Consider the following 72,089-nt stretch of genomic DNA (forward strand, 5'->3'; position numbering starts at 1 on the left):
GCACATGTGCCGGGTAGAACCTCTCGCGCATTCTGTCCTTGAGCGCGGTCCAATCAAACTCAGGCTCTTCAAGGAGAGTCGGACCTTCATGGACCCACCACAGATCCGCTTCTTGACAGAAGTAGAATGTTGCCAGTTCTAGTCTTCTCTCCTCGGGGCAACCCACAACGGTGAAGATCTTATCAAACACCCGTAGCCACTCTTCCAAGACTACCGGGTCTTCTTCGCCAGCGAAGGTTGGCGGCCGATGACCCGACACCAAACGACCTACATCGCGGTGCCCAGCAGGGGGAGGAGGCGGCACAGCTTGATTGTTGTTCAGCAAGGCTTCACTGAGCGTCTGCATCGTCTGCGTCAGCTGATGGAGATTCTGAGCGAGCTGCTCGTTGGTCGGGGTCTCCGGGGTGCGAGCTCGGGGACGAGGAGGCATCGCAACTTCTACAACAACAACGAGGTTACCAAAAGAGAGAAAACAAGCAAGAACAGAAAGCAACACACAGCTCACCGCGCAACCTAGAGTCCTAAGCCTAACACTTAGCTTCTTAAGGTCGCATAGAGGTCTCAAAACACACTTAACCACTTAGAAAATCTAGAATTAACCCTTCCTAGGCTCAAAACCTAGGCTCTGATACTAACTGTAACACCCCCCAAACACGACCTATATAAAAGGCCTTAACACCTGCATATCATACAACAAAACGAGCACAGCGGAAGAAGATAAAACAAAAACTGGATAAAAGAAATCCAAACGGGGTGTTATGCCACGTCTACCAAACACGGTAAAAGCTACGGCGATCAATCTGCAAGTGTATAAATCTATCCCAAAGACATCAGTCTAAAACTACATTGGCGCACAGGCCACAAAACAAGGATAAAGGTACTAAGCTACCAGGCACTAGACATCGCGCTCGTCTAAACATCACCTGAAAGATACAAAGATAAACATTGGGACGACGCCCGGTCAGCGATAATGCTGGTAACCCACCAATACATGTGAAATATCATACATAGATAGATATAAGTTGTAAAGCCATTTTCGAAACGGAATACATAAGTATATAAGTCAATTAAACCAAGATCAACAGTCAACACAAGACTCATCACTCTCAAAGATAACACGGGAACACATCCCAAACCACAAAGGTTAACCACAACGCAAAGGATAAAGACAAGACCGATGACAACACATGCCCTTGTGACTACACACGTCACAAGAAAGAGAACTCACAACAAAGGCTACACAAGCCCTCGTGACATCACCCATCACGAGTTGATATGCCTTCCTTATGCCCTGTTCCAACCTTATGGCTACCCCCAACCTTATGTCTTCTTCCAACCATTACCTCCAGGACCCCTGTACAGCCAAGTCCAACCTTATTCCCCCGGGAACGTCGTCCCCCACCAACGACCACCAACGAGACCACCAATTCATAGTACACAAGGTACCGTACACGGCAACACATGCCCAGATAACACATGTTATCCCCCATAAACGTGAACCTTACACAAAGGCCACAACTCCATAATCACGTCACGGCCACCACGAGGACCGCTACAATACCTTGGTGACTAGTGTCCCATACCACTAATCGTGCAATCCAGGTAAAGCCACACACGCATCACACCACAACAGGAATCAATCAACGGATCACAACGAAGATATGAAACCACACTCAATCAAGGAATGGGTCACAGCCCAACCACAACAACGATGAATAACACAAGTTATCATAAACCAAACGGAAGGTACAAACAACACACATGCTAGCATTTAAACAACAAACTAACATGTTTATCAAACGGGTAAACCAAACGTAGTTCCGAAGAAAACACAAGACTCATCACGGTTCAACGAAACACAATGTTGAACACTTAGCACGATTCAAGACACCAAAGTCCTACATGGATACCTACCATATAGTTCTAGACATACGAAACATCAAGAAGACGCTCAAATAGTTCCACAAAAGAACATTGGAAAGTCAAAAGACCAAATAGCGAGTCAAACGGATCACGTGGAACAAATCCCGGACAAACACCACCATGTACCTGCGGGTGGACCCACGGGTAGCACCCCACCCGTGGTTCCGCCCGCGGGAACATATTCCCATAAGGCCATGTACCCGCGGGTAGGCCGGCGGGTGGTGCCCCGCCCGCGGGTACACACTTGTACCACAACAAATCCCTTCGGGTATTTTCTTCTCCAAACACAAATTCAAGTCCAAAACATGACAAATCTCACCAAATACAACAAAATGACTTGAACCATGGAAAATGCCAAGCAATGGCACAAAGGAACCCTAAACACAAGCTCTAGATATGCAATATCACAAGACAAATGCATAAACCCTCACATTTCATAGCAAAACACAAGTAGAATCCAAGAAATCACATATAGGTAAGCAAAATAGGTTTTGTAGAGCATGGGTTACCTCTTGTAGACCAAAAGACTTCACTTTACACCACAACAAGCTCCCCACAAGGCTTACTTTCCAAACCCACTTCAAGATTAAACCAAAAGATCATAAAGATCCTACCTTTAAGAAAAAGACAACTAAGATGAAACCAAAAACACAAGATGGACTTAGATCTTACCCTCTTAGATGCCCAAATAGGTGAAAGGTTGAATCTTGGATGCAAATCTTGGAATCTTGACAAGGGTCTCAACTTAGCTTGGAGAATAAACTACACTTCTTTTCTAGAGAGAAGGTAGAGCTAATTTCTAGGAAATGTAAGGAATGAAATGAAGAAGTCTTCTAGGTTAGGTTACAATACTAACTCTTGGTGAAAAGTCAAGGATACCCTTACTATCCTTTAGAAAGTGTAAGGAACAAGGGAACTCCCCTCAAAGCTCAAGGTACAACATAGCTTTGAAGTTGACTAGTCAAATACTAGTCCTCGAGTATTAAAAATCAGGATTTTAGGAATTAATTCTTCAAATAAAATAGGATTAATTACTCAATTAATTCATTGATTGAATGTGGATTTTTGGGGTGTCACAATGGAGCTCCACTGGCTCCGCCACCTAGCTCCGTTGGTTAGTCTAGAAGGGCAGGGCCCTTGTGGCTCAGCCCACTTTTGTTGTTTCAGACCGGGAATCGTGGGCCCTTGTGGCTCGGAGACTGAGGCTCGTAACAACACGTTAGTATGAAATGTGCCTATGTGATTTGTGAATAAAATCCACTTTTCCAAAGGAGCATGATTAATGATTTTCCTAAGTGTTTATTGAGTACCTACCTTTGAGCATGATAGTTGAGTACCATGTTTGGGTTTGAGTTATGAGATGAGTTGATTAAATGACTAGTTGCGTTATCTAGTTCATGAGTATTGAGATTGGCACGATCTTATGGTTTCTTTCTCATATTGTGACCATGTCTAATGACTATGTGTATCTATGCCTATGAATTGTTGTGAAGTACCCGGTTGTGAATTCCCGGAAGGCTACTTGAGTTGTGTTATGAGAGATCCGGTTGAGAATTCCCAGAAGTGTGTACTAAAGTGTTATGATAAATCCGGTTGAGAATTCCCGGAGAGTTTCTTGAGATATGTGATGAGATCCGGTTGAGAATTCCCGGAAGTATGTCAATGTTTTGTGATGAGATCCGGTTGAGAATTCACGAAAGTGTGTATTAAAGTATTGTTATGATATCTATATATACGCATGTGAATCTAGTTGTCTTACATCTATGATCTTGATTGGCCTAATGTGTTATAAGTGTGAAGCACACCATTTTCCAAATCTATATCTATACTTATGTTACAGGGTTGAGTGGTTTATACTTAGCATTGTATGCTAACGGGTTTATTTTCCTATGTGCTTTTATAACCATTTTCAGGTGATCTTGATGCATGACGAGAGCTCACATAGATAGTTGTAGTATGTAGCTCTAGGGCTTAGATGTTTATTAGCTCTAGTTATCCCTCTCATTTTGGTTGTAGCTTGACTATGTTTTGTTGGTGCTTGGACATCGGGGATTGCATATCCCCCTATTTTGATGTGTAGAGCTTGGCTCTTGTTAGTTATGTAGTCCTTTAGCCTGTGCAGTTACTCGTGGATGGCTAGTTGTGGCGGTGACACTTCCTCTTTCTATTGTTAGTTTTGACTTTGGATTTATTTATCCTACTTAGTCTTTATTTCCACTGTTTTCGCCTTTTTAGACCGCTTATTCTATTCTATGTTTTAAAGTTTAAGAAAAAAAGGGGTGTTACAGATACAGTGTGTATCTACGTCTGGGGGACGATCACCGATGCGTCTAATACACTAACTCAGAATCTAATGTACAAAGGTAGAGAAACGATCTCACCCAATAGTGTTCCACACTAGGTCAGTACCCAATTTACAGAGGTTTAGTGGATTGTTGAAGACGGAGAGCCATGCATTCAGAAGTCCATGAAATCCCTTCAATGGAGAGCTAATTCTGATGCAGTCCACTTCAATGACGTATTCCCACGCTGTTCCCACAATTGAGTGATCTTCGATTCCACTGTTTAAGCATGGTTGTTTCTTCTCAAGTTCATCTTCGTAATCACCATGAACTTTAGGTCTTGAGAAGAGATAGAACCAGAGAATAATCTTTTAGAACGTTAGGAGAACTTGTTAGAGATTCAAGACTTGTAGAATGTATTGTGTATATCTCTCACTTCTTTCTTGAATCAGCTCCCATAATATATATCTCTAGTTGAGATGGGTAAGACACGTAATCAGAAATTCAAACAGCGTCTTAATGAGATTACGTCCATACACTTTGAGGTGTCCAACTGATTGAGGACTTTCTTGTAATTTCACCTATTGAAATAACAGCGTCAGCCAGCACATACGCGTTTTCATTAAATGAACTCCAACGACTTTAATCCTGAGACGCTTCTGACGAATTACCTGATCAATCAGGCCTTTAGTCTTCAAAACACTAACTGACTCTAAAATAGAAACCTATCTAATTTGCCATAATAATTATGCCAATTACATGTTGAGGTTTTAGATTCAAACACTAACAATAGCAAACTACTGTTAAAAAATCAGAAGGGTTAGAATTTGACTTGGATGAAGTGGATGGTTGTTGATCAGCAACCAGCGCCACATTTCTAGGCTCGGGTTCCTCTTCCCATCTCGGTTCTCTTTCGAACTCGTAAGCCTTCAAGTTGTTGAAGATTTGTGACGTCTGAATCGACTTCAGGTCTTTGTGATCTCTCATGGTGATGACTTTCATCTCCCATGACTTGGGTAGACCTCGGAGAATGTTCATATTAATATCCTCCTGGCTTAGCTCATTCCCTAAATTAGCAATCTCGCTTAGGAGCTTTATAAACCGAGTCTCCATCTCGGCTATGCTTTCGCCAGTCCCCATCTTGAAGTCCTCGAACTTCTTCATTGTGATGGTTAACTTATTCTCCTTCTCTTTCTCGTCCCCTTCGCATATCTACATCAAGATGTTCCAAATCTCTTTGGCAGACGTGCACTTACGGATCCTGGGTAATAGAGTATTGCCAACCATTTTGAACAGTATATCCTTCGCTATATTGTCAAGATTATTTCTCGTGCGGTCCTCTGGTGACCATGCATACCTCGGCTTGGCCACATACTCGGGCGCGTCTGGTCCTTGTGCTACTCAGTTAGCGTTCAGCATCATAATCTGCACTGGACCGTGAGTAATGACTTCCAACATCTTGCCATGGAGAGTCAAGAGGTGCGCCTGCATTCGCACCTTCCAATCATCAAATTTTCTAAGATTAAACATAAGATTTTTAGAGGTATGATGATCCATATTATTGGGAAATTAATACATGCAAAGGGAAAATGGATTTTTCTTTTGAAAAAGAGATCACTAGGCAATATACTCAGAGTTTACCATTCAAGGCAACTACTCTAATACCACTTGTTGGTCCCAGTGAGGGTTAAGTACAAGTCTAGGGGGGGGGGGTGAATAGACTTGTAGGATTCTGAAAACAATCGCGAATGGTTAAGGCTACCCGAGAGGTAACTTTAACTACTCGGTCAGAGTTTGTATACGTAGCGGAAAATTATTTGTAACCCTTTTTATTAAACCCTTTGCACATTTGGTTTGCTTATCAAATTTTAGGTTTGGTTGTTTATGCAGTGATAAAGCTGTAAGTAATAAAGAGAGTGAGATAGAGATTTTTATAGTAGTCCGGCTATAACCAGCCTACTCCGCTCTTCTTCACAACACGTGGAAGGTTGCACTATCTCCAGCCTACTCCACTCTTCTTCAATAAGGTTCACCCCTTGACCACAAAGTTGGCAGTGAACTCCACACCAGATTTTTCAACTCACAACTGAGTTTACTCCACATCTTTCTACTACAACCAAGTAGAGAATACATGTTTGAAGAAAAATAATTTATTCTTCTCCAACTAAGAGATCTTGGCTTCTTGGATCTAAATCTTGACGTCTGAAGCAGCTCAAGTCTCTTGGAATCTGGATGTAAACTTTAACGCTTTGTCTCTCTTTCTCTTTAATCACTAGCCGCAAAAACTATATCGCTTGAAAGTTTTTTGCACTTGAGAATATGAAATTAACTAGCACCTTCCTTAGCTAAGGAAGATGGTATTTATAGGCACTTTGAAAAATAGTTCTGTTGGAGGGAAAACTATTTTCAAATACCTTAGTGACTAGTGGGTAGAGACCGGTGGGTAATCAGGATGGTAGTTGAGCGTGTCAGGTTTCCAGTCGTTGAAACCTTAATTTGCATTGAATATTGCTTTTTGTTGTGCACAAAATGTCAGGGCATTTAATGGAAAATCGACCTTGGGGTATTTTCCTAGGACTCACATTGCCTTGGACATATTCACTCAACCTTTTAAGGTTTCAGACTGTACATCTTAGAAAATGTCTCGAGCAATCCTATCGAGTGGTTAACTAGGTTAATGCCTCGAGCCTTAGGTTGACCTTACCACTCGTCCCTTAACTCTTCGAAAGGTAGGTCCTTCCTATCTTTGACCTTTGCGACTCTTCGGTTATGAATGGTTGACCTTAGCATTCTGTCTTGCAACACTTCAAAAGGTAGACCCTTCCACCTCTCGATCTTTGCAACCTTTCGGTCTTGATAAACTTCCACTCTCTTTAGTCTTCAGTCTCGGACTAGAGATAACCACTTGGGTTACTCTTTTTCTCGAGCTATTCAAAACATAACCACTCGGGTTGATCTTCGACTCGTTGTCTTTTACCCATTCGAGAGTTAACCACTCGGGTTACTCTTTGAATCGTTATTGTGACTGTCCTCTCGAGTCTCCTTTTGGATGTATACATTTTTACTACTCGAGGTACCATTCAGTTTGATTCGAATGTTGAGCAGAAATATCTAAGTCTAGAATATAAAACAATTTGGGGGTTTAAACTCCTATTATTTAGCATCATCAAAATCTAATACAAAATGTTCCTAACAGTTATCATACTTGGTACAATTTAAAACATATATAATGGTACCTGATACAAAAATTCTTTTACCCACATGAATTCTAGAAGAGTGGTAAAATAATTTGTTAAGAAGATTCACTCCATTGATAATATAGCAAATTTATTCACTAAGTCCATACCTTCGAAAATATATCCATAAAAATTGATATGCAGGTTTGGGAGATTGTTGTCTTCAGGGGGATCAACAAAATCTAAGTACAAAAGTACAATTGATTTATTGGTCCATAAGAAATGTTATAAATCTTACTATTGTAAATCTCGAAGATTGAACCCTGAAGGTTCACAATTGTACTCTTTTTCCTTAACTAATTTTTTTTCCACATGGTTTTCTTAGAAAGGGTTTTAATGAGGCAACCAGTGCAACATATGATTTCACAAATGTCATGTACTCTTTTCCTCAACTAAGTGTTTTTTCCCACGTGGCTTTCTTAGTGAGGTTTTTAACGAGGCATGAATATATTTAAATAATTACCTATATATCTTGTACTCTATTCTTATCTAGGTTTTTCCCACATGGTTTTCCTAGCAAGTTTTAAACGAGGCATGATTATGGTCAAATAATGTCCAAGAGGGAGCATTATAAATACTATATTTATTGTGGACAATATAATTTAGTTTTGTAATGTTTGTCACATCTATATAATTAGAGTTAATACCATCTAGGGTCCTCCGAATATAATGGTTTTGCCACGTTTAGTCCTAAACTTTCAAATTACCACCCATGGTCCTTCGACTTTCAAATTCTTTCCATCCGCAGCCCAAGTTAACCACCCATGATCCTTCAACTTTCAAAATTTAACCAGCCGCGGTCCTCTTGGAAGGACCATGGGTAGTTAAAATTTTACAGTTGAAGGACCATGGGTGGTTAAAATTTTATAGTTGAAGGACCATGGGTGGTTAACTTGGACCACGAATGGTAACAATTTGAAAGTCGAAGGATAATAGGTGGTAATTTGAAAGTTTAGGACTAAACGTGGCAAAACCACTATACTCGGGGGACTCTAAATGGTATTAACTCTATATAATTATTTACCATTATTGCATTCCTTAAATACATTGTGTGTGTGTGTGTGTGTGTATTATTGTTTTGGAATGAAGAGATAGAGTGTAACACTCCTAGATTTTCTTGTTCTTTATCTTTCTTTTATCCTTTCTCTACAATTTCCTTTTACTTAATTCATCGTGTTCGAGCTAACGGGTGATCTAATTTTAACAGAAAGTTTTCAATTTTAGCAAATGCACTAAAGCTCACCTAGTATAAAACTATAAATAGAGCACTCTTAAAGCGCAGAAAGAGACTTTTAATAATTTACAATCTAAGAATACTAAAAGAAAAAAAAACAAACTTTCTAGCATAGATCCAACAATTCTATACTTCATTGAATTATCTAGATTCAAGTGCCCAACCTTAGTCTTCTTAAGATAAAAATTTCGGCTCTGTTTGGCAGAGCTTATTTAGGAGCTTATAGCTTATTTTAAGCTCCTAATAAGTTATAAGCTCTGTTTGGTAATGTTCCTAAAATAAGCTTCTAACTTAAAATAAGAGCTTATTTTGAAACGCTACCTAAAACGCTAGTAGCGTTTCAAAATAAGCTCCTAGCTTCCTAACTTTTTTACCATCTTTATCCTTATTATTTTAAAAAATGACATAATTTACTATTCCCAATTAAAACCCTTTTTCTCTTCTCCTTTATCCGCAACTTTCATCGCAATTATTATTATTATTATTATTATTATTATTATTATTATTATTATTATTATTATTATTATTATTATTATTATTATTATTATTATTATGAGATTTGCAACAATATTGCTACTCCATTATGAGATGCTAGATCATGATTATGCTAATAGTTTTATTTCAAAATGTTAAATTTTAATATGTAAACAAACTACTTTAAATTTTATGAAGATGTCCTTTTTAGTCTTTTTACATTTATTAGCTTATCAAAAAGCTATTTTTACCAAACACTTTCAATCATAACAGCTAGCTTAACAGCTCTTCAGTTTTCAGCTCCGAACTTATAGCTTTTCAACTTTCAGCTCCTTTTAAGCTTTCAGCTCCTTTTAAACTTTCAGTTCCTAGCTTATAGCTTTTCAGTTAGGTTTGCCAAACAGAGCCTTCATCTATTGAAAAGATATAAACTAGCTATCTCAAGGGACTTTGGTAGAGAGCGTAGATGCCAATATACTGAGACCAATGCAACTTTGTGGAAGACCTTTGTAGAAGGACTATCAAAAGAGACGAAGCAAGTAACGAAGTCGCATTGTGACCAACTTCTGAGAAAAGCTACTAACTTGTAATTTTGTATCAAATTACATAGTGAAATTCCTCTTTGGTGATAAGAAGAATATTGGATTAAGAATTTTAGATTAAGGAAAATACATCACCCGTTGAACCAATATAAATATATATGTCATTTACTTTAAACTCTTACAGAGCGTTTGGTTGGAGGGATTTTAAATTCCCTTCCCACTTAATTCCCACCTAATTTCAAAGGTCATTAAATTCTGTAGTTTGGTTGGAGGGAATTGCAATTCCCCCATTTTCATGGAATTAAAATTTCATGTCCCTCCTGGTATTTTAATTCCTGGGAAAAAAAGATAGTAATGAGTCAAAATTACTCCTTCCTTTTTTAACCTAAAATTAATGTCTAACAACAATAATGGACATTTTTGACTTTATACTACTTATTCCCTTTCAATTCTCATGTATACTAAACATTGGAATTGAAATTCCCAGTAATTCTATTCCTGTCAACCAAAATTCCCAGTAATTCTATTCCTGTCAACCAAACACTGGAATTTAAATTCCCACTTTATTCCCAGTAATTCAACTCCCATGGAATTACAATTCCTTTCCCACGTAATTCCCCCCTCCAACCAAACGCCCTGTTATATTCTTGATCTATACTTCACACACAAACACTAAATCATCCAAACATCTTACTAAAACTTCAGCTACAAATCTTCATAAAACGAAAAAAGTAAAGACTTTTGTTGCACACAAATATATAACTTTTTAATAAATTTAAAATTGTTTAAAGTTTATTCAACTTCTTTCTACGCTTCAACTTGTCTAGAATAACAAAAGCCGCTTTTTGTTTTTGTTTTTGTTTTTGTTTTTTGTTTGAAAACTACTGACTCTATTACATTGTAGTATCTGTTCATCTATACTTTCTCAACCTTTTGAAGCACAAATAGTTAACACCGCTTCCACTAAGGCCCACTAAGGCTCGATTTTATGATCTCCCATATGGGAGAATCACTACATTCCATCTGAGCACAAAGTGTTTGACAAAAGCGGTTTATTTATACTCTATATAATTTTTACTTATTTGTTTTTTTTTTTTTTTTTTTTTTTTTTTTTTATTATTGAAAAGGAAAAGGAAGAATGTAGCCGGTTCATTATTATTTGACATATATTCCTTCATTCATTCCATTCATATATGGTTCTAGATTATACTCCATTTAAGAACAGAACAGTCGAGAATGAAATGGCAAGACAATGATAGCTGCCATCCAAGACCAATGATGGATAAAGTTGCCACATCAAGCCATCAAGAACCTCTAACCAAACATAGTTAAATGGAGCTAACTACTTTATTAGTTGATGGTCATCTTTCTCCTTCACTATTCCCAACTACTCAAAAGAAAATTCTAAAAAATTTCTGTGTTTGTACACAATTTGACCTGTTGCTCCATATTACACGGCGCGGTAGAATCTGTCACCATTCCACATTCCATTAGGTTGATGCCTGTCATAGTAGTTCATTCATACACGATAAACTCATAAACCCGATATCACCTTCTAACATTTAATTTGCTGCTGAAGAAAACTGTTTTTTATTTGTGGGTATTCATTTTTCCACTTCCCCAATGCCCATTTCCTTTCCTGGCAATTGCTCTCGATATAATTAAGGCTTTTTGCCAATCTTCTTGGAATTAGCGAAAATGGCAACAGATGACCCAGAGCAGCTCACTTTCTCTTCAATCGGACAGGTTTTCTTCTCGTTTTTTTTTTTTTTTCAAATTACAATTTTTCGATATTTTTTGGAGGAAATTTAATTGTTTCCAACTGACAAACCTAGCCCGGGAAGTCGTCCGGCGAGATTGGAAGTGTTCAAGAGCCTCTCCTTCATGGCCAACAACCACATATCGAGAATTATTCTGTGGTGGCATGTATACTGCCGTGAGTTTCTCCCCCGCCTCCAAATTTCAGATTGAGTTGACTCACACTCTGCTCTTTTGCTTGTTTGTTTTACTTTCCAGATTATTATATTTCAGCATCGAAATGGTTTTTGGGGCTGCTAAATCCAAATTCTTTGAGCATAATGAAGTAATTTTAGGTGGATTGTTGTCAAATCAAGATATCCACATTTATAAAACTTAACAGGATGTTGACTGTTCTAAAAGGGTTTATGTTGGATTCCTTATAGAAGTTAGTAAATGTGTTAATTGTATGAGATTATGATGTGTCGTGAAAACTATAAGATTTATTGGAAAAAGTAATGAACTTGAAAATGCTAATCTAAGGTGGAGTGAGGTTACTAAAGAGAATACCTTGAGGAAATATAGTCTTGTTCTCAAAATGTTGAATCCCCAACCCGACAGCTGAACACAGAGTTCACTTCCCCTCACTTTGAGAGGTTGCTCCCACACTGCCGCTAGTGAGACTCGATCCCAGGTCATTGTTCCCAAACTTCACCCTTGTGACCAACTGAGCTGCCCATGCGGGCTTGAGGAAATATAGTCTTTGATGGCTACTGAAGGTTTTTTACTCTTGAAATGAGTTTCAATCTTTTGGAGTTTGGTAGCTTGGTGTTTACTAATGACGCTGGAACTTCTTATTTTCATTTTTCCAAGTAATTGTTATAATGAACTAAATGTTTCAGGTTTCTGTTCCCTGCTCTTGGAGGACTGCTCTATGGTTATGATATTGGCGCTACATCCTGTGCCACAATTTCCATAGAGGTGCTCTTTTTATTTTTTATTTTGTGTTTTCTGATTCAGCCCTTTAATGGATTAAGGTCTCTTCACTATCATGACAACTTTGTACTGCTTATATGTTGAAACTAGTAATTAAGTTAATTACAATGTTAACCTGTCAATCTTTACTATATTCTGCAGTCTGCCACATCAAGTGGGATTTCATGGTATGACTTGTCATCTGTGCAAATTGGTCTCATAGTAAGCCTTTCGTCCCTATTTATAATTTTCCAGTTACCTGTGCTTTTGTTTGCCCATATTTTCTTTAACTTGATCTTCTGCCTGGTATAATCCGATATTTGTTACTTTGTATTGCCCATTGATCATTACAGACTAGTGGTTCACTTTATGGTGCTTTAATTGGTTCTTTCCTGGCCTTCAACATTGCTGACTTCCTAGGTTAGTTTTAACTTCTCCAATGTGAGTTTCATGCCAACAATTGATCTCATATTTCACCATATGAATTCTATATTGTTATATTAAATTGTAGGACGAAGAAGGGAATTGATGCTGTCTTCTATACTATATCTTATTGGAGGCTTGATAACAGCATTCGCACCAGTCTATGTTATTATGGTGATTGGCCGTTTTGTTTATGGTGTAGGAATTGGGTTGGTAAGATATTTCCATCAAATTTATATTTTTATGAACTTTTTTTTTTTTTTTCACTGGTTATTTGCTTGTGAATATATAGAGACATTTATATGTATAGTTTACGCCCCAAATTCCATGTTAAAGTGCTGCGACACAAATGCTCATCACCCAAAGAGTAATCTGGATTTCTACAGCTTGAACTGGTAACCAGTACGGTAGACTGCCAAATAACTGATTTTTTTTTTTTTTTTTTAAATAAAATATGTGACAGGCAATGCATGCTGCTCCTATGTACATTGCTGAGACATCACCGAGCCAGATAAGAGGGCTGCTTATTTCTCTTAAAGAGTTCCTAATAGTCTTTGGAATGCTAGTAAGTAGAGTGAGCTAGTGGAATCTATTTTACTCCTGCTCAAAGCTTGGAAACCTAATTTGTTTATATTTCTGAATGGCGATATGCAGTTAGGCTATACAGTTGGCAGCCTTATGGTGGAAGTTGTTGCTGGTTGGCGGTATATGTATGGAGTTAGTGTCCCAATATCGATTGTTATGGGGATCGGAATGTGGTGGCTTCCTGCATCACCTAGATGGATTCTGCTATGTGCTATTCAAGGGAAGGGTGATATGCCGGGTTTACGAGAGACAGCCGTAAGTTGCTTGTGCCGGTTGAGGGGTGCAACAATTGGGGATTCGGCACATCATCAAGTAGATGAAATTCTGTCTGAGCTTTCTCATTTAAGTGAAGAAAAAGAGGCCACAATCGGAGAAATGTTTCAAGGGAAGTGCTTGAAAGCCCTAACAATTGGTGCTGGACTAATCTTGTTCCAACAGGTATGTTTCACTTTTCATAGGCTCTGATTTCAATTATATAACACAGTGAGTGTAATTGTGGCGTGTATCTTTACTCACTTCATGCAGATTACTGGGCAACCGAGTGTTCTGTATTATGCTGCAAAAATTTTTCAGGTACATCTGCTAGATAGGGCAAGAGTTGATGTAGTTTCATACCAAAATTTTCGATCTGGTTTCCCTCCCTCTCTTTCTTTCTTGAACTGTACTGACCTGTTGCAAAATTATAGGATGCAGGATTTGCTGCGGCAGCTGATGCCACAAGGGCGTCGATCTTTCTTGGGTTGCTGAAGGTGGTCTCCTGAGGAAGAATTATCTCCTTTTTTTTTTTCTTTTCTTTTCTTTTCTTTGGGTTTGTGATTTTCTTTTATGACTGTCCACTTTTCATTCTCTCCAATCTGTTCGAAACTGTTTGCTTTCATGTCCATCAGTGTTTGATAAAACGCATAAACTTCTGCAATCTGCATTCTATAGGGCTATTGCTTCCTTCACATTATATCATATTTCTTAAAAACTGACCCATTTTCTAGACCCCTTCTTGTGTCCTCGTGTTTTTTCTGCATTTAGCTGAAATTCGACCTGTTCTTCTCCCAAAAGGTTGAATCTTGGTCTTTTTTCTCAAATAGTGCCTACTGAACCAGTGAGCTAAGCCCGTGTGGGCAAATTCGACCTGTTTCTGCTTCAACAGGATGTAGTTTTTTTTTTTTTTGCCTGGTTTCACTATATAATAATGTTACTTAAATGATTAGTTCGGGTTGCTTTTTTTTTTTCAGCTGATTATGACAGGTGTGGCTGTTGTAGTTGTCGATAGGCTTGGGAGAAGACCTTTGCTACTTGGAGGTGTCTCTGGCATTGTAAGATCTCTTTATATCAGAAGTTTCTGATTTTCCATGAACTGCGTGATTAACTGAATTTGTTAGGAGTACATTTTATATATTCTTATTTATACTGGTGATTTCATAATAATCTTGATCAATATATCTTAAAATGCCCTTATGGCCTGTTTGGTACAATGTAATTGCAATTCTTTTGCAATGTACGGAGTAATTCTTTGGTTGGAGGGAGGAATTGCAATTCCCTCATTCATACACCCAATCTGGGAATTCCAATTCGGCAGCAGTTGGGTACGGGGAAAACAGGAAAATGACTAAATTACCCTTGATTATGATTATTACACAAGGGTATTTTAGTCTTTATATCACTTCTTCCCTACTCATTTCCAATAATCCCATTCCTCCCTACCAAATGTAATTTCAACTCCTAATTTATTCCCACCTTATTCTTTTTCCACAGAATTACAATTCATTTCTTTCTTAATTCTCTCCTCTTAACGAAACGCCCATTGGTGTCTAATCTGGCAGGCAGTAGCACTATTTCTTCTGGGATCATATTACACCTTTCTAGACAATGTGCCGCCGGTTGCGGTGATTGCTTTGCTATTGTATGTGGGATGTTACCAGGTAAACTACTCAGAATTCTCAATCTTGAATATATGATGTGTATTTTGTAACATGGAAGGGTGTAATAATGCAACCTCTTGAGTTGTACATTGCAGTTATCTTTTGGTCCAATTGGTTGGTTGATGATTTCGGAGATCTTTCCTCTACGAGTGAGAGGGCGCGGTTTGAGCATTGCGGTTCTTGTGAACTTCGGAACCAACGCTCTCGTGACATTTGCATTTTCTCCTATGAAGGTACTCAAATCGTTGAGATCGAGTTATTGATTGATCTATTCAATACTGGATTGATAATTCTGCCAACTTAAGCAAGCAAGCTATACATAAGTGCAATTCCTATGGAGCTTGTTCTCTGATTTTTTTTGGATGACGAAGGAAACCCATAACCCATTCGGGTGTAGGTAAACCCTCCTTGTGATCCTAGTTGACAAAAGGACTATATGGAAGTAAACCAATTTAGGTTACCTGTTAATGTTGAAAAAATCGCTAGGCGTCCTCTAGGCGCTTGGGGACCGCCTAGGGCGCCTAGAACCCCTAGGCGGGCGCCTTAGGAGGCCGACCGCCTAGCGCCTAGGCGCGATTTTTGCATTGCCTATAGCTAACCAGTAGTTACAAGTGTGGATTTTTTGCCATCTTGGCTGGGGTAGGGGTTATTCCGCTTGTTCTCTGATTTTGATTATATTGGTGGATGCAGGAGTTGGTGGGAGCTGGAAACGTGTTTTTCATATTTGGTGTGATAGCTGTTGTGGCTGTTATTTTCGTCTTCTTCATCATACCGGAGACGAAGGGGCTGACGTTAGAGGAGATCGAGGCCAAATATCTCACCTGATTATTCCTTAGGATGATGCATAATCATTTATGAACTGTCCAATTATCTGGCAAATTATGCTGTGCAAACGTGTGCATCATGCATGGTGCACACGGAATTGGATCCATAAATTTTATATTATAAATTCATAATTTCTATGCTATAGATTCATAATTATTGAACTATATATTCACAATTACAAAATATGGTGCACACGAAATTGGATTCATAATTTTTATATTATAAATTCATAATTTCTATGTTATAGATTCATAATTATTGAACTCTATATTTAAAATTACAAAATTCTATGTTCATATTCCCAATTGTTGAACTCTGTATTCACAAATCACTGAACTATATGTTTATAATTTGATAACTATATAGTATAGAAATTAATTTAGGGGTGTCAATACGGGCCGACCCGCTTCATTAGACCCGCCCCACTGCGGACTTTTTATTTAGCGGGCTTTGGCGGGCCGGCCTGCGGGCTTAGAACTATACAACCCAAGCCTGCCCCATGCGGGCTTGCGGGTCTCGCGGGTTGGCTTGCGGGCCATCACTTATTTTATTATTTTTTAAAAAAAAACATTAATTTGTATATAAACATGTTAAAACCGCTTGAAATATGGCACCGGAAACTTCCATAAAATCCATAAACCTCGCCCAAATTTCCCGGATTGATACCGCGCGTTCAGCAGAACTGTAGAAGGGTGATCAAAGCAAGGGTTCAACAGCACACTCGATTTCTCTCTCGGCTTCAGATTTTCCCTCTATAATTCCCGTCTGTGTATAATACATATATAAATATGTATGCTTGCTAGACTTGGAGGCGATTTAGTAATTCATAAATATGTATGAATTGATGATTTAGTTTTAGTAATTATTTGATAGAGTTGGAAACGGATGGAGACCGGAGAACCGAAGAACTACGTACTCTAGGAATTATTGAATTAAGAATTGGCGAAGGATTATTAAATTATTGAATTTCTCTCCTTCTATGTACTCTTAGATAGTTAGATCTACACATTGCTTAAGAATTAAGATATTATATATATGATTTTTTTAAAAAAAAGATATTATATATATTATTTATTTATTTATTTTTTAAATATGGCTTAGCCCGCGGGCCGGCCCGCAACCCGCGCGGGTTTACCCGCACGGGCTCTGACCCTCCGCGGACCATGCCCGTTAGGCCCGCATTTTCGCGAGCCTAATTTCTTGCGGCCCTAACCCGCCCCATTGCAGGGCGGATGCGGGCTAACCCGCTGGTTTCGGCCCACTTTGACACTCCTAGAAATTATGGATGCAATTTCGTGCACACTTTGCATGGTACATACGGTTGTACAACATAATGCTTCCCCATATCCAAATATGTAACTGAAATGTATTTTAGCCCATTCCTATCATTTTATAGGCACACGGTACAACAAAAATAAATAAACTTTACGCGAAGTTAACATGTATTTTCATGACTAAAATTTAAATTATGTAAATGAAATTAATTAGTTTTTAACAATTTTACCTACGTCAATAATTATGGAACAAGTTTCAAACTGTTAAATAAGCTCACAAACAATCACATTGTTATCTTAATAAATAATAAGTTTATTTTTAATAAAAATTTATATAACAAAATTTACAAACTTCGCGGAATTAGAAATCTTGACGAGAGAAATCAAAATAGTTCAAAATACGATAGAAATATTCATAGCAAAGTATGAAACATAATTAAATAAATAAAATGGTTCGAATAAAAAATTATTATAAATCACGCATCTTCTCTGTTGATATGACATTTATAAATATTTTTTCTTTTAGTTAGATCAGGTTTTAAGTTTTTATAAATTAATTTGAATACAATAGAAATTTCTAAATTACATTAACTTATAAGAATAAGCACACATGGGATCCAATAAGAGTTCATAGTGTGCTCTTCAGAATGCCCATCACTACATTCTTAAAGCATTATTGGAGGAAGGAAAAAGAAAGTTCAATAAGAAGTCCATTTGATTGAGGAAAGAATTATAGTGGCACAATCACAAGGTTCAAGTACAAACAATTAAGACAACTCTTCATTGATTATGTTCAAAGATGGTGGAAATCCAAGTCAAGCCCAATTGCAAAAGATGAAGAAGCAGCAATTATATCGTGATTATGCATCGCGGCCCTGATGCGGCGCCTTTTCATTAATTAGATGAAACGACGCCCATTAACGTCGTCGATGGCGTTGAGCGGGGAAATTTTGGACATTTCAACGCATCATTTTTTTTTAAATATAAAAACGAAAAGGCAGGTCTTGTCTCCACTATCTTCACAAACAAGCAAAACCCACTTACCATCTGCGCTTTCTCTGAGCTAAGATTTCAACAGCTGCGGCTTATCTCTCGTCTTCATCGCTGTTCTCTTTCGTTTTCTGCACATTTCACGTTCATTGCTTCAACAAAAAGGTGATAACATTGTTATATATAATGTGATGTTCTATTTACCTGAAAAATATATGTTCTACAGTACATTTTAGGTTTTTTCAGCCATTCCGAAGCAAGCATTCATGTTTTGCATCACAAACATGCAGTCAAAAACATATAATATTATTGTAAAAACTAAATTAAAACCACATGTTTGTCTTTTCAGATTATGTGGTCCCAGATGTTTGTGTATAAAATGAAACTGCCAAGTGTGTTTAATGATACAGATTATGTGGTCATAGATATTCCAGATAAGACTGTATTGCTTTTCAAATGAAACTGTATTTCTTCACAAATGAAACTGTAGTTCTTCTCAAATGCAACTGTCGTGTATATTAAATGAAGCTGAATCAATGGTGTCACGTATTGTACTACAAAATTTTCAATGAAATTGTAGTGTGCTTGAAATGATACTGTAGTGTTTATAGAATGAAACTACAACGTGTGTAGAATTAAACTGAGTAGGTATGTGTAATGATACAGAGTATGTGATCTCAGATATACGAAATGAAACTATAGTATTTTTCAAATGAAAGTGTATTGTCTTTCAACTGAAAGTGTAGTGTATATGAACTTAAACTGATTATGTGTGTGTGTCACGTTATGTTTTATAAAATGTTCAGTGAAACTGTAATGTAATTAACTGATACTGTAGTGTTTATGAAATGAAACTGCAGCGTGTGTAGAGTGAAACTGAGTAACATGTATGAATTTAAATTGTTAGTGTAATGAAACATCAAACTCTATATAATGAAACTGAGTATAGTCATTATTAATACTTGTGATATTGTTGCAGACCATACCTAAAAAATGAAGAAAGCAACAAGACAACATAAAACCAAGGCTATCTTGGACTCACAATCAGCAGAACCCACGCCCCCAGCTCAACCTGCACCCGCTACAAAAGAAGCAGCATAAAAAGGTAAAACCAGAGATATCTTGAAATCAAAATCAGTCATAATCACACCACCAGCTGAAACAGAGCCCACACCCCCAGCTCAACATGCACCTGCTGCAAAAAATAAAGCAGCAAAGAAAGGTAAAACCAGGGCTATCTTGAAATCAAAATCAGCCATAGTCACACCACCAGGTGAAACAGAACTCACCCCACAAGCTGCACCTGAACCAAGACCAACTGAACATGAACCAACAATGTCATCTAGACCAGAACCCACTGCACAGGAAGCATGGAAACAGGAAAAAAAAAAAAGAAAAAAAAAACGCCCAATCGCAAAGCAACAACGAACCCCCCAACTGATAAGAAAATGCATAAAAAAAAAAACAAAGAAATATGCTAAGAAGAGCCAGATTGGTGAGATAGGCTATCTACCCACCGGAATGTCACCCAAGTACTTTCGGTCCCTAATTTCATCACTAACACTAAATCAACAAAAAACAGCGCAGGATATTGATTTTGGTGAGATGTTAAAGATGACAGTATTCGAGTTGGATAGCAGGCTAACCAGATACCTTGTTGAGAGATTTGATATCTACCGATGCTAATTATTGTTAGAAAATAATGAGATGCAGTTGTCAGAGGATGATGTACACAGCACACTGAATCTCCCAAAAGGGGAAATCACTGTGATTGAGGCTCCTTCTGAGAACGAACCTGAGGCATATGTGAAATTGTTGGCAGATTGGAGAGAGCGGTGGGGAATAACTAAAGGTTCTCCGGTAACAAATACAATGACATTGGCTATTGTCGAGAGGGGAGATAGTGGAGATATGTTCAAAAGAGATTTCATTGTGCCGCTGGTAACAAGCTTGATAAAAGGCAACCAAAGCACAAAGGCAACCTACAATATTTTATACTCCATGATTGATGTTTCAAAGCTGAGAGACTTGAATTGGTGTCATTACACGTTCAGATCTTTGGTAAATGCAATTGAGGCTTGAAAGGATAACATAGATACCTATTTCACTGGTCCTTCGTTGTTCTTGATGGTAATATTTTAATATGCATTTATAATATTTTTCTTATTAATCTATACACTACTATAATTAATGATAAAATATTACTGATTATTGTTGTCATTGTTTCAAAAACAGTTAACATACCTTGACATAATGTAATTCAAAGGTGAGAAGATTCAAAGGAAGTACCCTGCGATAACTGCTTGGACTGAAGAAGCATTGAAAAAAAAAAAACAAAGAGGAGATATTGTCGGGAAGTTTTGGACGGGGAAAGATACTGGACAGATTTCACATGGAAGAAGATATAACTGAAGAAGAAAGCATACTTGAGAGGAGTGGTGATCATAAGGAGGGCAATTCATCAAATGAATCACTGAAAAAGATTACTTCTGTGCTGAATCGGATGGCTGACACAGTTGTTGAGTTTGCTGGGGTGATGGCTGAGATAGGAAACATAAGGACTGGAGAGGAAATAATTAAGATAACATTCGGAAACATAGCTGACATGATTACTGCTGTCTCTTCTTCCTAACCAGAATGAGATGAGACTTTATTGTATGATGATGAGATTTACAATCATCCAAGTTTCCTTGATGCAGTCAATGCGCTTGAACAAGCATTCTACCAAACAACCAAAGACTACCCAACTCAACCTCCTCCTAGATCACAAACACCGAATCTGATTCCAACACCAAGTTTTGATCTTGGGTTGAGCCCTACTCGATCATCACGACCTCAAAGTATCCCTGAAGCAATGAATGATAAACAAGCACAAATTGCTACTGAAATCAAGAACATCTCACGTGATATTCAGGAGGACAGTGAGAGGGCAATTTCCGATGAACCACATTTGTAAACCCCACCAACTGAAATTGAAAAAAATCTATTTGATAAGTATGCTCCAATCTATTCCATATACATTGCTTCAACACATTTTCAATTGCCAGAAACGAACCCTAATATGATCTCATCTCATCAACGATGTCGCCATTATGTTTTCCTTCAAAATAAAGAAGATAGATGAAGATGGCAATGGATGGCGTGTTGAAGATGGCAATCGATGTTTTCCTCTTGCTCGCAGATGGGTTGATGAGATGAGAGCAGATTAGAGTTCGTCTCTGGCAACTATTTCTTTTTTCGTATTTTGGTCAGAATAAGAGATCAACAGCGGCCCGAGATTGCAAGGTCAATGTAAATGTCTATTTTATCCCTGCTTGAAATGGAAATTTTTTTCCGGTGAGATTTTGACGGAAAATTGGCCGAAAGGACCATTTTTGCAACAAAAACAATAGTCGTGGACTGAAATTGCAAGGTTTGAAAGTCACGGGTCAATCCTGTTAGTGCCACTATAGTCATGGGACCAAAAGTGCAAAAAACTCATTAAAATTTTTAAAAGATAATTATTTATCATTATTTCAAAAGTACAATTATTTGATAGTTATAGTATCAAATAAATTCATAAATGATACAATTTTATGGTATATGTTGATAAATTACAATAAATAAATACTTATTTTGAAAATTTAAAAATAGAATTTGTTGTTCACCAATGAAGTTTAATATACAAGCTTTAAAATACCATTTTCACAAATTATAAATGATTAACCCTACACTTTCATATTAAATTTACCTTATAATAATATTCATCTACTTATGTGGTAATATTTAATTGGATATTATTTGTATTTGATTATTGAATAGATTTCCATTTTAACTTGGGATAGAATCGACGAATTAATGAACAACCAATGTATATAAAGAATATATAAAGAATTTTATACCACTTAGGAGGTGAACACTAGAAGGTGATAGAATTCAGTATGGGAAAATAACATATATAAATAAGAGTTAGTAATATAAAGTTAATTTAGAAATATATAAAGTATTTATTATTTATCTATAGTTAAGATGAGATCACATTCTTATTGAATTAAAATCTATGAGAGAATTATTTTTTTAATTTACGGAAAGTCAGCATCAGCTATCCTAGTGGTGTGCTACCTCTAGATGAAACTCACATCGGGACTTAAAAGGAAAAAGACTACAATGAAGTAATTAAACCAACCTAGGTAGGTTGTCCATAGCTTATCGGCTCAAACTAAGAATACCAATATGCAGCTCCTATCGAGAATAAAACTTAAGCTTGTTGTTATTAAATCAATTGTCTAACCAATTCAGTTGAGAGTTTCCCAAATTGTATTTATTTAAAAATTACAATTGATGGTGTTGTGATACTCGGATTAGGCATAGGCGTGCATTAGACTAAATGAGCAATCCATGGATCATGTTCATATTAAATTAACTTACCTAGATTGACAGATTGATTTGACAATAATATCCCTAGATTTAACACCCATTTAATAAAAATTTTAACGAAAGACTATTTTAGGCTTTTTTGTAGTCAATGTACGTATTTTCGTCAAATTAAAAGTCAAAAACTAAAAGAAGTAATAGCCCAATAATCAGAGAACCATTTGTGATATTAATTATACGTACACAACACTCTCCATAGTGGTTTTGTAATATTTAAACATTGGGCATCATAAAATGCAATAGTAATAAATTATATATTAACCATTAAATTTAAAAAAATAGAGTTAATTCCTTTTTTGGTCCTCCATAACAAAAATTATAAATTTGTAGCCACGCTTATGGATCATTGGACAATTTTAGTCCTCCGTCACTTGTGCTCGTCTGTTGACTGTGAAAATAAAGGGCATTTCTATCTTTTTACGTATTCTTCTCCTAATTTTCCCTAAGCAGATCACAACATGGGCTCAGTGGTTGTCGACACATTCAGATTTCACGGTCAAAACAAAGTGGGAAAATCACGGTCAGAACAAGTGGGAAAATGAACAGCAGGTCTTTTCCCGCGGTGGAGGCGGTGGTAGTAGCAGAAGTGGAGGTCTTATCCGGCTGTGGCAGCTGTGGCGGTTGCGGCTGTGAAAACGGCAGCATCAAGGAGATCCTCTGGGATAAATCTCTTTCCTAAGTAGATCATAACATGGGCGATTGTTTCTCCAAAAAACATATCAGGAGATCCAGCGCCTCTTTGCTCTCTCTCTCTTTCTCTCCCTCGTCCACGAGCAGATCGTTTCAAAGCATACCTTTGTGCAAAATAGGCAAATCTCACGAAAGTAAAAGCTTCGGTGTGCTGAAAATGAGACCAAACTACAACAGAAATTAGGTGTGGGCGAAGATGCAAAACGATAATGGGCGGCCGGGTTCGAGTAGGAAACGGGCAACGTGATTGACGGGCTAGTCTCTGAAGAAATCGGAGTAAATGACGGTGGTCATGGTGGTTTCAGCTATAGATGTCGATGACTAATTGTAGAATACAAATAAACAAGAAGAAGAGGAAAAACCAATATATTATGTCTTGTGTAAACTTCAATACAAGCACTTGTATATACAGTGCCAACAAGATGATGAAAAATGAATACAAATGAGAAAACAAAGAGACACATGTAAAACTCAAGAGACACATGGGAAACCCAAGGGACATATGGAAAACCTAAGAAACACATGATTATTAATATAGATGATTAATATCATCAAATATCTCAACACCCCCCCCCCCCCTCAAGTTGGAGCATGCGGATATGAAATGCCCAACTTGCGAAAAAGAAATTCAAATTGCCTTTGCCCAAGAGCCTTTGTGAAGATATCAGCTATTTGCGAATTGGTAGGAATGTAGGAAGGGAAGATCAAACCATCTTTAATTGCATCGCAAACAAAATGACAATCCACTTCAATGTGTTTTGTGCGTTCATGAAAGACTGGATTCTTTGCAATATGAAGAGCCGATTGACTGTCACAAAATAACTTTATGGTTTTGGGAAGATGAACCCACAGACTTAACAACAAGCCCTTTAACCATTTGAGTTCACAAGTAACGGCTACCATGGATCTGTATTCTGCTTCTGCGGAAGAACGAGAAACAGTAGTTTGTTTCTTTGTTTTCCACGAGATTGGAGAATGGCCAAGAAAAACCAACCAACCCGTAAGCGATCATCGAGTAGTAGGGCATGCGGCCCAATCCGAATCACACCATCCCTGTAGCGTTAGATCAGTGTCTGCTCGTAGGAGAATCCCTTGACCTGGTGTACCTTTCAAATAACGGACAACTCTCAAAGCTGCCTCCCAGTGCTCACCATGTGGTTCTTGCATGAATTGAGACTACACATGAACAGAGTATGTGAGATCCGGTCGAGTTACGGCCAAGTAGATAAGTCTTCCAACTAGACGCCGATAAGCTACAGGATTAGAGAAAGTTACTCCACTAGCTAGGCCGAGTTTGTGGTTTTGCTCAATAGGAACACTAACCGGCTTGGCCCCCAACAATCCTGCTTCAGAAATAATATCAAGGGTATATTTCCTTTGACACAAAAATAGTCCAGAAGAGCTACGAGAAACCTCAATACCAAGAAAGTACTTTAGAATGCCGAGATCTTAAATGTCTTTAGAGCAGCAGAATCATTCCCAGAAATGATGAGATCATCGACATAAACAAGTACATTTATCTGAATTCCACCCCGAGTAAAGGTGAATAAGGAGTAGTCGGAATAGGATTGTAAGAAACCATACCCTTTCAGGGCCGTAACAAGTTTTTGCAAACTAGCACCTCGGTTCCTGCTTTAATCCATACAAGGACTTGCGCAATCGACACACTAATTTAGGATCGGATGCCTCAAAGTCTGGGGGAAGTTTCATATATACACCTCTTCATCGAGATTACCATGCAAAAAAGCATTGTGCACATCCATCTGATGTAGTTCCCAATTTTTAGATGCTGCAATGGCAAGAAGTGCACGAACAGTAGTCATTTTGGCAACAGGAGCAAAAGTTTCAGTGTAATCGATGCCTTCTTCCTGATGATTACCAAGAGCCACTAATCTTGATTTGAGTTTTTCAATCGACCCATTTGAGTTATATTTGATTCGATACACCCAATGACTCCCAAGAGCCTTTTTCCCAGGTGGGAGATGTTCAAGAGTCCAAGTTTGATTGTCTTCGAGGGCCCGAATTTCATTTGTCATAGATTATTTCCAGCCGCTATGTGTCATCGCCTCCTTAAAAGATTTTGGTTCTTTTTCAGAAAGAATTGCTGCGAGAAAAGTTCTGTATGGCAGAGAAAAATTGTAACAATTTATATAATGTGCTAAAGGATAGGGAGTACCTGAGGGTGACTGTGGAGACGGTGTGACGGAGGATGGACTTTTAGCAACAGTAGAATTAATAATATAGTCGCACAACCACACTGAAGGAACTTTATTTCTCATACCCCGACCCATCTCAACATTCGGATCCTGGTTATTTGGAACAAGAGTACTAGTGTGTTGTTCAGTTTGTGAGCTGAATTCGGGTATGGAGTTTGACTCTGGTTGAGAGGTTGGCTCGGGTGTGGAGCTTGGTTCAAGTTGAGGGTTTGGCTTGTTTGTGGAGCTGGGCTCGGCTTCTTCAACAATTACAGAAAAATCTTCGTAAACAAATTCTCCATGAGGATTGGTAGTCGTATCTGTGAGGGGAAATGGAAAAACATCCTCAAAAAATTTCACATCGCGGGAAACAAAAAATTCTTTGGTGTCAAGATCAAAAAGCTTCCAACCCTTTTTTTCTAAATGGATATCCCACAAAGATGCACTTTCGGCTCTTGCTAGCAAATTTATCTCATTTTTCTTTTTGATTGTGAGCAAAGCAAAGACACCCAAAAAGTCAAAAACACAAATTGTGTTGCAAGATGGAGGACTACCAAAAGGAATTTCATAGGGAGTTTTGTTATCAAGCACGATGTTGGTGTCCAATTTATAAGATGTGTGGCCGCAAGAACACATTCTCCCCAAAAATAAATTGGCAAATTGGCTTGGAATCTCAAAGCTCTCGCTACATTGAGAATATGTTTATGTTTCCGCTCAAACCTACCATTTTGTTGAGGAGTTCCCACACAGGAAGTTTGAAATAGAACTCCAGTATCAGGAAAAAAAAATCACGGGCAAGCAATTGAATTCAGTACCGTTGTCACTCTGAACGACTTTGATTGATTGAGAGAATTGTCTATCAATCATAGCCACAAAACACAAGAACATTTTAAAAACCTCAGTTTTATCCATCAACAAATAAATCCAAACTGCTCGCAAATAATCTTCTATTATAGTTAAGAAATAACGTGCACCACAAGATGATTGATGTTTGTAAGGACCCCACAAATCACAATGTATTTTCTCAAATATTCGAGATGCTCTGTTGTTACTCAAAGGAAACTTATCTCTAGGTTGCTTAGCACGAAAACAAACCTCACAAGCTTTATTAAAACTTCTCACAACAGTGCCTAGGGCTGTGCACAACCCGTCCAACCCGCGCCCCGCCTTAGCTCTCGGAGTGGATAACCGAACCCGACATGCAACCCGACGCCCTTTATTTCGAATTTTTGATTAAATATATAATCGGTTAGGGTTTGCTTAAAGGCAACCCGATCCGTCCGACAACCCGAAACTATATATATAGAGTATATGTATATGCATAATACGATGTCGTGTGGGCATTATATATATATATATATATATATATATATATATATATATATATATATATATATGTGTGTGTGTGTGTGTGTGTGTGTGTGTGTGTGTGTGTGTGTGTGTGTGTGTGTGTTATACGAAGCTATGGTTTCATTATTCACCATTTCAGCTGCGCAGCTTCTACTTCTCAGTTCTCTCTCAATCTCTCACTCTCTCTAGTCTCACCCTCTCTGAGACTCAGACTCTCAGAGTCTCAGAGTCTCAGACACTCTTCATCTCTTATCTTCTCAGAGTCTTAGTCAGTTAGTCTCTCAGAGGCTTCGAGGGTTCTGTAGTTCACTCGTTCTGCACAGCCTTACTCTCTTGAGCCGTGGACCGTGGTGGAAGCCTCAACTCTCAAGCCAGCAAAGCGTTGGTGGAAGCCCCTGTGTCCAGACGTCCAGTGTCCCTGTGTGGCTGTGTTGATTGCTTGAAGAGTGGAGTTGAAGACCTAGTTCTCCGGGAAAATATTGGAGAAATCAAGTAATCGAAAACATGTTTTTAATACTGTTTTTTAGGGTTCTTGTGTGAGTTGTGTTATTTATGATTGATACTTCATACTTGGATAGTTTGTGGGGTTTCTGTATATTCTGATTATTTGCATTATTCTGCGATTTGTGATGAAATTGTGAGTTTGTGAGCCCTAATTTGTACGTGAGTCAGTGTCTCAGTGACTCACTGGCTCACTAAGCCCTAATTTTTGGGGGTTTCCATATAAATGATGAATTTGTCAAATTCCTGATATATGGTTTCATGTTTATGGTAATCGGACCCTTAACTTTGTACAGACTGTATATGTAATTATGTTACATATTGTAGTGGTGGAAGCCTAAATTTGATTAATGTGATTATGGATTTTATGAATTATGAGATTGAATTGTATTGTGTATTTGTGTTGATTCATGATTGTATGAGCAGTTGAGCACAAAGCCCTAAACCTCTTGAGTCTTAAGGCAGTAAGATTTGGGCAATTCCATTTAGATGATGATTTGAAAAATGCAAATCTGATTTATGGATTTAATGGTGGAAGTGTAATATGTAATCTGCTAATCTGCTTGACTATGTTGACTATGTTCTATACTTCTATGTATGATTGTATGGTGGAAACTTTAATCTAAAATATGTTGTAATATGTAAATATGTTACCTGTTTATGATTTGTAATCTCAAATCTGTTTGGTTGTCTGCTTTATTTGGATACTGTTGCCCATCTTTATAGATGGAAAGCATCAGTGCATCTGGACACCCTCCAACCTCAACTGATGAGGAGCATGGAGTAGAAGCTCCAGGTACTGAGAGAAATCCTCAGACAAATCCTATGCCTTCTCCTCCTGTTGTTCCTACAAAGAAGAGGAAAGAGGTGGAGTCTAGATCCATAGTATGGGATCATTTTGAAAAGATCCGTGGTCCACCTGCTGAAGGTGAAACTGAGGGACCAGTAGTTAAGGGCAAATGCCTTTATTGTGCAAAAATTTATAAATGTGAAAGTAAAAAGCATGGCACTTCCTCATTGAAAAACCATATGGTGGCCTACCTAAAAAATCCTCATTGTAAGGATACAAGGCAGTCTCTTCTCACCTTTAATACCTCTGGAACAGAAGCTTCTGAGGGGGTTCTGGGGACTTGGGTTTTCAACCAAGAGGCTATTAGGAGGGCATTGTGTGAGATGATCATTGTTGATGAACTTCCCTTTAGGATTGTTGAGGGAAATGGCTTTAGGAAATTCATTTTAGTTGCTTGTCCTAGGTTTCAAATCCCTTCTAGGTGGACCATTTCTAGAGACATTTACCAGATTTACCTAGATGAGAGAATAAGCCTAAAAAGTTGTTTAGAGTGAGCACCCAAAGGGTCAGCTTGACCACTGATACATGGACCTCTGTCCAAAGGATAAATTACATGTGCATTACTGCACATTTCATTGATGATCAGTGGAAGCTTAACAAAAAGATCATTTCCTTTGTCCCAATTTCTTCTCATAAGGGAGAGTACATAGCCAAAGCCCTTGAGAGTTGTCTTCTTGATTGGGGGATTAAAAATGTCTTCACTGTTACTGTTGATAATGCCTCTTCAAATGACACAGCTTTGGGGTTTTTCAAGAACAAACTTCTATCTTGGGGTGGGTCTTCTGTTAGGGTTCAATATATGCACATGAGGTGCATAGCCCATGTGTTGAACTTAGTGGTCCAGGATGGGTTGAGATATGCAGGTCCTTCTATTAAGAAAGTTAGAGATGTTGTGAGATGGGTGAGGAGTTCTCGTGCCAGATTTAAGAAGTTTAGAGAGCTTGCTTTGCTTAATGGGGTGGAAGCCAAATGTGCATTACAACTTGATGTTCCAACAAGATGGAACAACACATACATGATGCTCAACACTGCCCTTCAATACCAGAGGGCCTTTGAAGCTTATGAGAATGATTCCTCATTGAGTGCTGACTTATCTGATTCTATTCCAAATTTTATGGATTGGCTTTCTGTGCAAAACTTAGTCCATTTTCTGAAAGGCTTCTATGAGATGACTGTGAGAATATCTGGTTCTCTCTATATCACTTCAAATACTTTCTTTTCTGAGATTTCTGACTTAGGTTGCATGCTGGATGACATGGTTAACTCTGTTTCAACCTCTGAAAAGGTAAATTGTTAACATTTCTGAATGTGTTTGTATGCATCTGTGAATTGTGTTTGACTTTGATTTAATTTTTTCTGTGTTATGTCTGTTTTTTTAGGAAATGGGGTCCCATATGAAACAAAAATTTGAAAAATATTGGGGAGATCTTGAAAAAATGAACTCCTTGATATTCTATGCCAATATTTTGGATCCTAGGGATAAGATTGAGTACATGCTTGCCCAATTTGCCTAGTTATATGGTGATGATAAAGGAAAATCATGCTTTGAAAAGGTTCAATCTTCTATGGTTTTGCTGTTTAATGATTATACAGCCACCTACCATGTGCAGTCTGCATCCCCTACTGTGCAATCTACGCAATCTGAACCTGTCCATTCTCAGGCTAGAATGAAAAGCCAGCTTAAAAAACAGAGAATGGAGACTGGTGGAAGCAGTAAAGAAACTGAACTACAGATTTATCTAAGTGAAAAATTAGTGGAAGATGAAGAAAATATGGACTTTGATGTCCTAAGATGGTGGAAGGTTAACAGTGATAGATTTCCTATACTCTCTAGAATGGCAAGGGATGTGCTGGTTGTTCCCATTTCAACTGTTGCCTCTGAGAGTGCATTCAGTACTAGTGGTAGGGTATTAGATGCCTTTAGGAGTTCCTTAACTCCTAAAATTGTTGAAGCCCTAGTATGTGCACAAGATTGGTTGAGGGCACCCAATCATCCAATCTCTGTTGAGGAAAACTTGGATGATGTTGAAAGATTAGAGAAGGATACTCTTTTTATTTTCTAACTTTCTAGGTTTCAAATTTATAAATTGTTAATTGTTACCTTTTCTAAACTCTTTTTTGTTTTTCCTTTTTGTGCAGAATTGTCCACTGGAGCTGCTGGTTCTTCACTAAGTACTGTTGGAACACTCCCAACAATTGCTGTAATACTTTTATAATTTATTAGTTTATATAACATTGCTTTCTGTTTAGTTTGATTGCTAAATGTATGGACTCTTTGAGGCAACTGAGGTAAGATTCCAGAACTTCTAATTGCTAAGTGGCTTGGTAACTTTTTTATAAATGTTGCTGCCCTTACTCAGTTAGATCTCTGGTATTATGCCTTCTCTGGAATTCTGGTATATCACTTCCCTTCCTCTCATATTCTCCTTTCTGTTTAGTTATGGCTATGATGATGCTTCTACCATTTGTCTGAATTAAAAGGACTTTGGGTGTTTGGTATGTTGCTCTGAGACAAAACTCATGAAGCAATTTGCCCCCAACTCTAAAATGATATGAAAAAAAAAGCAATCTGAGCCTTTCTTATTAATTATTATTATTATTATTTATTATCTTCAGTTGATATGTCATATGTAGACATGTAGTTCTCTACTTCTCTTTGTCTTTATTGGCTTTAAAGTTTAAAGCCTTTAATGGTTTTATAATTGAGCAGGAAGATGAGGAATGGATGAATGCTGATTGCTGAAGGCTGATTGGTGACTGCTGAGTACTTTAGTAGTTTAGTGTTGTTTGAGAATTGTTGATTTTGTCATTTTGTGAACTTCATTTTTGCTTTTTGAACACCAGTTGGAAACTGGAATTGGTCAGTTTTTAGCTTTGGTAATTTAATTTTAAGTTATTAAGTTTCAACATTTTTACAGTTTTTTTTTTGGTATGTTTTATAATCCGACTTCAAACCGAAACCCGACCCCCACCGGACCCTATCCGAACAAGGGAAATCCTAAGGATTTCCCCCTTAATTCGAACGGATTGGGGTAGTTTTTCCCAATCCGAAATCCGGACGGGTGAACGGTTCTATAAACCGAACCGCCCAAACCCGTCCGATGCACAGCCCTAGCAGTGCCAACAGACGGAAGTAGTTTTACCACTTTTTTAGATGGATGACCCATTCATTGATGCCAAAGATTGACTGAACTTGTCACACCATTTATTGTATGATGTTGCATTGAATCGATTCCCTTGAAGTAGTAAAGTCCATCCATTCTAACACCCGTTCCAATCAGTTCCCCCGATTGGTCCTGTATAGCACACATATAAGAGTTAAAGTGGACATTGCTATGCATATCATTATTTAACTGAGAAACAGAAATAAGGTTGCAACTTAAAAGACGGAACATAAAGAACATGATTAAGAACAATTTTGTCCGTTAATCGAACCGAGCCTTCTCGAGTTGCAACCACTGTTTTTCCGTTGGGTAAACCAACAGGGCAATGAAATATATCTTTTGCATCAGTCATTCGAGTGGAAAACGTGACGAGAAGCCCTTGTGTCAATTATCCACAACCGTGGATCAAATTTACCATTCAATTGATCATCAAAAATCTTTGTACCACTAATTAGCCATGTTAATGCCTGCGGCTGCTCGTCGTCAGTCATTGATGAGTTTATGCGCATGTATAAACCTTAGCGACTGATACCATGTATAATACAAATAAACAAGAAGAAGAGGAAAAATTAATATATTATGTCTTGTGTAAACTTCAATACAAGCACTTGTATATATAGTGCCAACAAGATGATGAAAAATGAATACAAATGAGAAAATAAAGTGACACATGGAAAACTCAAGAGACACATGAGAAACCCAAGAGACACATAATTATTAATATAGATGATTAATATCATCAAATATCTCAACACTAATTGATGTAGTCTGGAGATTTGAGAGCAGATCTGTTAGCGTCTCTGGAAATCAACAGTCCCAAGCTTTCAATTTCTTGGTCTCGGATTCTGCCAAGTTAGAACCACATATGCTTATATCCACTTTGATTTCTCTCCTTAAAAACATCCAGAAAAAAAAAAAAAAAAAAAACTGTTATCATATCATCTAAATCCTAATCATTAGTTGTTACATATATATATATATATATATATATATATATATATATATATATATATATATATATATATATGCTGCAGAAGGAACTACTACAAAGGTTATTTTGTCTCTCTGGGATCAACTATTACAAAAACCTCATTGACTCTCTCTTGCTCAAAGGTTTTGTCCTAATTGTTTGCAACCTGCAATTCCTCACAGATCATTATATTGTTTTCCAAGATTTAATAACCCTTTACATGCAACAGGAATCGTGCCATTCGTAACTATAAATCACTATGATCTCCCTCGAGAACTTAGAAAATGCTTTGCCTTGCGAGAACACCACCGTCCCTGCCGACGGGATTGACTGGTGTGGGTGGTTCAAGAAAAACCCATCGAAGGTCGCCAGATTTGAGGCGGAGAAAGGCGGTGATGACAGAGCTGGACTGATGAAGAAGACTACTGGAAATGATAAAAACACTGACGGTGAACAAACAGAGAAGTTGAGGAGGACTAAAAGTGTCCAACGATCGATAAGCGTGGCTACAAAAATTGACAATTTTTTTTTATGGAAGACCAAAATTATCTAATGTCTAATAAGTCTAGGACCAAAAAAGGAATTAACTCTAAAAAATACATTAAGGAAGAAATAGTAACCCAAATAAAGCAAAAGTAAGTTCCATTAAAATGGAATGAATACTTTGAACAATCTAATATAATGTTACAAATTTTATTAAAACACACAAATTTGGGCACAAGAATCATCAACTGTTACCATAAAATTCAAACAGCATACTCTGAATCCTACTGCGGAGCAACACAATCTTATTGCGGCGTGGAAGGTGGAGGAGCCTGTAGTTTTTCCCGGAGATCTTTTCTCAATATTTTTCCGGATGCAGATTTTGGAATTGCATGAATAAAGTATACCTTGTGTAACTTCTTATAAAATACCACCTGTATATATGTTTTATACAAAAAAGAATGCCACAATTCTAGTTAGTTAAGGTCGGAATTCGTGCAATGAGTCGAGTCAAAATGCAAACGTAATACTTATAGTGAAGTGTGGTGATAAAAAATGATACCTACCTGTTTGGCAATAAATTCCTTTACAGCTTCTTCAGTGAGATCAAATCCATCCGAGGATCGAACCACAAAAGCAACAGGGACTTCTCCGGCTGCATCATCTTTTTGCCTGCAAATTAATTTTTACTACTACAATTAATATCTCAAACTAATAATATATAATATATTTTTTGAAAGCAATAATATATAATATATAATGGACACCTAATCATGCATTTTATTGATGAACTTTAGTAGATAGGATTGACTTACGGTACGACAGCAGCATCTGCAATCATCGGGTGGCTCAGAAGCAGAGCCTCAAGCTCAGCTGGTGGCACCTAAACATTTAATTTCCAAAAACATAAGTACATAACATATAATATATATTTTGAATTTTGAAAGGGAAAACAAAAAAAGTAATATGTTGGGGAGGCCAGTAAAAGGACAAATCAGGTGGTTAAGAGATTGTTAGGCAGAAGCTTGTTAAATGTTAAGCTTAATATTTTATCTTTAAAAAATGTGGTAGTAAATTAATAAAGTTCTCTATTGATTGTGAACTATAACTTTTGGTATAATGGTAAACGCTCAACTGTAACAAAATACCCATAATGCATGCATGCCTACCTGGAAGCCTTTGAATTTGATGAGTTCTTTAACTCTGTCGACGATGAAAACTTCATCGTCATCGTCTACAAACCCAATGTCGCCGGTGTGGAGCCACCCATCCACATCAATAGTCCGAGCGGTGGCCGCCGGATCATTCAAATACTCTGAACCACACGCACACAAATTGAGGGAAATTGAAATTCAATTTGAAGCTACCTGCTTAATGATATGATTGAGAAGTTAAAAGCTAACCTTTCATGATTTGAGAGCCACGTATGCAAATCTCTCCGGGTTTGTTGCGGCCAAGGGAGCAGCCGGTTTCCGGGTCTACCACCATCAGCTCGGCGTTCCTCACTACTGAGCCGCAGGAGCCGGATTTAGCAGGGAGCGGCTGCTTAGCGAACGCCGGGCACATTGACAATACTGGCCCTGCCTCAGTCATTCCATAACCCTGCACCCCACGCAAATAACAATCATTACATATCATTATTTAGTTCTTTTTATTTTATATATAAATTTGTTACTCCGATCCATATTAAAAGTTAAATAGCGTGAGGAATTTTCTAACATTATTGTTTCACTTATATTATATAGATTCTCAAAGTTTACTCTTGATGTTATAGGTACTGATAAATTTTATTTTATTTTATTTTTATGTGGAACACAATACAAATGTTTATACCAAAATTTTATATGTTGAGAGTAGAAAATAGGAGTAAATAATTTAATTTTTTTATTGTTAATATTAGCTTTAAATGCATTTCCAAATTTCTATGAGCTAACATGGGCTACATGTTAAGTAATCATTACAAATTACAATGACGCCGACTTTTAATTGGACCATAATTATTAATTTTGTATCAAATTTTGTCATTTAGTTAAATATCTATTTAATAAATATTAAATTTAAAAGTAATATAAAAATTGATTTTTTTTTTTATTGCGATGAGCAAATTGAGTTCATAAACTTGATACATCATGTTTATCATTAGTGGGAATATAAAGAATCAATATTTTATATTATTATTTTTAAATTTAATTACTACTAAATTGATATTATCAAAGTTTGAACAAAATTAATAATCATGTGACTATTTATGATCAAATTGAAAATAAAAATGAAAATTGATGAAAATCAATAGTCAAGTAATCATTTATATTTAAATTAATAGAAGTATGAAAATTGGTAAAAAAAAAATAAATAATCAAAGAATCGTTCGTTAAACTAACTCTATTTTGTATAAGAATAATTTCAAGATTGAATTTTATCACAAATCAAGTGTTTTTATTTGTTAATCAAGATCATTAATAGGTTAAAATGTAGGGAAGTACTAAAAAAAACACTACGTCAAATCTGGGACACGTAATAACAACCTTAAATATGCATCATATGGTTGCTGCATCCCCACGTTCTCCGATTTCCAATGTTTTCTCTACCTTCTAATTTATGAATTCTGTTCACCCACTCTCCTACGGAGTGTATTTTTATTTTGGGTGGTGTAGCTTACTCTATAATTTTTTTAATATTGTCAACTCTATTACAAATATGTTGTAACCCAAAGAGTCAATTCACATCAAAATTTGATTATGTGACCTTCACTTAAAGAGAGTAAAAAATGCACCAACTGAGTATAATGTGTTTGACAGCTTACTTTATAATTTTATATCTACACTTCTTTTAATTTTTTTTTTTTAAATATTTATGATTCTTTGCAAATTAATATTTATTCTATACTAATGTCTATATTAACGGGTCCAATTTTGAAACCACCCACTTGAAATGATAAAAGATGTGTTATCATATTTGTATATTGTTGCTAACCTGGATTTTTAGTACTAAATACATTTAAATATTAAAAATAATAAAATTTTTCGATTTCAATATAGTTATATATTTTTCTCGTATTCCTAACATATCAATAAATATAATATAACCAATAAATATGTAATTTTTTCTTAATATAACTTTCATTTTCACAACCTTATATAAACTTTAAAAAAAATTTATTTTCATCAGCTACTATAAATTAATTGACGCTATCATGAGTCTACATAAGAATTTTAATACAATGAAAATATATTAAAAATAAATTTAAGACATTATCTGCAACTCTGCAAGCACAGCAGAAGCTCTGGTTACCTAATATATTAAAAATAAATTATATTTGGAGTAAAGAAAAGGGTAAATTGTAAAGTAACTTCAAAATTTTACCAAACCACGTGAACATGCCACGTTGATTGACACCTCAATAACCTAATTTTTCTACAAAAGATCTTCGGTTTGCAGTTGTACTTTCTATAATTCTATAAATAGGATCCCAAAATATTCTCTTGAGATTCTTATTTTGAAACTCAGATTTTTTGGCAGCAGGAAAATCAATCAATGGTGTTGGTTTTTTTTTTTTTTTTTTTTTTTTGGTGGTTTTTGGTATGTCAAATAGGAGAGAAAGAAAAGGGAATAGGAAAAATGGAAGAAAAAAGAAAATGAAAAGAAATTTGAGAGGAAAAAAAAAATTAATGGACATTCATGTACCAGCTGGGCACAACAAAATTTGTTACACGTAACAATTATTAGACAATTCAAGTCCTTTTGTTGGGAGGAAATTAAAATTCCACACACACCTAATTTCAAAGGCAAACAAATTCTATGTTTAGTTGAAGGGAATTGCAATTTTGCAGAATTGTAATTCCTCTGTATTCACAAAATTAGAATCTCATGCCTTCTCCTGATATTTTTAATTTCATAGTGCATACGAAAAAAAAATACCCTTAAGGCAAAATTACATTTCTCTTTTCTAATCTAAAATTGATATTTCATTTTAACGAATTAGAATTGCATATCTCCCACTAATATTATCTCAAATTACATGACTAAATAAATTTTAGAAGCTATTAAATATGTTCTACCAAAACACGTGTATATCCAAAGTGAACAATCAATTTAATGATGTGAGCAAATTACAAATAACAACTGCATTATATTATATTTTTGCAACAAATTTACTTGTATTTTTAAGATTTATAATAATAATAATAATAATAATAATAATAATAATAATAATAATAATAATGTGGGCATATTCTTTTTTGAAAACAAATGTGGGCTTATTCTAAATTCTTACTTTATTTTCACACTATTCCTCATAAAATTACAATTCATTTCCCTTCTAATTTCTTCATTGTAACTAAACACTCCGTAAAGATTTGCTATGACCTTTTTTTAACTGTTGTGAAAGAAAGTAAAAAATTAAATTTTATGGCTAAAATCCTAATTTAAAAAAAAAAAAAAAAAAAAGTACATAGCACATGCACTCCTGCACTTAAGCTATTCAATGCACACGCTCGCTGAGTGATTAGAATGCCCTTTAGTTGGTAACCACTCCAGTGTATATATATATATATATATATATATATATATATATATATAGTCTGTGGACCACAATCAAAAATCAATTCATTAGCTGTACTCTTAAGCATGCTATTGGCTTTTCGTATGGAATTGATGAGCTTATCAACACATTAATTTTTTCATGCAAGATAATCTTGTGTGGTATTCTACAAGACCGAACCCCACTCGATCTCGTCCTTATCTCCCTTCTAGTCTTCTAGACGGCTTCAAAGATAGCCTCCAACTTAATTTCTCTTATCATAACCCTCAATTATATATAATTAAATACTTATATTTTAAAAAATATTACGATATTATGTAATTTTAAATTAATAAATGAATTATCATTAATATTCTATCATACCCTTCAATTGTACCTAATTGAATATTGAGTTTTTAACTTTTAAATCAAAAACGAATGATATATAATTCTATATGGCAATTAAAATTCCTTTTTATTTTCAAGTTGATTATTGTCTTTTTAATAAAAAAAGAAATCCAAAAGGGGTAGAAAAACTCATCTATCACATTTACTTGTTCAGCTGTCCGAACATGCTACCACCAAAAATACAGCCGACAACATTACTCATTTACTCCCATCGGCCATCACCATTACCCCCATAAATATATATATACTACCTCCAATATATATATATATATATATATATATATATATATATATATTCCATCGGGAGGAAGGGAAAACTCTAATTAGTCTAAGGGTAATTTTGTAATTCTATGAAAAGGCAATCCAAGTAGAAATTTACTTTGGTCGCCTTCTTCATTGAGAAGGCAATCCAGGTAAAAATCGTCTCCTTCTCCGGTGAGAAGGCGACCCATTGAGCTGCCTTCTCACTGGAGAAGGCAGCCCAATTGCCTTCTCCAGTGAGAAGGCAGTCACTCGCCTTCTCACCAGAGTAGGTGACGTTTCATTTTTTTTTTTTAATGTTTTAATTAATAAGTTGTTAATTGCAAGTTTGACTAGGTGGTGCAAATATCAAAATTATCCTCATTTGCCTATTTGCACCACCTAATAATTATTAAAAACTTTTACATTTTTACAATTTTAAAATGTTTTATACCCGCTTTTGGTCAAAAGGTGGTGCAAATAGCAACCCTTAGTCTAATCTTTGGATGGCTTACTATTATTTCGTTTATTTCTACTTTATTTTTAAAAAACTTTCTAAATTAAAATTGATTTGTAAAAAGAAATGTTAATTAAGTTATAATTCCTTTTTTTTTAAATAATAAAATAAAGACATATAAGGGTAATTTTATCCCACCAAGCATACATTTATCATTTATTTCTCTCTAAAAAGTTAATCCCCAACAACTCGACACTATAGGACACGTGAGAGATGTAAAGCACGATAACTCAAGAGATAAGACCAAATGTCTTCTAAATAATAGCTAGGGAACCAATTAGCAGCCGGTGCTGTGGGCATTTAATCATTTATTCTAATATTATTGTTAATAATTTGACCTATAAATATCAAAATTATTAGGAACAATAAATTGAAAATAATTAGAGGTTTAGCTTGGAAAGCTCACTCACGAAGCATGAGAGAAGATAAGTGAATAGTGGTTGGAGGAATGAGAGAAAAAAAAACAAATGAAAGTAATAACGTGACAGCGACAGATAGAGTGTTTACCTGACCAAAAATGGCCTGAGGGACTCGCTGGAGGAGCGCCTCCTCCAGCTCCTTCCCCAGCGGCGCGGCGCCGGAGAGCACCACCCGGATGGAGCTCAAATCGTAGGAATCCACGATCGGATTCTTGGCCAGCGCCAGGACCAGCGGCGGCACCACCGCCGCCACGGACACCCGGTGCTTCTTCACGAGCTCCAGCAACGCTTTGATTTCGAATTTCTGCATCAGCAGCACCGCCGCCCCTGCTCGGAGGGAGCAGAGGAGAACGGAGTTGAGAGAAAATATATGGAACAATGGCAGCACGCACAGAACGACGTCGTCTTCCTTGAGGTACAGGTTCGGGTTCTCGCCGTCGACTTGCTGGGCCACGCTGGTGATCAAGCTCTTGTGGGTCAAGACCACTCCTTTCGGCAGCCCCGTAGTCCCGGAAGAGAACGGCAGAGCCACGGCGTCGTCGGGGGCGATGTCCACCGTCGCCGGAATATCCTCCTCGTCGGCCTCCGACAGCACCGAGAAATGCAAGCAATTTTCCGGCGGGTCATCGACGGTGACCACTGAGAAATCCTCCCCGAGTTTGGGATACTCCTCGCCGGAATCTTTGAGCTTTTCTACGTACATAGACTGGGTAATGATAACCTTCGCCTTGGAAGCACTCATCTGCTTAAAAATCTCGGATTTGGTGTAGAAAGGGTTGGCCGTGGTGGTGACCGCGCCGATCATAGAAGCCCCCATGAAGGAGAAAACAAACTCCGGGCAGTTCTGTAACAGGGTCATAATCACATCCCCCTTCTTAACCCCGAGTTTCCCCAATCCCGACGCTACTTTCCGGCAAATCAAATGGGTTTCGGCGAAGGAATATGTTTTTCCGGTGGAACCCACGATGAGACATGTCCGGTCCCGGTACTCGGCCAGATTCTGGAAACAATAAGTATGGAGTGGGATTTGATTGGGGATGGGTATATCCGGCAACCTCGATCGGAAAATATGAATCTGGGAAGACTGTGCTTGTGTCTTCCCAGAATCTGCAACTTCAAGCTCTGGCTTCTGAGTTTCCACAGATAGCATCTTTCCTTTCTGGGTCTTTAATTTGTGTTTTATTGTATTGTGGAAAGTGATGATGAAAGGGTAATGGAGATACAGAGAGTTGAAGTGTGAGCTCGGAGAAGAAGAAGATGGGAGGGGGAGGGAAGGGAGGAATAATAATATAAACACGAGGGAGAGAGGGTGGTAGGTGGAGCGTGGCAATGCAACCTTAGAGGCTGGTGGATGGGAATGGGATCAACAAAGGGTGAGGTGAACTCTCTGGACAACAAAGCTCTATAGGGGTGCAATCATCAATTCACATTGGATTTTTTTTTGGGATTATAATATCTGTTTATACATACTTTTTAAATCTATTGAAGTACAAAGAGTATCTGTTTATACATATTTTCTAAACCTATTAAAATACAAAGAGTCAACGTCCCACTGATTTCGAACATGTGACTTCTCATTTAAGATGAGACATGATACTTCTTCCTAAAGGAGAAATTCCAAGTTAATCTTAAGGGGGCATTTGGTTCACAGAATCTTGGATTTCCTAGGTAATAGTATTATCTCCAGGAAGGTAATATGAGATTTTGAAAATGTAAAATTATGTGTTTAGTTTGGATTGTGGAATATAATATTACCTTGTTTGGTTAAGAGTTATACTTTATGTTATATGGACCAATTTACAATCATGTCCTCAATAATATAGACACATGTATATTATATTGTATAAACATATATTTATTTCATTATTATTATTATTATTATTATTATTATTATTATTATTATTATTATTATTATTATTATTATTATATACAGATTAGTTAAACAGGACAAAGTTTGAATAATTCAAGATAATCTAATATTACCTAAGAAAATGAGGTAATCACATTACCTTGAAACATTACTGTCACATCAGCTTTCAGGTAATATAACATTACCAAATAATCTCATAATTTGAACCAAACAAGGTAATATAACTTACCAAACTCAAATTACCTAGGTAACTTAAGATGGCCTGAACCAAACGCGGCCTAAGAGCATTTATTAAACATGGTAAAAGTAGCACGCAAGTCATTGAATTTAATATATGTATAATTGAATTAGGGAAAATGGCACTTTTTCCCCCTGTGTTATATACTTATAGCACTTTTTCCCCCTATATTATTTAAGTGACAATTTTCCCCCCTGATATATTAAATGGACATATTTACCCTTAAAATAAATATTTTCTTTATTTTACTTCTCCAACAAATTATAACCACAATTTGAAAAAATAAAATACATTAATTGTTGAATTTAGAATACTTTAAAAATAAAAAAATAAAATTTTAAAATAATGTTTGAACCAACAGTTCAAATTGGATCCGAAATTGTGAAACAACGATTCAAAATAAAAACCAAATCGCGATTATATATACTTATATGTGAGAGTCAATATAAATGTGAAAAAAACATACACTATTTGCAAATATTATAATTCTAATTTTAAGCTATTGCTAGTAGTTGTTCCGATTTGAACCTCTGGTTCACGGTTCAGAATCTATTTTTTTCCACTTCACAATTTTAATAAACGGAAACCCAAATATTGGGTTATGTTATGAATCATAACCGAATTTTTTTTTATTTGATTGCTATAGTGTTCGGTTCAGTTCGAACCGAACCGTGGCCATCCCTACGTATAAACAATAATTTGTTGAACAAGAGAAATAAATAAAATATGTATTTAAGGGTAAAAATGTCTATTTAATATTATCAGGGGGAAAAACCGCCACTTTTATAATAATTGAGGGGGCAAATGTGGATGCATGAATAACTCAGGGGGAAAAAGTGCTATAAGCATATAACATAGGGGGAAAAAGTGTCATTTTCCCATTGAATTATTATTAAGTATGTATAATAGAAACTAACTTGATTGACGTGAGTGACTCTATATCTTCATTTTCAAGAAAGATTGAGAGTTTAAAAATTTCACTTCGTATAAAAAAAAAATTCAATCTAATCAACACCATCAGTTCTCTGCAAATAAAGATTAATTTGAGTATGACAATGCAACCTTTGGAGGCTGGTGGATGGGAATGGGATCAACGAAGGCTGAACTCTCTGGACAACAAAGCTCTCTATAGGATACACTCGTCATTTTACATTGGAAATGTCAATGATACTTGGAATAAGATTCAAATTGGCCACTGAACGTAACTTGAAAAATGCAATTAGGTCACTGAATGAAAAAAAAAAGTGTAATTAGGTCACTGAACACTCCAAAAAATGCAATTAGGCCATTGAACAATCCAACTATATGCAATTTCACATGATAGCAGATTATCATCAATTTCAGCAGTTTACATGCTTACGTGGTAGCTGAGTTGGCATTTTTAAAATAATTTTTAATAATATTTTTTTTAAAAAAAAATTATTAAAAAAAAAAAACGACGGGACCAGCCACCCCCTTCCCGACGGAGACAAAGGAAGAAGGGGGAGGGGGTGGTCGGCGGACACCCCGTCGTTTTTTTTTTTTTTTTTTTTTTTTTTTTTTTTTTTATAAATTTGTTTTTTATTAATTTTTTAAATTTATTATTAAAATTTATAAAAAATTATTAAAAATGTCAATTCAGCTGCCACGTAAGCAGGTAATCTGTTGAAATTGATGGTAACTTGCTATTAGGTAAAATTGCATACATTTGGAGCGTTCAATGGCCTAATTGCACTTTTTTTTATTCAAAGACATAATTGCATTTTTAGGTTACGTTCAGTGACCAATTTGAACCTTATTCATGATACTTCTACTAAAAGGAGAAATTCCAAGTTAATCTTGAAAGCATTTATTAAACTTGGTAAAAGTAGCACAAAGTCATTGAATTAAAAATATGTATAATTGAATGATTGGTAAGTAAAATATATGTGTAACTAAAGCCATATTGGTTCCTTTCAAAAAAAAAAAAAAACAAACATCTTGGTTAACATGGAGGGAAAATTACATTTTTTCCTTTGAGTTATATACTTATAATAGCACTTTTTTTTCCTGAATTATTTAAGTGGTTTCCCCCCCCCCCCCCCCCCCCCCCCCCCGCCTCCTGAAATGTTAAATGGACATATTTACTCTTAAAATAAATATTTCATTTAGTTTTCTTCTCCAACAAATTATGACCACGATTTGGTTCAAACTGAACAGACACTATAACAACTAAACTGAAATATTCCAATTACAATTTAGAATCGAAAACTGATATTTAGAGTTTATTAAAATTACGAATTGAAACGACCCGTTCATGTTCCAAATTGAAAAAAATAAAATACATTTATTGTCCTGGTTGCAGTAGGCGCTAGGCGCTAGTCGGGCGCCCGGACAGCGCCTAGCGCCTAGGCGGGCGCCAAAAAAACAGTGGTAGACTTGCAGTTTGACAATTTTAATGAGGTTGTTTTCAACATTTAATCAAATAACACATCCAAATAAATGAATTAATGATAATTCTTAATTCATAACATCAAAACAATGGTTTTCAAAAAAAAAAAAACATTAAAACAATATTAAAAATTAAAAATACTCAAATACTTCAATCATCAAAAGATTCAAAGTATCAAATTAGTCTACGAGTGTATATATGTCATATTATATATATGTATGCGCGTGTGCGCACACGCACACACATATATATAATAAAAAAATAGGCCGAGCCGATCAAGTTAACTCGACCGAAATGGGCGAGTTAACTCGACTAACTTAGACGCTAGGCGGCCAAATCGACCGAGTTAGGCGCTAGGCGGCCGGTAACCTAGGCGGGCGCCTAGGGGAGAAATCGCCACGGTCTAGAGGCGCCTAGCGCCTAGACCGATTTTTACAACCCTGTTTATTGTTGAATTTAGACTATTTTTAAAATAAAAAATAAAATTTTAAAATAAAGAAAGTTCAAAATCGCGAACCGGATTTGGATCGCCGGTTCACAGTTCAGGATCCAGTTTTTTCGATTCATAATTTTAATAAACTGAAATTCAAATATTGGGTTTTAGATCTCAATCATAACAAAAAATTTTCAATTCGATTGCTACAATGTCCAGTTCAGTTCGAACCGAACCGTGGTCATCCCTACGTATAGTATAAACAATAATTTGTTGGAGAAGAAAAATAAATAAATTGTTTACTTTAAGGGTAAAAATGTCAATTTAATATATCAGGGGGAAACCCACTACTTTTAAAATAATTGAAGGAGCTACTGTGCTTACATAAATAATTTAGGGGAAAAATGTGCTATAAACATATAATACAGGGGAGAAAATTTGCAATTTTTCCTTAACATGAATGATCATACATTCTCAAATCTTAAAATACGTCAAAAGTTAAAAGTACTCTTCTCGTATAAAAAATTAATATGGTCAACACTACCGGTCTGACGCGAACATGAATTAGTTTGAATATGGTGAGTACTTAAAAGTGCCTCCTATACTTAGAGCTGAGCTTACTCAAGACGTGACATAACCAAAAAAAAATGTCTAATTGAAGCTAATTGAGTGAAAAGATTGAAATATACTCCGTATTTAACTCAAATCACAGGGAAAGAAATAAAAAGGTTTCAATTATATATATATTTTATTTATTTATTTATTTATTTATTTATTATTATTATTATTATTATTATTTTAAAATAAAGAAGATAATTCATTAATCATATGAGACAATAAAGATTAATGAAATGATTAAACATTTTTTTACAGCCAGACATAGAAACAACTTACCTAGCATTCTAGCAATGCTACAAAAAACTTGATTCACAGCTGATATGATTCACAAATTTGAAGTTGAATTCTTTGGAGGAACTTAAAGGGATAGTTATGCTGTGCATCCGTATGCACCATGCATGGTGCATACGGATGCCAAAACGACGTTGTTTTATTAAAAAACGCGCATCTCCCCTTTAAAAAAAATTCAGGTTCGATTCCCAGTAACAACATTATATTGTTCATTCATTCTGGAATTTTAGTTCATAGATTATGGAATTATAGTTCATTGATTATGGAATTATAGTTCATCGATTATGGAATTGTAGTTCATCGATTCTGAAAATTTAGTTTATAGATTATGGAATTTTAGTTCATTCATTCTGGAATTTCTAGTTCATAGATTAGATTATGGAATTATAGTTCATCGATTATGGAATTATAGTTCATCGATTATGGAATTTTAGTTCATATGTTGTTGCTGGGAATCGAACCTGATTTTTTTTAAGGGGAGACGCGCGTTTTATTAAAACGACGTCGTTTTTGCATCCGTATGCACCATGCATGGTGCATACGGATGCACAACATAATTTGCCAACTTAAAGCTTCTTTAATGATCTGGTCAAACGTACCCAAGATTGACTCTGGTTGAATAGTCTTACACACAACCCGAGTATCTGATCTATTTCCATTCTTCTATCCATTGACAATATCTCTATCGGGCTAAACTGCATATCATAGTTCAGAGGAATTACATTTCATTGTCATGTTTGTCACCCAGGATGAGATTCACATACGCCATAACCAGTTTTATCGTTTCACGCTTTATGAAAAAGAACTCGCCAAGTAAACGAGAGGAAGAAACTCGTCAAAATAACGAGAGCAAAAACACAGAACTTGCAAACAAAATAAAACCAGCAAAACAAAGCAAGGGGAAACAAGAGTGCGAAAATAAGGTAGTAACGACCGGTAGCGATGGTGAAGGCGGAAAATGGAAGAGAAGAAGGTGAAGGCATGGAAGACAATAAAGGCGGACGCTGTATGCGGTGGAGATGGCGGCAAGGGAAGAAGATCGGACGCCGCCTCCACTTGCTTTACAGAGGCGGCGGCCGTATACAGAGGCGGCGGCCGTATGGGAGCTAGAGTAGTCAAAAATCAGAGACAGAGAGAATTAGAGAAACCATTAGCGTATTTATTTATTACTTTAATTACACACATTTTAAATTATTTATCATACTTAATTTTTTTTAAAAAAGTGTATATATTGTAAAATTTAAAGAAACAGTGCCAAATAGATGAATGATAAGCTCTGCCGACTACATGATCCCCATATGTTTTAATTTCGCAAAACGTGATACTGATTAGTATAAATTGATACACCTAAACTATAACTAAAACTAAATATATATTATTATCATATATAAGAAACAGACTCCAACTAAATCTTAGCGTACATATGAAACAAACTAATTTTTAATTGTTGCAAATTAATTAATCACAACACATTAAATGTTAATAAGATTTTGTTTTTTTTTTTTTTGTTTTTTTTTTTTTTTTTTAAATTTTTATTTTTATAAAGAAAGCTATTTGTGCTTAGTTGAAGACCACACAACGTAACTACCTCAAAACTTTTTTTTTTCCTTTTTCAAAAAAAAAAAAAAAAGAAAAGAAAAGAAAAAGATTAACCTCAATAGTTCAACGGTTTGGCATTCGCATTAATAAGTTGATATATCTCAAATTAACATTTATTATCATCCAAATTAACTATTTTGATCTTTTTATAATACTATCATTTCATGACTTGAAAGATCAACACAGCAATTTTAGAAGATAACTAATTAATAAATATATTTTTAAGACCCAATATTTTAGGGATCGGAAGTACAAAATTGTCACTATTTTTAAAAAAAAAAAAAAAAATGACATAATGTGTTTTTGTTTTAATTTTTTAGATAAAATTTATGAAACGATCTCATATCAGCTTCGCTAGTAGTAGAGAGAGAAAGTTAAAAAATGCCTATTCGGTGCTTGATAAGGTCTAGAATAAAAAGAAAAAAGAATTACCTAGTGTCAAAAGAGTTTAGAGTGTGAGCCGTCTAAAGTAGATACCTGTTTTACAAAAGATGATTAAATAATGATATTTAAGATCAGGTCAAATCATTACTCTTGAAATGACTTATGCAATATTGTAAGTGAGAAAAGTAAAAACAAAACAAAAAAGCATAGGAAGTGTTGCAACCAGTGTCCGCCCAAGTTTGTGTATACCACTCCTGCATCTCACCTACCTGCAGCATACTGCCTACAACTACCTTTCCATTCAACCTATCCTTCAATTTTCTGCTTTATTTTATCTTTAATTTGTTGTCACATGAATCAATAGAAGATGCCCCACATCTATTTGGGCCATGAGATAGTTCCAACACACACACACATACAAAAGGACATTCATAGACGTGCATGAAAAATATCATTATCAAGAAAAAAATAAAATAAAATAAGAATTTTGTTTAAATTATACTCCGTAATATTCTCTAGATAGAAAAAATAAATTGTGCTGACATGTTAGTTTAGTTGGTTTGATCAATCATTCTAAAGTCTTGTTTCAATGGTATACTTGGGAGGTTATTGGAAGACATTGACAAAAAAAAGATATGAAATCAAAAACATTATATTCTCAAATCGTACGTATACAATGTGTTATCATATTAAAATTTAAGTAGTTAATCATTTTTTAATACAATTGATTAATATGCACTTTGCAATTATTAAACATAATCTCCAAATAATGGCCCCCAAATAATTAACCGCAATTTACCCTACAATGAAATGAATTATAACATAACCTTACTAGAAATATTGATTAGAATATAAATTCTTAGTGATGACAACCCTTATCGAGTTTGTTGGATGTATAGTTAGCTAAGAAATTAATACAACCTTAGTAGAATTATTGATTAGAATATAAATTCTTAGTGATGACAACCCTTACCGAGTTTGTTGGATGTATAGTTAGCTAAGAAAATACATAGTTTCAAGTTTAACTCACAATTTAGAAAATTTGTTTGCAAACTAAAAAAAAAAAAGAGTAGATGCTTGATGTTCGTCATTTTGACGGGCGCGAGAGACTTCTATGCTAGCTAGGAATAACGGCTCTGTTATATAGCGTTCGGACTCATGTGCCTTCCAAAACCAGGGGACTAAGGAAGGAAGAAACATTTTGCGGTATCGTATAGTTGAGAAATGCTTCATTTAGCAGCGCTCTTTTCATCCAACTAGTTTTATCGTAAAGAAAGCAACTTTTACGCCCAAAACTCCCATGCCTTTCTTGGTTTAACCAAGCGATTTTCCCACAAGTCTTTCCTCATTTCAGAAAGCAGATATTTATGTTTCTCCATTGGTCATTCAATCATCATCAATACAAGAACTATGGTTGGAGGTTAGTACGATCTTGTGTCACATATTATAGTTTGCCTGTGACGTATTTAATCTAACAGTTGGTATCAGTCGCCTGTATAATCTCTGTATGGTTCTTTTAATTGCACACACACACACACACACACACACACACACACACACACACACACACACACACACACACACACACACACACACACACACACACACACACACACACACACACACACACACACACATATATATATATATATATATATATATATATATATATATATATATATATATATATATATATATATATATATATAGGCTTCGAATCCGGTGCACCCCCTTTAATAGATGAGACCATGAGGCCTCATAATATCCATTGATTCAATTTCCATCAATGGTTGAGATTATAATAAATTAGGGTAGTAATTAAGGACATTTACCAATGTAAAGGTTATATTAGTAATTGTAATTCTAATTTATTTATGGACATAATATTATTGGAATGTGAAGCATTATTTTAGGGATTTGTGGATGGAAATTAATAGTTTCAATTATTACAAAGCTGGAGCACATTTCTCAAATGGCTAGTATCAGTACCGGTAAGTGCATTTACATGTCACCGTCTGTGCATATATTGAAGAATGGGTTTTTTCCTCCGGTGGGGTGTGGGAGGGGGGTGTGGTTGTTAGACGAAGTAGTAGTCCATTGACGAGCGTAGCGTGTTCGTGTTCAGGTGGGTGCGTACAAGGTTATTTGTTTGACCGATATGATGGCGGGATGATGCGTAGACAACAAAAAGTATGTGCTAGACATCCCATCCATTTGTTAATTTGTAATGGATGGATGAGATTGAATGAGGAATATAATATAAATAAGGACATATTTTAAATAGGGAGGTTTAAAATTAATTGTATTAATGTGCTAATTTTGGTTAGAAATAGATTGGAATCTTTGACATAATGAAAGACCACAAAATTAATGGAAAGTAGTAGTAATCCATTGTTGTTAGTAGGTGTAACAGTCAAACCGTGAACAAACTGTGTTGAAGCACACAAACAGTCCAGAGGTTGAAGATGGCGAGAACTAACACGGGTAGGTGATGCTGTTTTGAATTGTAAATTGATTTTGAACGTCGGTTTGTGCATTGTGGACCTATGGCATGTGCGAACGAACATTTAACGCATTTGTTATTGTGTTTTGTTGATGTATTTTGAACAATTAATATGTAACGAGAACACGAAGCAATTGGGGGGGTTTTTGTTTCTGATTTTTATTAAAAAGAAGAATGCAAAAGCAGTTGGGTAATGGGTAGACTATTGGTGTGTGCGTGTGTTTAAATTGGCATGTGCATGTTGTAGATTAGAGGGGGTTTGAAATTTGTTTGTTCTTCATTTTGTATCCAAAATAATTATTATAAAGGGTTGTGCGTGTAATGGTATTTTTAGTTCATTTTGAATGAATTAGACGATATAGGTATTATTTGTTGGTCTGCTATGGAACATATTTTTTATAGACACTAGTGTGTGCGTGTATGTTGGTAGGTTTGTGCCCGGGAAGTTATTTGGTTGAATTAGACCCGTATGAGTATTTATTTGGTTGATTTACTATGCCACGGTTTTTTTTTATACATGTTAGTGTGTGCGAGTATGTGTGAAGGTGTGTGCGTGTATGTGGGAACGTGTTTTTGAAGGGTTCCACGTATGTGCGATCGTGGGTAATAGTTTGTGCAAGCAGCTTTATAGTTGCAGGCATGTGCGTGTAATTGGTGTGTCTGTGATTGCATAAGAACGTGCGTATGCTTGGAAAAACATGTGCGTCTGCAGATATGAACATTAACATGGAATAGAATAACACAATCAAATTGTTAAAAAATGAATACGAGGAGAGGGGAAATTGCATTACTCAGAGTTGATTAAAAAAAAAAAACGGTTCAAATTAACTAAAATAAACGAAATACGTCAAAAGTCATCGTAATAAAAATGAAGAGACAAACATAAAGTATTTTAAACAGCGTATAAGGTGTCAACGAGCGTGCCCCCGGAACACACAACACAATTGATATTTGATACACGATATGTGTTAGCCAGAAATAGTATAATTTCGTACAAAAGCGCATGCGTAGTGCAAGCATGGCCCGTGCATCACCCCTTCGAAACCCGCCCCTGCAATCGAACACAGACCATAATGTTCAGGCACCCCAATTAAAAACCCTGTAATGTCAAGTCCAGATTAATGCAACATGCACATAGTGAGTCACCACTACACACAGACTTAGCAACCAAACATTCAATTATAACCAACTATACCCCTTTTTTGACAATAGACTACTGTAAATGAAAATGACAATACATACAAGTTAACCTTATTTTTTTGGGTGCAAACCAACCTTAAAAAATGAATTTAACTTCACATTCTAAATACACATACACAAAGGGATATAATGCAACGCACACAGTGAGACACCACTACGCAAATGCCATGTCACCAAACATTGTAAGCCCCAAAACCAGCTAAAATAACATAATATTGTCAACACACTAACGCAATAACACACACACCATGAAATTTTAAAAGAATAAATCTCAAATGGCGATACCCAATACCAGAAATTTCAACAATTTCTCACACCCAATACAAACATGCATATATAAAAATCCATTACAGACCAACAATGGCGAAACCCAACACCAAATCTACACTAATATGCACACGACGACAAAAACTCATGCCATAAATTGACCACGCACAGAGTATGCTGAAACGCGACTATACACATCGGGGACCAGGAAATAAAAAGTTGTACAGTAAAGTGCACAATCGTACATACACTACGCACAAACCAGAGTAAAAAAAATAACACAGTAAAAAATTTTGCATTCCAAAAATACAATGAATATAAATATTTGATCTCGAAACAAAAAGATTCTAGAAATAAGTGAAAAACTCATGCTCACTCTGAGAAACAAAGATTTCTAACCAAATACAAGGAAAAACACATTATAATACCATAGGCATGCCAATACCCCGGCCACGTTACAGCACTATGCACATACTAAGGGGGATGTACGCACACACCCCATATGGGTATTTATTTTGTTGATTAACGCAACCCGCCGCGCAGACTTGAACTGCCACCGTCCGGCCACCCTCGAAAGACACACAAGCAGCGACAACCCCACCGCCCACCGCCCAAAAAAAAAGGAAACCCCAAAAAGTAACAACGAAAACGAAACACCTGATCGAAAAAAACCAAACCCCTGCAATCGAACACAGACCACAAAACCCCCAACCCTTGCAATCGAACCACAAAAGAAACGACTAAAAAGGGCGATTGAGAATACCTGCAATGGAACCCACAGATGAGCTCCATAGCCTCTTAGATCGTCGGAAACTCAAACCATCCATGATGAACGCCACCAAAAACGTCTATGCCCGGAGAGGAAGAAAACAAAGGAGATACAACGTGGAGAAAGGAAAAAAGTGGGAGAGAGAACCAATGAATCTGAATCCTTGAATTGGGAGAGAATTAAATACACCGTAATAAAACCCATTAAGAAAGTACAAAACAGCCCCTCCCATCCTGACATATCAAAGTCACATGGCAAAAAAGCAAACTTAATCTGAACCCTTAAATTGAACTAATAAACGGCCAACAAAGGGGCTCACGAGCTCATCTAACAAGGGGGGGTGCACCAGATTCAATATATATATATATATATATATATATATATATATATATATATATGATATTTGAATATTTGAGATACGGATTTAAATAATTGTATGCAATTGTATGTCTGAGCTGCTGAAAAATTAAGTTTTTTTTTTCCGCATTAAGAAACAAAAATAAAATAAAAATCAATTGGAATTTCTTTTTATGGCTTTCTACTGTTATCACCGTGGCCCTTGTTGACGCTGGAGAAGGCAGTTTTTTTTTTTTTTTTTCACAAACAAAGAAATCTGGTCGTTCTCCTTCAGATGCCGTCGACAATGGATGTCCGGTGATGGAGCGCCGGCGACGCAAAAGGAAAGTTTTGGCTGGACTGCTCTGCGACGCGGCTGATCACGGCGGTGGACGACAGCTTTGGGTTGCATCGCGTTGAGGCTAGGCAGCGGCGGTGGCGAAGTTGGTTTATCCAGCGACAACCCTGCTCTGTCTACCCTATTTTCAGGCGATTTTGGTGACCTTTGGCTGCTGTTCGAACACCTCCGTCGCTGCTGCTGCTACTGCGCTGCGCTATGTCGGTTGAGTGAAGAAGATGATGAAGATGTAATGGGCCGGGTCTAGCCATTTGAGCCAGACCTGGGCTCATTATTATTATAAAAAAAAAATTAAATCTGGACCTGTTTTGGTTTTGGGTCAGACTTGATTTTTTTTTTGAAAGAAAAAGCCGAAATATATTAAATAATATCAAAGTCCAACAACGGAACAAGAGAAGGAAATGGGACAAAAGAGCAGTCCACACGACCAGACTTAGACAAGGCATCCCGAGCTAGAAAGTGGGCGACCTTGTTCGCGGACCGTTTTTACAAACCTAAAGCTGAGATTAGTAAAATCTCTAGCTAGTTTCCTAATATCATTAGAAATAGTATCGAAAGCGGACAAGAGGTCCGAATGATAAACTGCATTAGCAACCTCCAGTGAATCAGTTTCCACTTGGATGAAATCTTCATTGCACTCCTTCATCCATTTCAAAGCCTCACGTACCCCCATTGCTTCTGCCTCATCTGGTATAAAGACACCTTGCCAAGGAATCTCTCTAGCAACGATAAATGACCCATCAGAATCTCTTAGAACAAGTCCGAACCCCATTCATCTGTTGATAACATCTAATGCAGCATCTACATTAACCTTCTTCCAACCCCCAGGAGGCATCTTCCATCTAGAAACATGTTGAACCACATTAGCAAACTGCTTTTCCTTCGAGTTGGCAGATTGCCATTCATGGAGGAAGGTTTTAGCATCTCTCAAAACTGCATAATCGGGGATAACAATTTGATTCCACACTTTATCATTTCTTGCTTCCCATATTTTCCAACAAACAGTAATGAACAGACATAAATCATTCTCAGCAAGTGAAATAAAATTGACCTCTAGCCATTGAATAAGAGACAGACAGCTATTGTAGATAACCCCTCTGTAACACCCCAGATTTTCAAGACTTTTTAAACTTATAATAAAGGTAGAATCTCATTAAATCCCAAGAAATAAATACAAGCGTATGGGGTGCTATGCCACACCTGGGCTAGAAAACCCAAGTGCACAGGCTAACTAACTAATATCCTCAAAGCGTAATTACGTAAACGTGGCACGCAGGCCAAAAAGGAAAACTATCTACTTCTATATTCCAAGTTCTAGCGCGCTCCAGTGACTTAATCTTCTGTGCCTGAAAGCCAAATATATCTGTTCAGCGAGAGATGCTGGTAACCCACTCCAACGCGTTGAAATACAATACATATAGAGATATATATAGATATACGAAAACCATTTTGAGCATGAAGATATATCCTACGAACTCTAGCTTTAAAACCGGGAATGACTCGACAGATAAGGCCAGACACAAGCAACAGTTATAACGAGTATATGCAGTTCCCAACAGATAAGGCAGATAAGGCAAAGCATAAACAATGATCATAACCCAACATGAACCATCCCCAATATAAATCCCATAGTCACATCCCCCAAGACACTCGTAATCACAACTCGTCCATGTCACAACACATAACACACTTTGTTGGCGCCACAGGACCAATCGCACGCCCATACATGAGGGTCAGCGCATATAGCTCTGACACGGCCCCGCAGCACCCTGCCCCGTATCGCAACACGGAGGGGTCGATCGCAACCGACCGATGAACCGCAGCTCATCATAGTGTTCGATCGCAACCAAACAGTGGACCGCAGCCCAAGAGGATGTCATCTGACCGCAGCCAGGAAAAAGGACGAACCGCAGCTCGTATAGAAACGTTTGATCGCAACCAAACGGTGGACCGCAGCCCAAGAGTATCAATCTGACCGCAGCCCAAGAGTATCAATCTGACCGCAGCCAGCTTCTGAACCGCAGCTCAGGATAACCAATCCGATCGCAACCGAATTGGGGTAACACACACATAACACATAGCAAGCACATGCAACCCACATTGCACATTAGGAAGGGGGAGAAAACGTATAACAAAACCTATGCGTGATCCATCACATACTAAGAATAGTCCTAAGGGGTTCATACTTCTACCACCTAGGTCAACGGGGTACCAATTCAACTAGCATGCAATATAATAGACTCATAAACCTACGAACGGTACCCGAAACATCAAACTAGACATAGGCACGATAAACGGAGTCCGTTGGGACACCACGGGGAAAGGGGAAACATCAAACGGGGAAGCCGGGATCCCGGGTGGGAAGAATTTCCAGCGGGTAGCCGGTGGGTGGGGGGCCACCCGCCGGCTGCCCGCCGGAGTGTATTGTTCCGGGCAGCGGGTCGCCGGCGGGCAGCTGCCCGCCCGCCGGCTACCCGCTGCCGGGCGGTGTTTTCTCGGCCGTGGGTAGGTGGCGGGTCCCCTACCCCCCCACCTACCCCCCACTGACTCTTTTCACACAATAACGTCCCGGGAACCTTTGTGGAACCCGAAACCATGCTTAGACACTTTACAACGCGACTAATAATTAACACGTGGACAATTAACGGATCAAATACAAGAAACGACGGCACATAACCTATCATGCTTTTCTAATATAATCAACACCCAAACATGCGATTTCCCCACCCGATCATCCAAGAATAAGATCATACGATACAACCTAGGGTTCTAATCACTTTTATATCAACAAGTATACGGTTCGTCTTCTAATTACAAGATTCGGTAATAATAACACATAAACATCAAGAGCATCACACAATTATCAAGAACGACACATAATCATCAAGAACTCTATATAATCATCAAGAATCTCCCAATATCAAGATTATCAAGATCCCTCATGGGATCATCACATCAAACATCAATAATCATCATCATATCTCGCCAATCACAATAATATGGGGGAAACCCTAAGGGGGAATCATAGCTATGAAAATAGGTTTTGTTGAGACATGGGTTACCTCTTAGCCTTAATTAATTCCTTGGCTATGAAGGATCTTTCTTTAAGCTTCCTTGCTTTCTTGATTTCTCCTAAGGGGATTCTTGGAGCTCTTTTGGGGTGGTGGGGCGTTAGACTTGTGGGAGGAGTTCTATGTGCTTCCTAAGTTCCCTATTTATAGATCTAGGGATCTTATTTAGGGTCTAATCCTATTGGGATTAGGGGTTGGGTTTATATAGGAGGGCCCATGGGCTACGGTGGGCCTTTTTCCCTAATTAATCATTATAACTTATTCTTTCTCTTGGGCTATTAATTAATTAATTAATTGGTTTTAGGACTCGTAACACGGGGTGTTACACTCTCCCCCCCTTAACAGGAAACTTCGTCCCCGAATCTTGGCCCCTGGTGAAAAAGGTTTTCTCTTAGTTACCTGGAGTGAACAGTTCGGGATACCGCTCCTTCATCGTGTCCTTAAGTTCCCATGTTGCTTCCTCGGTCCCATGTTTGGTCCAGAGGACTTTCACCATTTCTATGACTCGGTTCCGGGTATTTCTTGTCTTGGTGTCCAGGATTCTTACGGGTTTCTCTTCGTATACTAGTGACTCGTCGAGGTCTATGGTCTCGTGTTGGAGTACGTGGCTTGGATCATGTATGTATTTCTTTAGCTGAGATACGTGGAACACGTTGTGTACTCGTTCTAGTTCGATGGGTAAGGCGAGGCGGTAGGCCAAGTCCCCGATTTTCTCCATGATTTCGTAAGGACCGATGAACCGGGGGCTGAGTTTTCCTTTTCTTCCGAACCTCATTACTCCTCGTGTGGGCGAGATCCTTAGCCAGACCTTGTCCCCGAGGTTGAATTCGGCTTGTTTCCTCTTTAGGTCGGCGTAAGACTTCTGGCGGTCTTGGGCGGCCTTCATCCTTTCCTGGATGTGTTTGACCTTAGCTATGGTGTCTTGTAGGTATTGGGGGCCCAGTGTTACCGGGTTGACCATATCTTCCCAACATAATGGGGTTCTACATTTCTGACCATACAGTGCTTCGTAGGGCGCCATGCGAATGCTCGCATGGTAGCTGTTGTTGTATGAGAACTCGATGAGGTCTAGGTGTTCTTCCCACGTCCCTCGGAAGTCTAGTGTGCAGGCTCTTAGCATATCCTCGAGGGTTTGGATGGTTCTCTCGGTTTGGCCGTCTGTGGTGGGGTGAAAGGCTGTGCTTAGTTTTAGGTGCGTTCCCAATGCTGATTGTAGTGATTTCCAGAATTGTGAGAGGAATCTGGAGTCTCTATCGGACACAATGTTTCGGGGGACTCCGTGGTATTTCACCACTCGGTTTATGTAGGCTTGGGCTAGTTGCGTCATTGTCCAAGTTTCCTTCATGGCAATGAATCGTGCCGTTTTGGTCAGCCGATCCACTATGACCCAGATTTTGTCCTTGCCGGTTCTTGTTGGGGGTAACCCTCCGACGAAGTCCATGGATATGGAATCCCATTTTCCTTGTGGTATTTCAAGGGGTTGTACGAGCCCCTTGGGCTTGCATCGTTCAGCCTTTACTCTTTGGCAATTCAGGCACCTGGCCACGAAATCTGCGATTTCCTTCTTCATGTTTGGCCACCAAAACGTTCTCCTTACGTCTTGGTATAACTTGTCACCTCCTGGGTGGATCGAGTACGGGGAATTGTGTCCTTCCTCCAAGATCCGTTGTTTCAAGTGAGGGTGCGTTGAGGGTACACACCACCTTCCTTTGTAACGGAGGCTACCGTCCCGGCGTGCTTCGAAGGGGCCTTCCTTCCCTTGGGTTAGGTCGTGGCGGATCTTATCTAGTTCCGGGTCCTGGTGTTGCCCTGCTTTGATCTCCTCGAAGAGGGCGGGTATAGCTTGCGTGTTGAGTAGGTAGGCATTGGGGCGGGTTTGTCCTTGCTCTATTATTTCCAAGTGTAGTTTTTGGAAGTCCCTGTACAGTTGGTCCGGTAAGACCCACGTGGTGTTGAGGGAATGGTTCGTCTTTCGGCTTAGGGCGTCTGCAACGACATTGGCTTTTCCCTCGTGGTATTGGATGTCTAGGTCGTAGTCTTTTATGAGTTCTAGCCACCTTCGTTGTCTCATGTTTAGGTCCTTTTGGGTGAAGATGTACTTTAAGCTCTTATGGTCGGTGTAGATTTTGCATTGTACCCCATACAGGTAGTGCCTCCAGATTTTTAGTGCGAAAACGATAGCGGCTAGTTCGAGGTCATGGGTGGGGTAATTTTCTTCGTGGGTTTTGAGTTGCCTGGATGCGTATGCTATTACCTTCCCTTTTTGCATCAGCACGCATCCCAATCCTTTCTTGGATGCATCGCTGTAGACCTCGAATTCTTCCGTTCCGGAGGGGATGGCTAGCACGGGCGTCGTGGTCAACTTGTCCTTTAATTCTTGGAAGGCTGAGATGCAGTCGTTGTCCCATCGGAAGGGGGTTTCCTTTTTCATGAGCTTAATGAGGGGTTGGGCTATCTTGGTGAAGTCGGGTACAAACCTCCTGTAGTAACCGGCCAGGCCTAAGAAGCTTCGGACCTTCGAGAGTGAGCTTGGCGTGGTCCATTCTTTAACGGCGCGAATCTTAGCGGGGTCCACCCTGATCCCTTCTTTGGTTATTACGTGGCCCAAGAAGGCTACGCTGTCCCGCCAGAATTCGCACTTGGAGAATTTAGCGTAAAGTTGGTTTTCTCTGAGGGTTTGTAGTGATATACGAAGGTGCTTCTCATGCTCTTCTTTATTTCGGGAGTAGACTAGGATGTCGTCGATGAATACAATGACAAAGTCATCCAGGTGAGGTCGGAATACTCGATTCATGAGGTCCATGAATATGGCGGGTGCGTTAGTGAGGCCGAAGGGCATTACGGTAAACTCGTAGTGGCCGTAACGTGTTCGGAAGGCCGTTTTCTAGATGTCCGGTTTGGCCACTTGGATTTGATGATATCCGGATCTTAGGTCGATCTTCGAGAATACCCCTGCCCCCTTAAGTTGGTCGAATAAGTCATCTATCCGGGGAAGGGGGTACCTATTCTTTATTGTAACTTGGTTGAGTTCCCTGTAGTCGATGCATAGGCGCATGCTCCCATCCTTTTTCTTAACGAATAGTACCGGTGCTCCCCATGGGGAGGTGCTGGGTCAGATATAACCCTTATCTAGTAGTTCCTGGAGTTGCGTTTTCAGTTCTTTCATTTCCTTTGGTGCTAGTCTGTAGGGTGGTTTAGAAATCGGGGCGGCGCCCGGTGTGAGGTCTATGGTGAACTCGACTTCTCTGGCCGGGGGTGCCCTGGGAATTTCGTCCGGAAAGACGTCGGTGAACTCGTTTACCACTGGGATGTCTCGTGGTTCGAGTATTTTGGCGTTGAGGTCTTCGACTGAGCATAAGAAGGCCTCGTTTCCTTGGCCCAGATACTTCTTAATTTTCATCATGTTTACAAGCTTGATCCCCGGATCCTGGCGGATACTGCGGTATGACACCCTCTTTCCGTTTGGTCCTCGTAGGACCACTTTCTGCTCTCCGCACAAGATTTGCGCTTGGAATTTCCCTAGCCAGTCCATGCCCAAGATTACTTGCATCCCATCCAGTTGGAACTGGCCTAAGAAGCTTCGGACCTTCGAGAGTGAGCTTGGCGTGGTCCATTCTTTAACGGCGCGAATCTTAGCGGGGTCCACCCTGATCCCTTCTTTGGTTATTACGTGGCCCAAGAAGGCTACGCTGTCCCGCCAGAATTCGCACTTGGAGAATTTAGCGTAAAGTTGGTTTTCTCTGAGGGTTTGTAGTGATATACGAAGGTGCTTCTCATGCTCTTCTTTATTTCGGGAGTAGACTAGGATGTCGTCGATGAATACAATGACAAAGTCATCCAGGTGAGGTCGGAATACTCGATTCATGAGGTCCATGAATATGGCGGGTGCGTTAGTGAGGCCGAAGGGCATTACGGTAAACTCGTAGTGGCCGTAACGTGTTCGGAAGGCCGTTTTCTAGATGTCCGGTTTGGCCACTTGGATTTGATGATATCCGGATCTTAGGTCGATCTTCGAGAATACCCCTGCCCCCTTAAGTTGGTCGAATAAGTCATCTATCCGGGGAAGGGGGTACCTATTCTTTATTGTAACTTGGTTGAGTTCCCTGTAGTCGATGCATAGGCGCATGCTCCCATCCTTTTTCTTAACGAATAGTACCGGTGCTCCCCATGGGGAGGTGCTGGGTCAGATATAACCCTTATCTAGTAGTTCCTGGAGTTGCGTTTTCAGTTCTTTCATTTCCCTTGGTGCTAGTCTGTAGGGTGGTTTAGAAATCGGGGCGGCGCCCGGTGTGAGGTCTATGGTGAACTCGACTTCTCTGGCCGGGGGTGCCCTGGGAATTTCGTCCGGAAAGACGTCGGTGAACTCGTTTACCACTGGGATGTCTCGTGGTTCGAGTATTTTGGCGTTGAGGTCTTCGACTGAGCATAAGAAGGCCTCGTTTCCTTGGCCCAGATACTTCTTAATTTTCATCATGTTTACAAGCTTGATCCCCGGATCCTGGCGGATACTGCGGTATGACACCCTCTTTCCGTTTGGTCCTCGTAGGACCACTTTCTGCTCTCCGCACAAGATTTGCGCTTGGAATTTCCCTAGCCAGTCCATGCCCAAGATTACTTGCATCCCATCCAGTTGGAACTGGATTAGGTTGCTGGGAAATTCCACCCCTTGAATGGTGATTATCACATGTTCGTACATGCGATCACATTTTATGATCTCGCCTGAGGCCACCTTGACTTGGAGCCGGACCTTGGTGCTGGCGTTAAGGTCGAGCTGGGCGGCGAATTCGGTTGCTATGAATGAGTTGGTAGCCCCCGAGTCAAATAGTATGGTGGCTGGGGTGGCGTGCACTAGGAAAGTTCCGGAGACTATGTTGCTATCTCCGATCCTGCCCTTGCATAGGGTGAGGATCCTCCCCCGGGCAGTCGGCGTGATGGCCCGGCCCAGTGGGGTGGTTTTGGGGTTTTTAGGCTCTTTGGTGGGAATTGGGCGACTTCTTTCGGGCTTCCTTTTATACCCCAGTTGTGTCCCTTGGGGCGGGTTCGTTACCTGTTGTAGTTGACACGCCTTGGTGTAGGCTTCTCCGAGGGTCTTTGGTTCTTGGGCGGCCAAGGCCCTCTGGTGTTCGGGGTTAAGGCCTGCTAAGAATCTCCTGACTTTGATCCCCTCGGTAGATACTAGCTCGGGGGCGAGGCGAGCCAGTTGGCAGAATCGTTGGTAGTATTCTGAGACTGGGACTGCCCCTTGTCTTAGATGGAGGAATTCCTCGCGTGTGGCGGCTTTCAGGTGGTTGGGGTAGAACCGTTCTCGTAACCGTGTTTTTAGGCCTTCCCAGTCGAATCCAGGGTCGTGTTCGTACGTAGGTCCCTCACGGGCCCACCAGATGTCGGCCTCGTGTCTGAAGTAGAAGGAGGCTATCCCGACTTGGCGGTGTTCGGGGCATTGGGTTGCCCTGAATACCCTGTCGAAGGTCTCAATCCATTCCTCGAGGATCGTGGGGTCTCCGTTTCCCGAGAAGGTGGGCGGTTGGTGTGCCGAGACTTGGTGGTGGATTTCCAAGTTCTCGTTCGTTGGTAGGGGCTGGGGAATGACAGTGCTTAGTGCCTGGGCGATTTGGGCCAGGCGTTGTAGATTCTGAGTCAGGAGTTCCTGAGTAGGGCGTCTCGGTGTTCCTGTCTGTTTCTTCTTGGGTGCCATCCTGGTGGATAAAGGTTGATATTATTTTGTGTTTTCACCTTGATGTAATAAGCGGAGAAGAGTTTCTTAATATTAGAGAGGGGTGAAGTGAGGGGAGGTGATGTGTAGGTTTCTCAATCTCACCGCGCGTCCTAAGATTCCTGAGGCCTATGTTCTTAAGCATCTAGAGTTCAAGCCTAATGTCCTAAAGTCCGGTCCTACGAGTCTTTTCCTAGGGTCAAACTTAGGCTCTGATACCAACTGTAACACCCCAGATTTTCAAGACTTTTTAAACTTATAATAAAGGTAGAATCTCATTAAATCCCAAGAAATAAATACAAGCGTATGGGGTGCTATGCCACACCTGGGCTAGAGAACCCAAGTGCACAGGCTAACTAACTAATATCCTCAAAGCGTAATTACGTAAACGTGGCACGCAGGCCAAAAAGGAAAACTATCTACTTCTATATTCCAAGTTCTAGCGCGCTCCAGTGACTTAATCTTCTGTGCCTGAAAGCCAAATATATCTGTTCAGCGAGAGATGCTGGTAACCCACTCCAACGCGTTGAAATACAATACATATAGAGATATATATAGATATACGAAAACCATTTTGAGCATGAAGATATATCCTACGAACTCTAGCTTTAAAACCGGGAATGACTCGACAGATAAGGCCAGACACAAGCAACAGTTATAACGAGCATATGCAGTTCCCAACAGATAAGGCAGATAAGGCAAAGCATAAACAATGATCATAACCCAACATGAACCATCCCCAATATAAATCCCATAGTCACATCCCCCAAGACACTCGTAATCACAACTCGTCCATGTCACAACACATAACACACTTTGTTGGCGCCACAGGACCAATCGCACGCCCATACATGAGGGTCAGCGCATATAGCTCTGACACGGCCCCGCAGCACCCTGCCCCGTATCGCAACACGGAGGGGTCGATCGCAACCGACCGATGAACCGCAGCTCATCATAGTGTTCGATCGTAACCAAACAGTGGACCGCAGCCCAAGAGGATGTCATCTGACCGCAGCCAGGAAAAAGGACGAACCGCAGCTCGTATAGAAACGTTTGATCGCAACCAAATGGTGGACCGCAGCCCAAGAGTATCAATCTGACCGCAGCCAGCTTCTGAACCGCAGCTCAGGATAACCAATCCGATCGCAACCGAATTGGGGTAACACACACATAACACATAGCAAGCACATGCAACCCACATTGCACATTAGGAAGGGGGAGAAAACGTATAACAAAACCTATGCGTGATCCATCACATACTAAGAATAGTCCTAAGGGGTTCATACTTCTACCACCTAGGTCAACGGGGTACCAATTCAACTAGCATGCAATATAATAGACTCATAAACCTACGAACGGTACCCGAAACATCAAACTAGACATAGGCACGATAAACGGAGTCCGTTGGGACACCACGAGGAAAGGGGAAACATCAAACAGGGAAGCCGGGATCCCGGGTGGGATGAATCTCCAGCGGGTAGCCGGTGGGTGGGGGGCCACCCGCCGGCTGCCCGCCGGAGTGTATTGTTCCGGGCAGCGGGTCGCCGGCGGGCAGCTGCCCGCCCGCCGGCTACCCGCTGCCGGGCGGTGTTTTCTCGGCCGTGGGTAGGTGGCGGGTCCCCTACCCCCCCACCTACCCCCCACTGACTCTTTTCACACAATAACGTCCCGGGAACCTTTGTGGAACCCGAAACCATGCTTAGACACTTTACAACGCGACTAATAATTAACACGTGGACAATTAACGGATCAAATACGAGAAACGGCGGCACATAACCTGTCATGCTTTTCTAATATAATCAACACCCAAACATGCGATTTCCCTACCCGATCATCCAAGAATAAGATCATACGATACAACCTAGGGTTCTAATCACTTTTATATCAACAAGTATACGGTTCGTCTTCTAATTACAAGATTCGGTAATAATAACACATAAACATCAAGAGCATCACACAATTATCAAGAACGACACATAATCATCAAGAACTCTATATAATCATCAAGAACTCTATATAATCATCAAGAATCTCCCAATATCAAGATTATCAAGATCCCTCATGGGATCATCACATCAATCATCAATAATCATCATCATATCTCGCCAATCACAATAATATGGGGGAAACCCTAAGGGGGAATCATAGCTATGAAAATAGGTTTTGTTGAGACATGGGTTACCTCTTAGCCTTAATTAATTCCTTGGCTATGAAGGATCTTTCTTTAAGCTTCCTTGCTTTCTTGATTTCTCCTAAGGGGATTCTTGGAGCTCTTTTGGGGTGGTGGGGCGTTAGACTTGTGGGAGGAGTTCTATGTGCTTCCTAAGTTCCCTATTTATAGATCTAGGGATCTTATTTAGGGTCTAATCCTATTGGGATTAGGGGTTGGGTTTATATAGGAGGGCCCATGGGCTACGGTGGGCCTTTTTCCCTAATTAATCATTATAATTTATTCTTTCTCTTGGGCTATTAATTAATTAATTAATTGGTTTTAGGACTCGTAACACGGGGTGTTACACCCTCCCATGCTATCCCAACAATGAGTTGCCAGGCTGCATCTAGAGAACAAATGAAAAGCTGATTCATCCTCTGCATTACAAAGTTGACAAAATGATGGAACTTGGACTCTTTTAAACCTTAACATATCAGACGTAGGCAAAGATATGGAGCAGAGTTGCCAAAAAAAGGTTTTAACTCGTGGGGGCAGATTTAGTTTCCACATCTTTGTCCAGAAAGGGGCAGGAAAATGAAGCATATCATTCTGGAGTTTTTTATAACAGCTGCGAACAGAATAATTACCTTTCTCCTCTTCCATCCAGATAATATTGTCCTGAATTTTGTTGTCAGCAATAGGCACACTCCTAATCAGCTGTGCATCCTCAGGCAGGAACCGATCATGCAAAATTTCATCATCCCAATCAGTTCTGGTCATATTCAGCAAAGCTTCCACTTTAGCATCCCTTAGATAATCTGGCATTGGAGTTTGGATAAAAGGATTATTAGAATTTGGAAGGCAAGGATCCCTCCAAACATTAAATGATGAGCCATCCCCCACTCTCCACCTATAACTGCTTCTAAGGACAGATTGAGATTCCAGGATACTTCTCCAAATAAAAGAAGGGTTTCCACCCATTTTAGCGTCAAAGAAATTATCCCTAGGGAAATACTTAGCCTTATAGACTTTGGCCATTAAAGAATGTGGATTCCGAATCATTCTCCAAACCTGCTTACCAAGGAGGGCAATATTGAAATCTCGGATCCTCCTAAAGCCCATCCCTCCCCAAGTCTTAGGGACACACAGATCATCCCAATTTTTCCATCTAATCCCCTTATTTCTCTCCCCAGAATAGCCCCACCAGAATCCATTTAGCATTCTCTCAATCTCTCTCCCCAACTCCATAGGCAAAAGAAAGACACTCATAGTATAAGTTGGGATAGCCTGGAGAACATTTTTGATAAGAATTTCCCTCCCTACCCTTGATAAAAATCTTCTAGTCCAACTATTGATTCTACCAAGGATTTTCTCCTTAATAAAGCCCAAGATCTCTCTTTTATTTCTTCCAATAAGGGAAGGCAATCCGAGATAATTACCATTCAAATTTCCTTCCCGAATCCCCAACTCTTCACACACCAATTCTCTGGTATTCCCAGGGACATTCTTACTAAAGGATACAGTAGATTTGGACTGGTTTATGGATTGACCCGTGGCTTCAGCAAAACAATCAATGGTGTTCTTCAAAACTACACATTCAGATTGGGTGGTTCTACAAAACAAGTAACAGTCATCCGCAAAGAATAAATTGGAAATGATTGGAGCTCCCCTAGCCACTGACACACCATGAATCCCCCCTTCAGCAGATCTCTTAAGAAACAGACAATGAAAAGCTTCAAGCACCATAATAAAGAGATAGGGAGATATGGGATCTCCCTGTCTTAAACCCCTTTGAGGAACAACATACCCTGCATCCCTCCCATCTAGAAGAATAATGAAGTGAACAGTAGAAACCAGTTCCCAAATCAGATTAGTAATATGGCCAGAGAAACCCAATTTGGTGAGAACAGCTAACAAGAACTCACATCTAACTTTGTCACAGGCTTTGCTCATGTCTAACTTGACCCCAACAAAACCAATATTCCCCTGTGTCTTCCTTTTCAAATAATGATTAATTTCATAGGCAACCATTACATTATCAGTGATGAGTCTCCCCAGAACAAAAGCAGTCTGAGACTCAGAAATAATATCATTCAAGAAGGGTTTAATCCAGTTAGCCAAAACTTTCGACACAAGCTTGTAGAGGATATTGCAAAGGGCAATAGGGCGAAAATCACCCATACTCTCTGGTTTAGACTTTTTAGGATGAGAACCAAATGTGTAAGATTAATCCCTCCCGACAACTTCCTCGAACGAAAACACTCAGCACAGAAATTCAATAATTCAGGACCAACAATGTCCCAAAAATGTTGGAAAAATGCTGGACTCATCCCATCTGGACCAGGGGATTTATCAGGCTTCATGTCAAAGAGAGCATCTCTCACCTCATATAACTCTACCCTCTTCTCTATGCTAAGATTCTGAGCCATAGTGATTTTTGCTTCTAAACAATCTAGGACAGGATCCATATTGCCCTCCACCCCAGTAAAAAGATTGGAAAAATACTGAGTGACCAAGGAATTAAGATGAGTACCTTCGTCGACCCAATTTCCATCATCATCGCGAAGTCTGGAAATGTGATTGTTTTGTCTCCTTCTTCGAACAGTGTTGTGGAAGAAGGTGGAATTGGTGTCTCCATTCTTCAACCAAAATTCCTTAGACCTTTGTCTCCAATATGCATTCTGCTGATGGAGAACACGGATATATTGTGCCTGCACCTCCTTAAACAATAGAATTCCCTGATTGTCCCGTCTGAATTTGGTGCTCTCCAAACAGTTCCTCCAAAAACGGATACGCTTGTCGAACTCTTTCGTAAATCCTTTCCCCCAATTCCATATCGCCTTACGACATCTCTCCATTCTTTCCATCAAAAGCTGGCCATGGGATCTCGACCAACTCTCTAACATTACTTCTCTACAATTCGCCTCTCTTAGCCACAAATTTTCGAAGCGAAAGCGACCCCTAGGGGTGTTTGCAATTTTTGGGAAAGTCTGCATATGGAGCGGTAAATGGTCACTTTTTGGAGTTATCACCGAATTTGCTCTTGCCTGAGCGAACAGCTCACACCATGTATCAGAAACCAGAATTCTATCCAACTTTGCTTCCACCCAGTTAGGCGTACCCTTGGATCTCTCCCAAGTAAATTGATATCCTCCAAAGCTAAAATCTTTCAGCCCACAATACTCTACAGTTTCTCGGAACCCCTCGATCAACCGGGGTGGCTGAGGGTTACCTCCTCTTTTCTCATCCGGGTGGAGAATATCGTTGAAATCTCCCATGATAATCCAAGGAAAGGCATTATCTGCTGAAAGATGCTTCAATAAATTCCAAGACTCTGGACTCCTTTGTCTTTGTGGGCACCCGTAGAAACCAGTGAATCTCCATAGTTCCTCCCCATCGCTCAGACGTACGAGTGCATCAATGTGGTTGGGAGAGTAAGATTTAATACTCACTTTAGTGCCTTCTTTCCACATAAGAGCTAATCCTCCCCTATGTCCATCATTATCCACAGTAAGTAGACCCGTATACCCCAACCTATGTTTAATGGGCTTCATCTTTCTTCTATTGACAAAAGTTTCCATAAGAAAAATAACATTGGGCTTCTTCGAAAGGACTAAGTCCACCAACACTTGAATTGTCGCCTGGTTCCCAAGCCCACGACAATTCCAAGACAGGAGACTCATTGTTCTGGGCTGGCCTGAATAACAGGTCCAGCCCTTAGCAAGTTTTTTGAACTACCATCTTGCCCATTTAGATCAATTGAAATGGTGGTGGGCTCCCCAGAACACTCAGTTCTCCTGCGTTTTTGTTCTATGATAACCAGCCCATTAGGCCCATCCTCATGACTTGCTTGCTTCATTAAAATATCACTTCTAGCAAATTCGTTATGCGCGGTTGTCGTCTTGGGCTCAGAGGCCACGTGTCGAACAGGCAGGGTAGACGTACAATGTACCACCGTTTGTACCTGACCGAATCCCGCATTCGTGGCTGCACCCACGTCCTGATCTTGACAGAGGGAATCCATTGTCGTGTTGCTCTCAGACTGCTCCATAACCACCCATCTGTTTCCGGTCACCGGCGACGGCCGTCTACCTGGTGCACGAAGCCATGGCCCATACTGTATCGACTCCGACGGATCATAGTCGTCAAAAGGCTTTGGACAGTATTTTTCTGTGTGACCGAGAAGACCATAGGTGAAACAGAAATTGGGTAATCTCTCATACTTGAAAGAAATCCAGCTCCACTCCCCACCATTCTTCCTGATACGCATTTGACTAATGAGGGGCTTCAAGATGTTAATACGAACTCGAATCCAAATAAACGACCTTCTCCACCCATTGAAAGCTTCTTCATCAGTCTTGACAAATTCACCAATGAAATTTCCAATGGCTCTGGCCGACTTTTCCGAGAAGAATCCGAGCGGGAGATCATGTAGTTGGACCCAAAACTCGGCAGTATCAAGAGCCATATCAATAGGAGGAATATCTGGATTAACCTTTGCAAGAACAAGGAGATTTTGCTCAAAAGACCAAGGCCCATTATTGAGGACTCTCTGCATGTCTATCTCGTGGAAGAATCGAATAGATAGGTGTTGTTAATGAGTTCCTTAGCTGCAACACCTCTGATAGGCCTCCAAACAGTCGCCACAGTGTCCCGCATAAAGGGAAATTTGATGAGCTTCTCAGTGATGATCCGACCAACTAGAGTGAAATGGAAATCCTCAGTGTCGGAGCTATCGTCGAAGCCAAGATCTAGACCTTCGAAACCGATATCACTAGGATTAGGGACATCAGCTATAGGTTCCATGGGGTGATTCAGGATATTCTGTCTAGGGATATTCAATGTAGAGGTAGAGGCAGCGTTGGGATCTATTGGGGTAGTGATATTGTGGAGGTGAGCCATTAGAAAACAGAGGAAGAAAACACGGCAGGAAGGAAAAAACAAAAGCTTGCTACAGAGGGCAAGAGAGAATGCTAGCCATCAAGAAAGCTATAGAGAGAATGTAAGGTGGGGCATGGGATTTTAATTCCATGAAAATGAGGAAATTGCAATTCTTTCTAACCAAACTAAGAGCATCTGCATCAGGTTGGGGATAATGTGGGGAGAATGTAAGAGTTCAGTCAGACTTGAATTGATATTTGGACTTTATCAATTCCTTTAGTTTGATATCTTCATCTTTTTTGGACTTCTTCTAATTTAATTATTCAATTTTTTTTATTTAAGTCTATTATTAAATTGTTATTCAACTTTGAATAATTATTCAATTGAATTTTAATTTAATAATATTTTTCAGTTTAAATTGTATTAAGTGTTGCAATTTAATTGTGGAGTATTTGTGAGTAATATGCATAATCTGAGCATGCTATTTATCTCTTTATTGCAATAATTATTTGACTGTTATAATTATGCGTGTAGAAAAGCATGTTCATTAAGAAAAATTTAGAACCTTTTAGGTCTGAATTATATGCTTTGCATGATTTAGTGTCTTTTAGTTGAATTAGCGACTTTCAGGTTAGATTACGCATTTATTACTGTACTCTTTGGTTATTACTCCTCTCGTGCTTTTATAAAGTTTCTAAAGCACATAAAGTTCATAAAAAATTCGTAGTTTACCCTATTTAAAGCCTTATCCATAGGTGAAACTACACTCTTTAGATCTCTCAAACAGTTTTACTTCAAAATGATAACACATGAATTATGGAAGTTTCTTGGGAAGGAATACTAGTTCTATGGCCCTGGCTTAAAAGCTTTGTTGCTACTAGTCCCTTTGCGACACTACTCTGTTTAAGGAGTTGGTTTTTAACTGAGCTTCGTATCGACCAACTTTCCTGGGAGTATGCCTGAGGATTGTCTATCATATTTTGGTTTAATCTGTTTGTTTATTAGGCTTTCTTGCTACTGTGATTATGTTGTTTGGTCAATTAAAGAGTAGCCACAACATCTTTAATTTACCGTAATTACATATTAAGTTTTACTCACATAAAGTTAAGGCAAGAATATTGTAGTTAGCTCTGCGTAATATGGCAGTAAGTAAAAAAGTAAAAAAATACAATATGACGTTGGCTATCTATATAGCCGAGATAGCCGACGTCGTAGGTTATTTTATTATTATTATTTTAATATTTCATATACGACGTCGTATTGTATTTATTTATTTATTTAATTTTTTTTATTTTTATTTATAACGTCGGCTAATGTTTTATAAAATAGATCCCAGGAGTGGCTTTTGATTTTACACAACGCCGGCACGCAGCAGCCCCTTTTCCCTTCTCCCCATCGCCCATTGCACAGCCAGCAGTCCGCCACCGCACACAGCACAGCCACCGGCAATCGTCGGTTTCGCTCCGCCACCACTCATCGCAGCATCGCACAGCCTCCGCCGCACTAAATGGTACCATTTAAAACGTTTTAATATTTCATTTCGCACCTTGACGTCGGCTTCAATTCCTTTCGCACAGCGCTCACCACTTCGCACACTGCACACCGGCCTCACCGCTGGACAGCAGCAAAGCCACACACCCGCGCTGCCGGACAGCCGCACCGCCTCCACTGTGACATACGTTTAGGGTTTATGAGACCTAAATACTAGTGTATTTAAATTTGTACATCTCAATAAAGATTTTTTATATCACTAAATCTGGATCTTTCCATTCTATAGGTTCCTTAGTTTTAGTAGGTGGAGATCCCGGTGTTGGCAAGAGCACATTATTGTTGCAGGTATGACATTTTGAAGGATTAATAAATGTTTCAAGTTTAGTAAATATTTGAATGAATGTTGATTCTTCTCCAAATTCAATATTGGTGATACATGGCTGGAGATACATGGCTATCGCTTCCGCTCATACGAGGTCAGATCTCTCGTATACTATTGTTCAGTATAGTTAGGTTATTCTATATCTAACATTTGGTATCAGAGCCTTTATAATCTCTGCCTGGTTGATTGTTTTGTCTATGATCAACATTAATTTGTTACATATACATCAAGTTCTTCGTATATGTTTTGTTATCAATTACAATCATTTGATTCTTCAAAACATGCATATAAAATTGTATCCATTTAGTTTTGATATAATTAAGTATTTTAGCATGTATATTTTGAATGAATTAATTGTGGTTGATTTTGAATTGCCGAAATATAATTTCGGCATTAAGGGATTATAGTTTCTTCCAATTTTTACTACTGTTTGCCTGAATTAATCGGAGAAATTTTGGATTTATTATCTGGTTTCGGTCTCCGATTTATTGTTTTTTCGGCGACTGCTACTGGGAAGTAATTGTCAGCTACAGTTTTTTTCTTAAAAAAAAAAATTTGTTGTTCTTCCCTTTCGGTTAGCTATGGCGCTGGAAAAGACAATACGACGATGATGACGACGACCTCTGTTGGGATGAGAACGACGGCTACATTAAAAAACAAAAAAAAAATGTTTTTCCCGTTCATTTTTCATCACCTTTTTTCCTCTCCGACCACTGTGGACTCGACACCATTGAGCCAAGGGTGCGTGGACGACGGTGGGTGGTGGGGTGATGGGGGTCACGTTTTTGTAGAAGGCTAGAAGCAGGCGTGGGCGGCGTCGCTGTGAGGACGACGGCGCTGCGAAGAGGAGAAACAGTGGTGGTGAAGCTGGGTTTCCAGCGACGTCATTGCTCTCTCTCCTCTTCCAGGCGGCGCCGACTCTGGATTGCTGATGTTTTCCATCGTAGCTTCGAACATCTCTCACGGCAGCCAGGGTTCACGTCTGTGGTTGAGGATGATGGTGGTGGCGGGGTGCTTGGCGTTGCAACGGGCGAGATGGCTGAGGCGAGCTGGGTTTTCCAGTGAGTCGTTAATCCTTCTCCTCCTTCAGGCGACGTTGTCATGGCCTTTCCATCTCCTCCTTCAGTCCTTTGGCGACGCAACTGTTAGGGTTTGGTGGTCTTCAACTAGAAGAAGAAGGATTATAGAATTCCGGCCGGGTCAGACACATTTGGGCAGACCTGGTTTAATTTTTTTTTAAAAAAAGAAAAAGAAAAAAGAAGAAGCCAATTTGGGCCTATTTTAGTATTTTTTTGGGCTTGCTTCAACTTTTTCCATCATATTTAGACTTCTTCTAAATTAATTGGTCACGCTAATTTTCCCTTAATTCATTATTAAATTATCATTCAATTTAGGGAAAATATTAAGTTTTAATTTTATATTTGAATTTAATTTAATATTGAGGTCCATATTAAATTGACTCAAGTATTGCAATTTAATTAAGATATATGAGTTAATAATATATTAATAAGCAAATCCAAACATGCTATGTGTATTCATAATCATTTTATTGTTATAATTATGCATTTGGAACATCATGTTTTAAGAATGGATTTAGCATATTATTAACTCATAATTTCATTATTAAATACCATTCAATTTTGGATCCTTAGGCTAATTTTGGACATTATAGGCTATTAAGGTAGCTTGTTTTGGTTTCCCCTTATTTTTGAGCACATTTTAGTTTTATGTGTCTTTGGGACTTTAGAACCTATTTTGAACAAGCTATTTGGGACCTATCTTGGTTCATTAAAGTATGGATCCCACCATTTTGATTGATATTTTAATGATAATTGTAGCTCTTTTTTAATTGTAACATGTTTATTAAGTTTTAATTATTACTAACTACCATATTTTGGTATTCATCGTTGGTAATAATATTAAGTTTTGGGTCTACTTCAGTATTAGACCATTTTCCATCCATGTTATAATTCACTTGGGTCATTGAG

At 38.5% G+C, this 72,089-nt stretch overlaps 2 protein-coding genes and 2 long non-coding RNA genes across 4 annotated transcripts; 2 read left to right on the top strand and 2 right to left on the bottom strand.

Annotated features, from left to right (window-relative positions):
• Positions 1-6,300: 6,300 nt before the first annotated feature.
• On the bottom strand, positions 6,301-23,840 carry LOC109193335. The gene is made up of 3 exons (XR_002056264.1): positions 23,624-23,840; positions 20,151-20,162; positions 6,301-6,312 (listed from the first exon to the last, which is right to left on the bottom strand). It is a non-coding gene; the product is annotated as an uncharacterized LOC109193335 (long non-coding RNA).
• On the top strand, positions 7,746-23,720 carry LOC109193334. Its single transcript, XR_002056263.1, has 3 exons — positions 7,746-7,756; positions 21,621-21,626; positions 23,619-23,720. It is a non-coding gene; the product is annotated as an uncharacterized LOC109193334 (long non-coding RNA).
• On the top strand, positions 11,065-17,591 carry LOC109193333 (D-xylose-proton symporter-like 2). Its single transcript, XM_019344193.1, has 15 exons — positions 11,065-11,437; positions 11,527-11,627; positions 12,331-12,409; positions 12,566-12,625; positions 12,757-12,823; positions 12,915-13,039; positions 13,290-13,391; positions 13,481-13,849; positions 13,937-13,984; positions 14,098-14,160; positions 14,641-14,721; positions 15,229-15,327; positions 15,423-15,560; positions 16,018-16,200; positions 17,495-17,591. The coding sequence occupies exons 1-14, from the start codon at positions 11,390-11,392 to the stop codon at positions 16,150-16,152; spliced, it is 1,515 nt and encodes a 504-aa protein (XP_019199738.1). The 5' UTR covers positions 11,065-11,389; the 3' UTR covers positions 16,153-16,200; positions 17,495-17,591.
• Positions 23,841-33,168: 9,328 nt separating the features above from the next.
• On the bottom strand, positions 33,169-40,548 carry LOC109193332 (4-coumarate--CoA ligase 2). The gene is made up of 6 exons (XM_019344192.1): positions 39,224-40,548; positions 34,436-34,634; positions 34,202-34,347; positions 33,848-33,915; positions 33,599-33,704; positions 33,169-33,466 (listed from the first exon to the last, which is right to left on the bottom strand). Exons 1-6 carry the CDS (start codon positions 40,283-40,285, stop codon positions 33,338-33,340), a joined length of 1,710 nt encoding a protein of 569 aa, XP_019199737.1. The 5' UTR covers positions 40,286-40,548; the 3' UTR covers positions 33,169-33,337.
• Positions 40,549-72,089: the final 31,541 nt, after the last annotated feature.

Source organism: Ipomoea nil, unplaced genomic scaffold (assembly GCF_001879475.1).
Source record: "Ipomoea nil cultivar Tokyo-kokei standard unplaced genomic scaffold, Asagao_1.1 scaffold1868, whole genome shotgun sequence".
NCBI lineage: Eukaryota > Viridiplantae > Streptophyta > Magnoliopsida > Solanales > Convolvulaceae > Ipomoea > Ipomoea nil.

Excerpts from the sequence above, each read along its gene's own strand:
- LOC109193333 (XM_019344193.1), top strand. The coding sequence starts at position 11,390 with ATGGCAACAGATGACCCAGAGCAGCTCACTTTCTCTTCAATCGGACAG. Across the intron at positions 13,392-13,480 it reads TAATAGTCTTTGGAATGCTA|TTAGGCTATACAGTTGGCAG; the intron begins GTAAGTAGAGTG and ends GGCGATATGCAG. Across the intron at positions 14,722-15,228 it reads TTGGAGGTGTCTCTGGCATT|GCAGTAGCACTATTTCTTCT; the intron begins GTAAGATCTCTT and ends CTAATCTGGCAG.
- LOC109193332 (XM_019344192.1), bottom strand. The coding sequence starts at position 40,285 with ATGCTATCTGTGGAAACTCAGAAGCCAGAGCTTGAAGTTGCAGATTCT. Across the intron at positions 34,635-39,223 it reads CTCAGGCCATTTTTGGTCAG|GGTTATGGAATGACTGAGGC; the intron begins GTAAACACTCTA and ends CGTGGGGTGCAG. Across the intron at positions 33,467-33,598 it reads AGGAATTTATTGCCAAACAG|GTGGTATTTTATAAGAAGTT; the intron begins GTAGGTATCATT and ends ACATATATACAG.